A 72,089-nucleotide genomic window follows, 5' to 3' on the forward strand; every position below is an offset into this window, starting at 1 on the left:
GAGGGAGGATCTCTCTCAGCAGGTTTTGTCTGTTCCAAAGGGCATCAACCCCTGCAACCTTGGAGTGTGGCAGCACCCCAGCCTGTGAGGAAGGTGGGGGTGCCTGAGAATCCCTCTGGATGTGGAGAGGCATGTCTGCTCCACACCCACCCAGGGAGCACAACACCAGCTCCCCGAACCTGGGGGACACCATACCAACCCCTACAAGCAGTGGTGTGATTCCCGACCAGCCACTCTATCGCGTTCAATGCCCACTCGAGACACCCAGCCCATCAGAGGTGACACAGGACTCACACCCCCGACTACTGGAGGCCAAATCATCTCTAGCACATTGTGTGTTCACACCCAAGGGGGTCCCTTCCTACACATGCCCTCTGGAGCCCACTGACACAGGTGGTGAGAGGGGGACTGTCACATCACAGAAAGCCACCATACTGCAGGCTCCTACCATGTCCTTGTCATTGATTGAGGTGTCATAGTGCACAGGATGGTTGGCGTGGACCTGCTTCAGTCTCTCAAGCAGGGTCTCTTCCAAGGTCTCTCTATCCTTTGCTTGATGAACTGGAAGGCCATCTTGCTCCTGATGCTGATGAGGACGGGGCTGGGCAGCAAACTGGTGTCCTCCATCTTCTCCATGCACACTACCTGATGCAAAAGACGGCACATGAAGGGGAGGTGCTGGAGAATGGAACTGACTAATTACGCTCTGTACATGTTCCAATATGGAACAATGAATCCCACTGTTATGTATAATTGCAAGGCACTAATAAAAAGATTTGAATCACAGTAAGTACTGCAAAAAAGAAGGAAGGCAGGCCTCCACGAAATGCTCAGAAGTTAATCTAACATGGAATAATGGCAACAAGGACCTGATATAAAGGTTGAAAAGTGTGCAAGGGAGCATCAATAACAATCACCAAAAGGCAGAAGTAACCCAAACTTCCATGCACAGATGAATGGATAAGAGAACTGTGGTTTAGGCTACCATGGAATATTACTCAGACTTCCAAAGGAAGGGAATTCTAACAGATAAAGGTGGATCAACATTAAGGACATTGTGTAGTGGAAGAAAAAGTCACAAAATGACTATGCTGTAGGATTCCACTTACAAATTGGTTACAAGGTAAATTTCATGCTATGCATAATTCCAAAATCAATTTTTAGGTATGTAGGTCATCATGTCAATTTCTTGCTCCACTGATAATAATGCTTGCAAAATGAAGACATCCATTGGAGAAGGAGGGGATAGATCTGGGAAATCATATGAGGAAAAACACTGAGTTTCTAACCAATCAGGCTCAGGACCTATGCTGTGAGAAACGAGACCCCAGAGGTCTTGATGTGTAACAGCTGTGGTACCCCCTCAGCAGAGATGCCTGAGATCCAGGACCACACTGCTTGCATTCAGAAGCAAACTCAGGTTGCCCACAGTCCCGTTTCCAATGAGAGAATCACAGAGTTATAGGAGGGACCTGATCCTAACATAAGGAGGCATTTTTAAATCTTTTACAAGTTCCACGAGAGTATAAATGCCAATTTGCCCCCTATTCTCTAAAGGTGAAGCTTTTTATAGTTTGTCTTTTTTTTGTCTTTTTTTTTTGGCAACAAAAGGGGAGGATCCCTTCCTAAAGAGCTGTAGGAAAAGCTTGAATTGTGAGGCATGTACTTTTGAATGACAGCTTTATCAACAGTGTGGGGCTAGTGTATGTTGTTCTTACCATCCCTTCTAGGCAACCTTTGGTTGCCATAGCAACAAGAGCAAAAAGGAAGGCTGAAGGGGTAATGGCGTAATTCAGCCCACACTTCCCTCCTGGAGCCTGGCCATCAGATGGCCCAAGTTGCTCTGGTTGGGATATAGTTGGAGTGTGTCCCCCGAAAGTTCTTGTGTTGAAAGCTTGATCCCCAATGGGGCAGCATTAAACAGTCGTGGAACCTTAAGAGCTGAGGTCTAGTAGGGGATGGATGTGTCACTGGAAGAAGAGCCCTCAGTAGGGATTATGGGACCTGGTTCGTTCCCACAACAGGGATTGTTACAAAGAATGGTCCCTCCCCATTCTCTGGCTTCCTGTCTTCACACATGATGTTTCCATCTACTCATGCTCCTGCCATGGGGGCACTGTCCACCACAACACCCTCACTGGTGCTCACCCAACACCATGTTCTTGAGCCTCAGGACTGGGAGTTAATTAAGCCTTTTCTTAATTTTTTTGGTTAATAAGTAAACCTGGCATCATGGATTTTGTTGTAGTAACAGAAAATGGGCTCAACCACATGGGTTAAAAGATGAAACGGTGCATCAAAGTGTGCACAGCAAGTCAAGCAGAGGGGAGAGGCAGTGTGTACCTCTCTGAGCGGAAGGACAACATCGTAGCAGTCATCTTCTCTGCTGGCAAAGCAGGTGGAGCTGTCAGAGGAAATCATGCATCCTGTAGTGTGGAACTGACTGAAAGGCGTCCAGAGGAGCAGTCCACCACAGTGTGCAGCTTCTCCTTTCTTGGTAGCCTGAAAAAGATTCAAAACAGCTCCTTCTCTGCTTGGGTTTCAAGGTCCCTGGTGAGAGGTGGGGGAGTTCAAGATACGGAAAGGTCAACAGACACGAGATTGAAAAGAAAACACTTTTGAACTTGCTGGCACAACGTGATAGTTTAGTGACTGAAATAAAAAAAAGTCATGCCCCTCCAGAGCCTGTGAGCCCCACGGTCCATCCATCCATTCAGTTGCCCTTCCAACCAAGTGCAAGGAGCAGAGCCCGCTGTCACCACCAGCAAGAAATTCATAAACTCATGAACTCAAATAAGTATTCCATCCTGGTTTGAATAACTGAGAAGTACTCCAAAAATGGCAGCAAAGGCCATGTGTGGAGAAGTTAGATGATAAGCAGGGTGAGCATCGGTGAGACATGGGGAAGGTGGAGCCCTTGCACGGTGCTTGTGGAAGGCCAACTGACACTCTCACCTTGGCAAAGAGCCAGAAGCCCTCAAACATTGAAAGTGGACCTAGTGTTTACCCAGACATTCCCTCCCAGGTGAATGCAACAAACAGACCTGAGCACTGTTGTCCACTAACTGGCACCAAACACAGCAGCAGATTCATAGTCGAAGGTGGAAACTACCCCATGTCCACCAGTTGATCAATGGACACAGCAAATGTGGCACATGCCCTCAAGCAGGGTAGATAGTACTCAGCCATCAACAGAAAGTGTGCATGGACAGAGCTGGAAACCTCAGGCTGAGTGAAAGAAGCCAGACACAAAGACCACAACGTGCCAGGTTCATTTACATGAAATGTCCGCACAGGAGGCTGACAGACAGAAATAAGGAGTGGCTGCTCATTAATGTGAGGCTTCTTGGGAGGGTAATAAAAGGTTCCGTGGCTGTGGTGATGATTGTGTGGTCCTGTGAATATTGTAAAACCTCAATTACCCATTGAAAGTCTTAACTGTTCAGATGTGAATAAGCGAAAAGGAGCCTGACTTTTCTCCAGAGGAGTACCAGGGAGCCAGGGAAAGGCAAGTGCACTGTGCCAAGTACACACACTGAATCACACATAATTTCCTACGTTCGTATAGGAATATACGCCTGGTGTAGCTCCACATCTTGTACAACCACAAGAAGGGAAGCTGTACTCCATGGATGTAGGACATGTCAAATTACACATGACAGTCAAGTATATCTACAAAGAACAAAGAAAAAGAAGTTCACATAGTGCAAGAATGGAAGGTGATGTCCCAGAAGGGGATCACAAGGTCCCTGAGAGTCAACAATGCCCAACACACTTACATTTAACTCTAAAAATTTTGCTGTCAACATGCTGAGAGTAGAAAGGTGGAAACCAGAGGCCAGAGAGGTTGGCTCAGGAGCTCTGAACCAGTGAGAGAAGGAGCAGGAAGTTCCGGGGTGCTGCTGCAGAGCAAGTGACTACAGGTGCCAATCCCACACGAAATTCTTCAGCCTGCCAAATAAAAGGATTTAGGGACCAGGAAACAAAAACAATGATCAGAGCCCCAAGAGTCTCTTTAGTAAGGAAGAGATACGCGCTGTCCATCTTCCAAAAGAACTATCACACATCAGAGTTGACCCAACACCACATGGAGTTGAATTTGGGAACAAAGAAAAAAGGAAACCTATAAAGAGCATTTTCTTTTTGTGCCTTTTGTGGCAACATGTGAACAGTTAGAACTACATGCACACAGCTGAAAGGGACGGGAAGTCATTCTGAATACATGAAAACCCCAAAAATGCTGCTGTTCAAGGACCACCACTGAGAAAGATGCACCCCCACCAGACAGTGAGAAGAAAGAGCATGTCTTAAGGAGGAAGAGATCTGCTGTTTTCAAGATGAGTTTCCTTGTATTACCACTGAACACTAGACCTCATGGTTTTGAATGAATTCACTACAGGTTGAGTTGGCCTCATTCAAAATGCTTGGGACCAGAAGAGTTTCAATTTTCAGAGTTTTTCAGATTTTACAAGATCTATGTAAACTTTAGCAGTTGAGCATCCCTAATTAAAAAATCTAAATAAAAACTGCTCCAAAATTCGGTTACAAAACAAGAGTTTCAGATGCTGAGGTACTAAACTACCTCATGAGCAAAGGCATTATAGCTATGGTTTACTCATCTCCTTGGATATTTTAAAGAAATGTCAATAAAAAAAAATAAAGGAATGTTAAAACAGATAAACAATTTTGAAGTAAAAGATTAAAGCTGTTTTTAAGATTAAACATAGGAATATATGATTTGGCTATTCCATTTCTGGGTAAAAATACTCGATAGAATCGGAAGCAGGTGTCAGAGAAATTAGTGTGCCCAGTTCACGAAAGCATTGTTCACAATAGCCAGAAGGTGAAAGCAAAATAAGCATGCATGGACAGATGGGTGGATAAACACAGTGGGGTATGTACATACGATGGATTATGATTCAGCCCTGAAAAGAAAGGACATTCTGACACATGCTGTGACAGAGATGAACCTTGAGGACATTATATTAAGCGAAATAAGCCCAAAGCAAAACATTCAGTGTTGTCTACTTACGTGAGGGATCCAGCTGATTCCACAAAGACAGCAGAATGGTGGTTGTGAGGCAAGGTTGAACAGGGTGATAGTGTCTAGTAGGTAGACTTTTAGTTTAATCAAGTCAGAAGAGTTCTGGAATGGGCAGTGAGGATGGTCATGTATCAGTGTGAACATACTTAATGCCACTGAACTGCATGCCTGAAAATGGGGAGGTCTGTGTTACATAAACTTCAAAGTAAAGAAAAAAAAAAAAAACCTGTTTAATGACTAGTAGTATTTGATCAGTCCTGATTCTGTAAGTATGTCAAAAATTGAATCCAGGACAGTACTCTGTGGTCTCTCATAGGATCTTTAATAACGGTTTACCTTGACATCAGATCTGTGGTTAGTTACCCAGTTATGATCTGCAAACCTGAAATCAAATTCCAACTCAAACACCGGGTTTGAACTTCAGATGATAAAGCTGAATTCCTTAGTGACACTGCAAGCAACTAGCCTGACAGTCTCCATGACTGGTGTCACCATGGACAAAATTATACAAAATACTGACTTACTCTATTGATGACAAAGGTATCGAAATCAGTTCAGCTGCCCTGAAAACATTTTTTACCATGTGATTTAAGATGAAAAGATGAAAAGATGAGGACTTGGTGTAGCTTGGTGGTAGAGCCCTGGTCTCGCATGCATAAAGACCTGGGTTCAACCCCAGCACCACCAGAAAACCAAAAAAAGGTTTCTATACAAATACCATGCCATTTTATGACAGAAACTTGAGCATTCATGGGGTTTGCTATGCACACAGGCCCTCGAACCAATGCCCAGGGACACAGCGAATACCTCATAACCAAAAGGTGCTAAGCAAAGCACACAAATAGGTCAAGCAGCTGAGGGACACCATGGGACTGAAGTTCTACCTCTTGGTGATCTGGCTTGGCTCCTGCACATCTGGCTCCAGACCTCATTATCCAGCAGCCTCCACAGCATCACATCTACCAGCTGCTCCATGATCTTCAAGACGGCATCCAGGATCAGAAACATGGAGGAGTCACGCTCCTTATTCTGTGTGGTGATCCGAATGGTGTCGGCCACAAAGACATTGGCTGTCCTTTCCAATTTCTGGATATCAACCCAAGGTATTACAAGTTGAACTGAAAGAGAAAAGATGCAAAATCAGATCCCCCATAAAGTGGGAGCCAAACTTCAAGCATCAGCAAATAACAATCCAACGTTCTATTTGTTTCTTTTAAGCTAAAATGCAAAAGTCTCAAAGCCTGTGCAGGGGAAGAGTACACAACTGCCTGACAGCTGCTGGTGAAACCCAACTCATGGGCCAAGGGTTTTCTTAAAGATTGAAGTGTCATCTCCCAGGTTGCTGGCTACTGCATACTTTCAAGGACCAACATTTTGCAATCCAATAGCATACATCTTCAAGAATATTTCAACACTCATGCAAAAGTTTCTGAATCACACAAAATCTACTTTCAAAAACAGCACTCACACATTAAGGTAGAAGAAAAAGGAGTGTGCAAGAGGGTTATTCATTTCTCGTTCACAGAAGCGGGCTGAGCATCGAGTCTGTGTCACATGACTCTTATTATGCTTTGAAGACACTACAAGCAGATTCTATTAAATGCTAAGTTAATACAGTACAGTCAGGCACAGTGTATGTGCACCTCCGAGCTACCTGCAAGCCTGAGGCAGGTGGGTGTCTTGATCCCAGGGTTTTAGTTCCAGCCTGGGCAACAAAGCAAGACTTTCACTTTAGAAAAAGAAAGCAGGTGCTGGGACATAGCTCAGTAGCAGAGCACTTGCCTAGCATGTGTGAAGCCCTGGGTTTGATTCCCAGCACTGCCCGAAAGACAGCCAGGTGCTGTGGCACCCACCTTTAGTGCCAGTGACCCAGGAGGCTGGAGGATCCCTCCTTGCTAGCGAGGTAACTTAGCTAGTCCTTGTCTCAAAAAGCAAGTTTGGGATGGGGGGCAGGGCTCAACAGTTAAGTGCTCTGGCTTCAATCCTCAGTAATACTGCTACTAATAAAGATAATATAAAATAGTGCAGGTGATACATTTTTAAACAAACATGCTAGTCCCAGATTTTTTTTGGGGGGGTGTACCAGGGATTAAAGTCAGGGGCACTTGGCTACTGAGCCTCATCCCCAGCCTAATTTTCTATTTTATTTAGAGACAGGTCTCACTGAGTTGCTCAGTGCCTCGCCTTTGCTGAGGCTACCTTTCAACTTGCTATCCTTCTGTCTCAGTCTCCTGGGACACTGTAATTACAGGCATGCACCACTATACGCATCTGAGAATTAGTGTGGATACAATGATAGGCAGTAGGCTAATGCAGAAGAAACCCGGAGAAGATAAAATCATATATGTTAGCCGATTCCTCATACAGATAACAAGTAGAAAAACATGATCGAATATTAGCAATAATTAATTTTTTCCAAGTATCATCATCCTAACACAATTAGGTTTAGTGACAATCCTTAGTGTTCCAAATGAAATCATTTCCTTTTCACCTCAGAGAATGAATGTCATATTGTAACATTTCCTTCCACTTATTCAGCCATAGCATTTTCAATGACTTTAGAATTGTAAACAGCCTCATTACTATGTCAGGACTGGGACTACTCTTTACCAGCTATGCCAGCTCTTCTGCCCACACTAGTTTCATCTACACTGCCTACTTGAGTTCATTAAGTGACTGCTCTGTGGAATGCCCTGCACTTAAGCAGCACAAATAGGAAAAACTACACTACAAGCAAATAAGCAACACCAACTTGGCAGAACCCAGCCCAGAAACAGACATGGTGTACATTATAAGGGGACAAGGAAGGCATGGTGGACGTGACCAATCTGAACTGGGTATTGAAGGAGAAACAGGAGTTTCTAAAGAGGCTAAGGAGAGAAGGGAAAGCATTTGAAAAAGCGTTCATTTGGGTAAGCATTTCAGAAAGAAGGATGGCCAAGGTTAGGCTGGGGCTCATTCCAAGCATGGTCAGGAGAGGACTGGGCACACAGGGCAGGATACTGAGGCATCAGAAGGGAGTCTGGTGAGACAGAAAGAGAAAACAGCATGTGCAGGAGGCTGGCCACAGCAGATATTCAGAATGAGGCCTCCCACTGGCTGCACATGGAGAATAAATGAAGAAAACCACACATATGTGTGCATCTCCCATGCCACCCAGCACAGGCTCTTGAAATGGCTTCTGAAAGTGCTTTCAATGGCAATGGCTTTTGAAACCTTGAACACACAACTGACACCTGCTGTGTTGCCTTTTCCTGTGGGAATGCCAGTACTGAGGACAGTGCCCACTGCTGGTGCGATGTCATAAATTATTTCTGGATTTGAAGTGGACCCAGGTAAAGTGTTCTGCATATACAACAGTCATGATGTTCAAGGATGGGTGTTTTCAAAGATGTCCTTCTGCATTAAGAAGCAGAAGTACATGCTACTCCTATAGAAATATTCACCCATCAGATATGATACTGTATCTTCAACATAATCTATGGTAGTAAAAGGTATTGAGTAGCTATTTAAATAAGTTACACAGATATGCTCCTGAAGGTAGCAGAAAAATGAATTGTCTCCAGAAAACAAGCAAAAAAAAAAAAATCAAGCTCCTTTGTTGTAGCATGTATACTTCAACTTAATTATCTGCACAAATCATTTGGAAACTAATCCAGTATCACCTGCTGTCTTCTCAACCACCCACTTAAATCTTTTGCTGTGGGATTTAACCTTTAATGGCTTCTCTAGGGAGCCATGCCAATCAACCCCAGGGCCAACTTTATCTTGAAGGACCAAATATTGCAGATGCTGGCACTGGGCTCACATGACTTCATTGACCAGGAGAAGGGGTAGAAGCAGAGGTGGTTGATGCTGATGTACAGACAGCATTGGCGGGGCACCCAGCCGATGCTGATGTACAGACAGCATTGGCGGGGCACCCAGCCCTTACAGCAGCAGCCAGAGCAGTAGGTGACCACCTTCTCTGCCTCGAGGAGGACGAACCTGGCCTCCAACGTCACCAACACTTCTCAGAACATCCTGGGCTCCCCTTTCTGCTCAGCAAGCCTGCTGCTGCTCTCTTAAACTCTTAAGCAATCAGACCCTGACTCACAAGAGACAGGGCCTTCATCCAGGGAGCTGGGCAAAGGGAAGGAAGACAGCACAAGGCACAGGAAGCAGGAAGGACAGATGCACCCAGGCACTTAAGGAATCGCTGTTGTTTCCACGACAACCACTCCTGTCCACTACCCTGAAACAGCCACAGCCAGAGGGGAGGAAAAAAGGCAGAGATCAATTAACCATCACAAGGTTGCAAAACACAAAGAAAAGTCTCTCAGTCACTTACTGACCATGAAGCTGTGGCTGATTCAGCTGACTTCTAAGGTTTTGAGAATTTTAATTCACAATTATTTCCCAAATCCTCCCTACACTCATGGTACAGTTTGGATCTTCAATGCCTCCCCAAGGTCCATGTGTTAAAGGCCTGATTCCCAGCTAGTGTATTGGGAGGTGATGGAACTGCACAAGGAGGGGTCTGGCGGGAGGTCCTTGGATGACTGGGGGCGTGCCCTTGAAGAGGACAGTGGGACCCCAGCCCCTTCCTCTCTGCTCCCTGCCTCGACATGAGTTGAACACTTTTCTTCTGCCATAAGCCGCTGCCTTGATGTGCTGTCCCATCACAGGCTCACAAGCAAGGGGGCCAATCAGTCACGGACTGGAGCCTCCAGAACTGGGAGCCAAACCAACCTTCCCTAAGTCAGTCAATCAGGTATTTGTGACAGCGATGAAAAGCGAACCAACACAAGAGATACAAAACCCAGTGACTGGCTCTGGTGTGGGAACTCACATCAGCCCCGAAGAACTACGCAACTAGGACCTAAGAGTCTCTTTAAAACATGAAAGAATATCTTCATTAGGTTCAAAAAGGTCAGTATAAAGCCAACTGCAGGATCTGGAGAAGACTAATGACATGCACCACCACTGTCCACTCTGTACTTGTTCAAGGTGGAAGGGAGGACCCTGGCCAAGCTTCTAGAGGGTGGAAGTACTCCTAAATCCCTGGGGAGTGCGGGAAACAGCAGAGGGCACAATCTGACACTGCAACTCTTTTGTCAACCACCACCAAGAAGGGACCTTTGTGATCTGTGGTGGTGACAGAAGAGACTAGAATAAAAGCTGTGGTTCATTTCTCAAGGGTGATAGTCTGTCGTTACCTGTCCTTTTCTTTTTCTTAACATTTTAATTTGTGTTTTATATGACTGTCTTATGAGAGCCTATGTTTCCTAAGATGAGGCTGTTTTCTCAGGGGTGTTACCAAATCCTCACTGTATAAGTCCTTTTAGAAATGAAACCTGGGCACTCACATTAAAATAATCTAATCATACTTACTATAAAATAAACCTCAGTGCTGGTGAAGTGTACTGTTTTCTTCATTATTTATCAGGCTCTAGAGCCGACTGGCATGACGGAGAACAGGATTCAGTGGCACCAAGCAGACATGATGGTGGCCATAGGGCCTCCCAACTGTCATGGCTGCATGTCTGGTCCCAGGAAGAGCTGAAGCAGAGTGATTTTTCAAGTTTTATGGAGCAGCCAAGGGCCCAGGAAAGGTCCAACTCTCACACCCTGTGGATCTGGCCCGAGGAGTGGGGAGAACAAAGGCCACAATGTGCTCTCGCTCCCCAGCACTGCCTCCTCAGTTTTCCTTTCTTCCTTCCTTTCATTTTTAGGGCATACTAGCTTTGAAGTGTCACAGATCAAAACTGTCACCCCCAAACATGCCACTTCAGCATAAGGATAACTGAGCCAGATAACTGAGAAACAAAAAAGACGGGGTACCAGAAAGACTGTCTGCCCTGCCCCATCTGCCTTGAGTTAAGGAGGGACTCTCCATCTGCACAGGTGTTTCCCCCTCTGTCCTGGGAAGACACCTTTGACCTCTTGATCTCAGCAGCATGAGGGGCTCACAGAGCCTCTTGGAGAGAGCCCTACCCTGCCATTAGTTTCCCCCATGTTTACCTTCCCGACCCTGCACCACCCCAGAAGATGGACCCCTTTTCCTGTAACTTCAGTCCTCACTCAACTGGTTGCTTTCCCTTAAGGTACTGTGCAAGGTCGATTCTAACCACCCTACCAGTTACATGGCTGAGTTTCTGCCACTTGTATACACTCTGAGTGCATTCATATCAACTCTTTCTCTCTTGCTCATCTGTTGCATAGCGATGTCATTTCCAGGGCCTCAACTACAGAACCTAGGGAGAGGACACTTTTCCTTCTCCTACAGAAGGGTTTCAGGAAACAGCATAGCAGAAATCAATTTCCTTCCTCCCAAGCAAGGGAAATACCTCAAGAAAAGAACCACTACAGTTCACGTTAGGCCAAGAGAGGCAGGTCAAGTGTTGCTGATGCTCAGTCCCATCTGATACAGGACACCGAGGCACAGTTCATCGGCAAGGATGAGGGGTGTCCCGAGAGCTGTGTGTGTCTTTTACCATAGCCCATGTCAGCTCTGACCCCACAGGTAAGAGTTCATGCCCTGGCTGCCAAGCACTGGATGGTCTCGGTCACCCCTGCTCTTCACTCATCCTGCTCACATCCCCTAGTCCCCAAATGCAAAAGACTGCTTCTCTTGCTTGCTCTAAAATCAAAAATTCACTTTGACACCCCTTACGAAAAGCTGGAAGTCTTCAAGTTTGTTTTCAAAAAAACAAAATCCATGGTCTGGGATATTCACAACAGTTCTATTAGTGCATTCTACTTATACACAGTAGTGGGGTTCACTCTAACATCATCATACAGGCATGGAATAGAATGAGCTCCATTTCCCTCCCCTGGGCTGCCTACTTTAGTGGGCTCTCTACTACGCATTTGGTCTTTAATTAGTGCTTCATAGGTATGCATCAAAGATGGAATTCACTGTCGTATATTCATGTATGTATACAGCACTATTTTGACAATTTCTTTCCACACTGGGGATCCTTTGAATAGAGGAAATGAACTGAGGGTGAGGAAGGAGGAAAAGGAAGCGGGAGGAAAGATGAATGGCTTTGGGGAGGTTTTATCCCAAGGGAAGAAAACTGTACTGCAGGCTTATATGTTCAAGTATGTAAGGAGAGTTCACTGTAGAACAAGGAAACATGTCCCTCCCCAACAGGATCTTAAAGCACCAATCACCATCATGTCCTTGCAAGGACACCAGTTATGTAACAATGTAACTGGCAGCAGGTATCGACAAATACCTCCCAAGATTCCTCTCCTGCCTTCTCACACCTTAACTGGCTGTAACTCCATTTAATTAACATCTGCAGAACAAACATCCACTATTGGGACCAGAGCTCTAGGTCCAATGTGGTGACAAATGTTACAGCTAAAGAGAAAATGAGTCAGGAATAACTAATTTGAGGGAGACAATAATATGTTGCTCTGCAAAAACAGAAATCTTAACATTATGGTATCCCATGAGAAAAAAAAAAGGATGATTATATCTGTAAAAGATAACAGGAATTAGGCCTGAGGATGAAGCACCACCCTCTTTTTTTCCTAAATTTCAGGTGTATCTTTATGTGCTGCAAAGACTGACAGGTGACAAATTGAACTAATTTGCCTTTGCACATTAATTCAAAAAGTGTAATCGGACTGGTGAAGACTGTGGGTACATGGCAGAGTTCAAAATGTCATGAAGAGTCACCCCAGATAGGGAGAAAGGTAGAGATCAAAGGGCCTACCTTCACCTTTCCCTTGACAAAGCTGGCCATGTCGTCTTTATAATCAAACACAGAGTATGGAGGAGATTCTGTCCCAGCCACTTCCAGTGCTGGTTGATTTCCTCTAATGTGGTACCTGGATCAGAATAGAGAGAGAGTGAAAAACAAGAGTCATCGTTTTGCTAACATTAAGTCCCTGTGTTAATGTTCTGCAAACATCCTGTGCCAGGGTTCTCACACCCAAGCCACAGTTTGTCACTGAAAGCTGGCACTCTCCACTGGTGCCACAGTCTCTCCCGCCACTGCACTGGGACTTACAAACTTCAGTCCCATGACCACTTAGGCTAGCTCACCAAGCAGGAAAACCTTGGAACTGTCCTGTGACCACCCTGCACACCTTGATCATGTGCAGAGCACCTACCACACAAGTATTAGAAGCATTTGCAATGGTACAGCTGTTCCAGCATGGAACACAGACCAAGTGGCAGACAATTCTCAAGAGTCTCACTTAGTGTCTCCTGGGAGAAGAGAGGCCCGTGGAGAAGTACCAAAGTCACGTTCAAAGGGGAAGAACCTCCTGGGAAGGTCCTCACAAGGATGTTGTCACTGCAACAGGCACTGGTTGACCGACAAGCAACAGCCAGAAATTTCCCAGGTTTACAAATGGACACTTCATACCATTTACAGCAATATTGAGATTGCTATCAAAAAAACCTGTATTTAATACCTAATCCATTAAGTATCACAGCTTAGCCTAATCTCCTATCAACACATTCAGAGCACACCCATTACCCTGCAGTTGGGCAAAACCATCCAATACAAAGCCTATGTATTATAAAGTGTTGAAGAGCTCACATAATTTATTGCATACTATGCTGAAGTGAAAAGTCCAAGGTTTCTACGGCTATGCTTCCACATGACCGAGAAGTCCAAAAATTGTGAAGTCTGACCACGCAAAGTCAGGGGGCCATTTGGATACATCACTTTCCTTTGCCTTACAAATCTTCAACAGGGGCCTCGGTCACCTTTTTGCATGCTTCCCCACTATCTACCCACCATGCTTTACTGGGCACTGACTACATGCCCAATGCTGTCCTGGGCACAGGAAGGAAAGCAGCCAGAGAGACACTGGAACTTTTACTTCCTTGAGGGAGGCAGGAAAAAAGAAGTGACCTGAGTGCCAGCAGGGAGTCAGCACAACGGATGTCTGAGCTCTAGCCTGAAGGACTGGGCATGTTCCTCTGTCTACAACCCCAAGCCACTCAGTCATTGCTCACAACTTCTCTCTCTGCCTAAAGTGAGGTACCTTTACGAAGCCTGGAGAGACTTTGGTCCATGTGAAATTAAAATAGTAATAACAACTTGTCTCCCTTCCTATCTGTTATCCACAGATCTTTTGCCAAATAACACAGTTAACCCATGAAGTAGTTTAACTCTCTCTTCCACCTAGTTTAAAAGAAAAAAGTGCTCTTAAAGGCCCCCCTCTACTTCCCTGTCCTGTCACACAGGACCCTGGAAAAGACAGGGATCATCCTCACAGGCCGCTCTTCCCATTCCTACTCTTGAGCTGGTTCCACCCAGGGTCGTTCCTACCCTTTTTGTTTGTACTTTATTGGACACTCACATTCCTGGGCAGGGATCCTTTCTCAATGCTCAGCACACAACCAAGTATGAGGGTGAGTCAACGACATGCAAGACGCCCAAGTAATGCCTGCACAAGTACAAATATCTCAGTTAACAGCACAATCCTCACACCAGAACATACCCATGCCTCCCATCCTCACTCCCCACAAGAGAACCCTGAGGGCAGGACAATGGTAGAAAACAAGCCAGGCAAACCTGACCTGTGTCGACCCGAGGAAAACTTCCTCAGCACCCGGCAGCCCAGTGATACAGTCTCTTGGCACAGACGTGCAACCTGGGGTGGAGACTGCCCAAGTCAGACACAGCCCTTGCACTTTGCCCCCGGGTATTACCACACACGCACACAACTGGGAAAACCCTGTTAATCAGACACCAAGACGGTAAAGGAAAGGGCCACTTTATACCCAACAACATGTGAGTGCCCTGAAACACACCCCTCAGAAGCCTGGCTCACTCACGCTCATAGCTCAGTGTGCTTTCAATCACTAAGAAAGAGACAGACATGTGGAGGAGAGCCAGAGCTTCTGAAATCAGGTGAGGCTCCCCAGGCATTACCTGCAAGCACACCAACAAGCAGATGCTCTGCATGCTCAGAACTCAGGATCTGGAACATTCCAATGGGAACAAGACTCACCAGTGGCTATGGCCCAGTGAACATTGCATCCATCCAGGAACTCTCCACATGCTATGGGAGAGTACACCTGTGCACTGGGAACTTGAAGTGGAACTCGAAAGGGAGCGACCTCAGTGTTGGAATCCAGCACTGCCTCCAGAGCACCCACCAGGCCACGTATAAGGCAAAAGAGAAGCAAACACACCTGTGAGCTCAGGGACATGCAAACCAGCAGCCAGTGTGCAGCTGCCACTCCCACATGCAGAAGCAGCATGGTCACTGGTGAGAGCCCAGGCACAACCTCAAAATCCTGCAGAGTCAGAGCTCCAGGGGGCCCAGAGCTCTAGCTTCCTCACACCCATTTCCCCAGCATCTGCTGTTGGAGTTAGACTGCCCGATTGGAACCCCAGCTCTACCACTTTCAAGCTGTGTGTCCTTGGGAAAGTTACCTGATTTCTCTGTGCCCTGGTCTCTTTGGACGATAAAGCAACCACGATATGCCTCCAAGGGTAATTATGGAAATTAAGTCATCATTCAAAGTACCTAGACTATTGCCAGACCCTTCAAGCACCAGGTAAGTGTCGCCCGTTAGGATCCTCATCATATCCACATCTCACATGGAAGAATAATCCCTTTCTACTCCAGAAAGTTACCCTGAGAAATATGACAACACATCCAAGACCCCGCAGGACAGAAGGCACATGTAGCAGGTGAAGGATTGGCATTCTGCTGTGATGAATGGCATCCTGAATCAATGGCAGGTGAACAAACCCAATCCCTCCTCCCTGGAGGAGCTGAAGCCCTACACCTTCCTTTGCCCATGCTCCTTCACTACTAGGCCCTGAGAGGGCCCTGAGTGACCTGAGGAGTTTATTTTGGTTTAAGACCCCAATGTTAAAGGAAGTTGAATCATTAAGGAGTATGTCACCGACCTGCCACCCCATCACCCCAGAGTGTGCAGCATGTTTCACACCAGCAGGGACATGTGCCAACACAACAGAGCACCCCACAATTCAGAAAGTTAACGCTAGGACATTCCTACCCTCTGCTCCTCAGATCCCGCCAGTTTCCAAGTGCCTCACAAACCCATCCTAAGGGGAATAAACATGCTGTGACTCGGAAATGCATGGGCTGTATCCATTTGCTCCTCCCGCCTTGGCAGCAGGGCACTCTGTCACTGGACGGCCCTCATGATCGCAGGCTGACTGGGGCCTGCCACATATCACAGAGGACTAGGGCACATCCCCAGGAAAAGATCCAAATTCAAAACTGTATATATGGGGACTTGGGCTGGGGATCAGTGGCACAGAACCTGTCTGGCATGTGGGAGGCACTGGGTTGCATTCTCAACACCCTATGAAAGGGAACAAATAAAGGTCTATTAACATCCAAAAAAATTATTTTAAAAAAATGCTTGTATGGTTTCTACTGATCACAGGTTGCTTTTGTACCACTGTAGAAACAAAGGCACTAATCCAGCCCACAGGAGTTGAGAACTGCTTGTCTTATGACTCTGCCACATTGGACCTGTTCAGAATCACCCACTGCCTTGAGCCGTCACATCTCCCAACACACCTTTGACTTTCGTGAGCTTGATGGCTTCAAAGATTACTGGCCAGTTCTTCAGTTTTGGCTTGCCTGATGCTGATTGGATTCTCTGGCCAGCCTCACAGAAGGAATGCTATGCATCACATCCTCTCAGGTGGACAGAATTTCAACTTGTTCCACTCCTGGTGATGTTCACTTGGTCTCTTAAGTTAGTGGCTGCTTGGGCTCTGCACCATGAACTTATTCCTTTTTCCCTTGTAACTCACAAGCCTCCTAGAGACAAAAAATGAAGTTATATAAATTTCCCATTCCTCAAACTTTCAATTTATTCACTTTTATCAGTATGGTCTCATCTTTTCTGCTTTTCTTCAAAGATTAAGAATTCATTACTATTATTTACTCGGATGATTTAATTGTCCCAGGTTTGGCAGCTAGGAATCCCTTCAAGCTGGGTTCTGTGTCCTTTGGACATGTACTCATGGTTTTTCATAGTCTCTGCCACAATAAAATATTCCAACATTGTCTCATACTTTCCCTGCACCAGCCCAGAAATGGGACATTTTTCCCAGAAATTCTATTTCTTTTCAAGAGGATTGCTACACAAAAGCCACCTGGCATTCTACTGGCTTGGGAGGCTGAGGCAGGAGGATTGTGAATTCAATGACTGCCTCAGCAACTTAGCAAAACCGTGGCTCAAAATAAAAAAATAAAAAGGGCTGGGGATGTGGATCAGTGGGTATGTGGCCCTAGGTTCCATCCCTGCTATACAATAAAAATAAAAAGCTGGTATCTGGAAGCTCATTGGTAACCAGGTCTGTGTGTTTAGGTAGGACTCAAGTATTTGCACACAGGCATACATATCTCTAATGCAATGTGTGTATTTATACATAATCTACATACAGAGAAACTGAGTTCACACTGATGCCTCCTGTGACCCACTCCCCGTGTTCATTCTTCTTTCCTTGTTCACAGCTCTCTTCTCCAACAGAGGAGCCCAGCCTCCACCACCCTTGATAGACTTACTTGCACATCAACCCTCTCTTGCTCCCAACCTCCACACCCAAGAGATACCCTGCTCACCCTGTGCAACCTCTTCCTTGATGACTGGCACCTACACCACCCTTACCTGCCCTACGGGATGACTTTCCCCAGCAGAAGGAAGGACATGTGTGGTTTTACAGCAATTATTCTTTGGCTAGTCCCCTGACCCTTTAAGGGTTTGTTATTTGGTGTCAGACGATGGAGCAGGGACAGGAAGGCTGTCCTGTCTGCTAGATGGAGCGCTGACACTTAATACAGATCCCACAGGCAGCTTAGCAGAGCTCAGTGGAAGAAAAGAGCAGGCTGGGTTAAGGGCACTTAAGGCTGTGTTTTCAAAAGACCGGTGAAATGCCACATTTGTCTAGCAACTATAAAAAATCCTGGTGGAGACACTGAGGAAGACTAGAAAGGAGCCCATCCCAGGAGGCGCTTCTCAGACGTCTCTGACAGAACCCATGCAGACGGTGTAACATCAGACTGGGGGACTCTAGGTGACATGGAATGAAGAGAACAGGGAGGGTGTGCAGCACCTGGACAGTCACAGAGGGGTGCCGAGTTTTGAGGCAGAGTGGGAATTTCTCTCACATGCTTCTGAAAAGGTCAGGAGGTCTGTATCAACCCGGACCCTTCAACTGGTGGGCAGGGGGGCAGAGCAGCAATCAAAAAGCCACAAGGGGACTTCCAGCTTCAGTTCCAGCATGCAAAGAGCTTGGGAAGCACCCCTCCCATAAATACAAGCAGAGGCCAAGCAGACTGCAAATCACAGGCTTTTCTTGGATTCATCGAAGAACTTAGGTCACAGGTCAAAACATAACCCCCAAAGCTAAAGCGGCACAGGTAATCCGAGGGACACAGCTGGGACCTGATCCCCCAGTGCTGAGGTCATAAACTGCAGGACACTTGAGTCCTGAGTCTCACTGTGCGAGGGCCTGTCTGAAAGAGAATAAGAAAGCCCTGGTGCTGTGATCTTAAGGGACCCCAAGGCAGCACAGGTGTTCTCACCAGAACCCCACCAGTTCCCACTGAAAGACCCCAGGGACATCTGCCCAACTCTCTGGACAAGGGAAGAATAAGGCCATGAGGCATCCTCAGGGCCTCACCCCAGCTGGGGAAAGGCCTTCTCTGGCTCCTGTGTCCCCTCTGGCTTTCCTGTCCCCAAAGGCGTGGGAGGAAGTGGCTAGAAAACTCTTGGGAATGTCACAGGCCAGGGTCGCACGTCCACTGATGACTGAGATTGATTGATGAATCTAGGACCCTCCCCCTTCCCAACAGCAAAAGTTCCAGGATAAATGAGAGCACATGACAGCTCAAAGAGCAGGGAGACTGGGAAGTTCTTAACCCAGGGACAGAGGGGAGACACAACCAGGGACATGGAGGAATGTGAGGCCTCTGGTACCTTCAGCTACAGGAAACTGCAAAGAACCAAGTCCCAGCAGAGTACCAAAACACACACGGAAGATGATTTCCTCATTCGTTAGTATTTATTTATATATATGTATAAATAATAAGTTGTTTATATACCATAATAAGTTTTCTCTCTATATATATATAGAAAAACATGCCAGTAGGCAAGAAAATACACATGATTAAAAGATAGGACTGGGGAGATAGCTCAGTCGGTACAGTGTTTGCCTTATAAGCACAAGGCCGTGGGTTTGATCCCCAGAACCCAAAAAGAAAAAGAAAAGATAAAGCATGCATCAAAATGACACACAGATATGACAGATCTCGGTACTTTGAGAGAACGTTTAAAATAAGTGTGATTTATAGGTGAAGGGCTCTATAGAAAAGGTATAGAGTATGGAAGACTAGGTCATGAAAGCAGACAGATGGAAACTCTAAGAAATGAAAAACAAAATAAATAGAAACAAACAAAAATGAAGACTGCCCTTCATGGCTCATCAGTAGATGGGACAGTCAAGAAAACAATCAGTGAACTTGAAGACAGATCAACAGAAACCCCCAAACCCACTGAAAAGCCAAGAGTGAGACAGAGACATAGGAAGTATACAATATCTGACTGATGGGGATAATTCCCAAAGATAGAAGGGCCCCAAACTGGAAAAACAGAAGAAGAGGAAAGCAATCATGTGAAGCAATAATGACCAAGAATTTTCCAAAATTAATGACACACCCCAGATCACATATCCAAGAAGTACAGAGAACACCACGCAGAAAAGTATAAAAAAAAAGGAAAAATATTTACAAATCTACACTGAGGTATATCATATTCTAATTGCAGAAACAAAAAGAAAATCTTTAAAGAAGAGGGAGTGTGAAGCAGACAGCCTAGGAAGAACACGGTAATTATAGCAGACTACTCCAAACATGTGATCAAGGGAGTTGAAATAAGGTGTTGAAAGAAATGAATCACAAACCAATAAATCTAAATGAAGTGAGGATTTGTTTTGGGGGGGATACTTGGTATTGAATCTAGGGGTGCTCTACCACTGAACCACATCCCCAGTTATTTTATTGTTTGTTTCGAGACAGGGATTCAAAAATTGCTGAGGCTGACCTCAAAGATGTAATCTTCCTGCCTCCTTCTAACAAATTGGTAGGATTACCAGCAAGGACCACCATGCCAGGCTGTGTCCAGTGAAATTATCCTTCAAAATTGAAAATGAAAGACTTTCTTGAAAAAGAAAGGAAGTCCATTTCCAGCAGACCTAACCATCACATTCATCAGAGAGAAAGAAAACACATAGGTCAGTAGTTCTAAGCTATGTAAAGAGAAGAAGTGTGTCTCAGGAAATGAATGAGGGTAGATTCAAAGTTCTTATTTTTCCTATCCCTAAGCAATTGAAAAGAAATGTTTGAATGGTTAACAAAAAGTTTATTGAGTGATTGATTACACTATGTAAATAAGTGAAATGGATGACAATATCAGAAAAGATGAGACAGGATCTGGGAATACTATATCTGCATCTAGGCCAAACATGGTGGTGCACACCTACAATCCCAGTGGCTCAGGAGGCTGAGGCAGGAGGATCACAAGTTTAAGGCCAGCCTCAGCAACTCTGAGACCTTGTCTCAAAATAGAGCTACAAATGGACTTGGGATATGACACAGTGCTTAAGCGTCCCTGGGTTCAATCCCAAATACACGAAAAAAAAAATCTACATTTCATGTGAAACAGCATAATATTTGAAGGTAGACACAGACTAATCTGGAAATTATGTTTCAAACCAGAAATATATACTACAAATTCTTTTCAACCTATTGTTGGCAAGCTAACAGATAAATGGCATCACCAAGCATTCAACTGCTAAAGAAGTCAGGAAAGGAGGTTCAAAAGAAAAAGAAGAGAACAAGGAATAGAAAACAGTTACCAACCTGGTAGAGATTCATCTGACAATGCCAACAATCACTTTACATGTGAATGGCCTAAATACACCAACCAAAAACACCCAGGGATTTTCAGAATGGATTGAAGAAAAAAAAAAAGAAGGAAGAAAAGAAAACCAAGCCCACAAGAAACCCATGTCACAGTCACACAAAGGAAAAGGAAAGGGGTGGGGCTAGGGATGTAGCTCAGTGGCAGAGTGCTTGCTTGTATGTCCAACTCCCTGACTTCAATTGTTCACACCACAAGAAATTCCACCAGCAAACAGGATCCACCAACATATAAAAGAAATTATACCTCATGACCAAGTGGGACTTGCTCCAAGTATGCAACAATGGTCCAGCATTCGAAAATTCATCAATATAGAAGTAGGGGGAAGAATCACAAACTTATTCCAATTGATACAAAAGCATTTGACAAAAATGGAACACCCACCCATTCATGATTAAAAGAAAAAAAACATAGCAAATGAGGAATTAAGAACTTGTCTAACTTGATAATATCATTTACCTTCTCGCCCCCAAACCCTACAATTAACATCACACTTACAGAGAAACTCAACACTTTCCTGATAACCAGGAACAAGGTAAAGACAACTTCTCCTATCAGTCCTTTTCAACATCGCACTGAAAGATCCAGCTAATATGCTAAGACAAAAAGAGGAAACAGAAGGTATACAGAGAGAGAAGAGAAATAAAACTCTGTTCAAAGATAACATGCTTTTCTTTAAAAAATAAAGGAAAGAATCAAGGAAAACTTAAGGAACTAAGAAGCACAGCAGAGCTGCAGGGAAGAAGAGTAACACGACAACTGCTTTCCAACACTCCAGCAAAGGCCGGCTGTAACTTGGGCGGGGTGTGGGGGACTCGGAGTAGACACCATTGACAAGCCAGAGAAATGCAGAAGAAAGGAAACAAACCCAAGGCAAGGCCATCCTGACCCCGTGTCTCCCAAGAAATCCCCACCTGAGACTCACCCTGGGCTGGGAGCTGCAAGTCGTCCACCCTGCCCCCCCAAGCCCCTTACCGCTGAGGCCGCTGCGCCCCTCGCCTTACCCGCCACGCTGCTCTAGGATGAAGGAGCCGTTGCTCCTCTTGGTCACCCAGAGTTTCAGGGCGCCCTTCAGCAGCACCTCGTCGGGCTTCTTTCCCTTTCTTCTGGTGCCCCTCTTCACGTAGCCCGGGCCAGGGCCGCACGTGGCCCAGCTCGCTTTGGAGGAGGCTGCGCGGCAGCGGCTGCAAGGGAAACGCAGGCCCGCGGGTGCCCAGCGCTCGCACTTCCGCAAGCGCAGCAAGAGGAGCGCTCCCGGCGAACCCAGCGCAGCCACGCACCGGCCCCGCCCCGCGCACCCCGCGCAGCCCGCCCAGCCGTCCAGGCAGCGTCCGCGGCACCCCCTAGCCCCTCTCAGCCCAGCAGGCTGCAGAGGCGCCTCCCGGGTTTCTGGGTTCCAACCCCCGGCTGGGAGCGACTGGCGCAGGGGTCAGTGAGATCCCAGGCCCGATCCACCCCCGCCACCCCCTTACCGCTGAGGTGACCAATCCCCTCTCTGTGCCGGCGGCGCTGCTGTGGCATCTAGTAGCCGCTGCTCCTCTGGGCCACCCAGAGCTTCAGGGTTCTTCACCAGCACCTCCTTGGGCTTGAGCCACATCCCGGATGATCCGGCTACACTGTGGGGAGCCGCTTCACATTGCCTGGCCACCAGCAGCACCGGACCCAGTTCGCTCTGCAGTAGGCAGCAGCAGCGGTAGCGCGGGTATGGCACGTTCGCAGGTGCCCATCGTTGGCAGTTCCAGGAGCCGCAGGCCCACCCCGCCCCCGTCCCGCCCAGCCTCGCGGCGGCCCCGCCCCAGGTCGCCCCCACCCCGCCGACTCCCGCTGCGCCTTGGTGGGGCGGGTTTCTGCATCCCAGAGGCCCGACTCAAGGTTCCCAAGTGGAGGAAGGAGGTCTGATCCCGTTGACAGGTCCCCTCCTTCCGTCCCGCACAGATAGCGGGGAGCGCCTGGGCAGTGGCCTGGCTCCAACCCCTGGTGGCAGCTCCTGGGAAAGAGCTCAGGGTGGCGGGAGCCGCCCCACACGCCTCATTCCAAGAGTTGGAGGAAGGACCTGGGGAAGAGATGTCTTGCTCTCCAACTGCGGGTTGACCAGACCAGAGCCCTTTATCTCCGGAAGTACAGAAGGCACTAATGCAAACCAGTAAAGCAAGTGTGTTTGGGTTTTAAAGAACATTTTGGAGATCTCCCAAAAATAGCATGAAAAATAAAACAGTTATGTTCGGACTTGTTAGCACACTTTCTTAAAGATTTATTTTAATTCACACATACTTTTCCATATTTATGGGGCACTGACATCCTTGTCTTGTTCAAATTTTTAGAGGGATGCTTCAAATTTTCTCCATTTAGAATTATGTTGAGAATATCATGCTAAGTGAAATAATCCAAACCCCAAAACCCAAAGGCTGAAAGTTTTCTCTGATATGTGGAAAGTAATTAATTCACAGTAATAGTGGGGATAGGGAAGAATAGAGTTAATTTATATTAGGTAGAGGGAAGTGAAGGGAAGAGAAGGGGGATGGGTGCAGAAATGATAGTAGAGTGAAAGAGACATTATTACCTCATGTACATGTATGACTGTATGACCAATGTGAACCTGCAATATGTGTAACCAGAAAAATGAGAGATTGCACTCTGTTTATGTATGATCTATCAAAACATATATATATGCATTCTACTGTCATGTACAACTAATTAGAGCAAATAATGTTAAAAAATTAAATAGAAATATGTTGGCCTTGGGTTTAGCATATATGGCTTTTATGATTTTGAGGTATGTTCTTGGTATCTAGTTTTTCTAGTGTTTTGAACATGAAGAGGTACTGTATTTTGTCAAATGCTTTTTCTGCTTCTATTCAGATAATCATATGATACTTGCTTTCAAGTCTACTGATATGATGAATTACATTTATTCATTTCCATATCTTGAACTATCCCTGCACCCCTGGGATGAACCCCACTTGATCTTGGTGCATAATCTTTTTAATATGTTTTTGTATGGGAGTTGCCAGAATTTTATTGAGAATTTTTGCATCTATGGTCATCAGGGATATTGGTCTAAAGTTTTCTTTCCTTGATGTGTCTTTGTTTGGTTTTGGTATCAGGGTGATATTAGTCTCATAGTATGAGTTTGGAAGGGTTCCCTCCTTTTCTATTTCATGGAATAATTTGAGGAGTATTGGTGATAATTCTTCTTTGAAGGTCCTGTTGAACTTCGCTGAGAATTCATCTAGTCCTGGGCTTTTCTTAATTAGTAAATTTTAATAGCATTTTCTATTTCATTACTTGAAATTGTTCTATTTAAATTGTGTATGACCTCCTCGTTTAGTTTAGGTAGAACATATGTCTCTAGAAATTTGTCAATGTCTTCAAAATTTTCTATTTTATTAGAGTACAAATTTTCATAATATTTTCTAATTATCTTCTGCATTTTATTTATGTCCACTGTGATACTTCCTTTCTTAAATCAATTATTTTAGTAATTTGGGTTTTCTTTCTTCTTCTATTTTTTAATGTGGCAGTGTCAGCAGTAGCAGCAGCAGTGTAGGTGGCAACCACGCATCCAAGGCAGCATGGAGAGCAGTAGACCTCCAGACGATGGTGTCTGAGACAAGAGCAGCAGCAGCACCTGGAGAAAAGGCCTCCGAGCACCTGCGGCAGTGGTGTCAGTGGCAGCTGTGTCCCAAGAGAAAACCTCTGGCTGATGGTAGTGGTGCACATGGGAGAGGCAACAGTGGAAAAGACCTCCCAGCATCCATGGCAGCATGAGCAGCAGTGGCACCCAGAGACTACACTTCTGGGCATCTGCAGCAGTGGCCTCCTCAGAAATGTTTTGAGTACCCAGTCTACCTCATGTTCTGCAATTATCTAGTCTGCACTTACATGTTAAAAGGAGGAACATGGGGTTTTTCTTAGCTTCTGTTCTTTCAGTAAACACATTGATCAAAGAAATAAGGAGGTCTCCCTTCTACTAGCTTGATACTCTGCATGCAGGAATCAGAAAGACTGTCACTGATTGGAAGGTCTTGCTGCTTGGTGTCTTGTTTTTGCAATATTTTTGGAAAAGTGTTGACTCTGGAGTGCCCTTCCTGACAATGTGGCCCTCAAGACTATCCACATCATCTTGGTTTAGTCACATAAACATAGCCCAGTCAAACCAGATGGATGGTGCTCTGTGGTAGAAAGAGGCCAGGCCCTGGAATCTGGGAGATGGGATGAATCCCATGCCTTCCAGACACTTGCAAAGGAAAAGCTAGCCTCCTCCTCACATGTAGAAGTGGGTAATGGCAGGATTAATGAACAGCATGGGCCTTGGAATCTGGCAAACACTTCTGGACTTCATGGACAATGTCCTTTTCCAGTTCTGTGAATATGTGTGCAGATCTAATGAGAATTCAATGCACATACACACATATATACAGATATATCCAATGAAGAAAGTCATCCCAGCTACCCAGACTTGACCACCAAATGATAGCCTGTGATAAAGTCCAATGAAGGGGTAGACTATGTAAACAAAAGTTGTCACTTTGCAGTTGCTAAAAGTACTTAATGGAAGTTTCTCCTATACCAATATTTAGCAGCAAATATGTGCTTTTCTTGGTGAAAATACCAAAGTCTAGATGATAGGATGGCCAATTAGTCTTCTTTATTTTCTTTTAATTCTGTGGTAAATGTATTAAACTCATTTAGAAGGTGAGCAAGTGAGAATGTGGACACCCCTTCTCCCCACAAAGAGAGCACTACTATCACTGTGTGAGCACACAGCCTGCCTGAGATGTGCAGGTGTACGTGTGTGTGCACAGGCAACAGGACATCAGAACACCTTCCAAATGGAGGTATGTATCATCATGGTAACTATTAATACCAAGGGCCAGGTGACCTGCCTCACTTTCCTATGTACAGGTGTCCAGGAAATGACTGTGTGCTGTCCCGGGGATGCTGGTTCCCCACCCAGTCCAGGATCAGAGAGGAGGGAGAGAGGAGACTGATAATCTTTATGTGGAGAGTCACCACTGTACAGGGCCACCCCACTTCCGCTTCTTTGGGAGATGAAGGAGGGGCCCCACCTCCCACTCCATGCTGGCAGGGAGGTGTTTTCATGGGGTATCATTCAGAAAGTTTGGAGTGCACCCTGGAGTCAGGAGAGGGCCTTAAAGGACTGAACCTGACCCTGCAATTAGCCTCACTGGCCACCCTGTGCCTGCTGTACCACGATGCCAAGTTGCAGAGGGACTGGTCTCTGCTGGCAGAGTTTCTTGGTGTCAGGAATGCAACAGTTTCTCCTGTGGGCCAAATGTGGCCCATCTCAGGTTCTAACACTGCCTTCTGCAGAGGCCAGGGGAACTGAACCAGATGCCAAGGGCTCAGAGCAAAGTACATCTCCCAGTAGGGCCACAAATTCAAGCCTCCATTTTAACCATCTGCTAGACCCAGCGTCCCCAAAGCCAGCTACCTAACCATGACTCAGTACTGTTTCCTTACCTCTCTCCATCCAACCCTGGGGGCAGCTGTGAGTGAGTGGGGGCAGGGCAGCAGTGAGTGAGTTGGGGGGAGGCCCACCCTACCCTCTGCAGTCTTCCAACTCAAGCAAATCAGGTGGGCAGGTTGCCTGCTACGCTGACAGTAATGGGAAAGACCCAGCACTGAACACATTCACCTTGATGGAAAGAGGAATTTAAGGAGTCTCATAATTTCTTTGATCAACAAAAAGATCTTGGGCTTGGGTTTTTCTTCTGCTCCAGGAAGTCATATTGCTCTCAGGCGTGGAGGGCGAAAGGAGGGTGCCTCGGCCTCTTCCTGGTGTCAGACTTTTGCTCAATTGAAGAGTGAACCACCTGCTGGTTCTCCCTCCTCAGGATGAAAACCTTCACCCCAGTCACCAACCTGAGCCATTGGATGCCCCTGTGGGAAAATTCTTCTGAGTGAGCTCCTGGTCTCTGAGCAGCAGTGGTGAGGTATGCAACCCACTTAGCCAAGAATGGAGTTCAGCATCCTCCTGGACCTCTGAGTGGCCTGCAGAGTGCTGGATGACACAAGAGAGCCTACCACACCAAGTCTTCAGCAGCTTCCAGCTCTAGTGGGAGCCAAATGTAGAAAGTGGCCATAAGCCAGGAACTGCTAAGTGTCCTACGCAGAGGGGCCATGTAGCAAGGACAGTGTCACATGGTTAAGGAGGCCCTTCCTGTCTTCTCAGAGAGAGTGACACTTGAGAGGAGTCAAGGAATGACTAAGGATTGGGGTGGGTGAGGGTGACAGAGGAAGAGATCAAGGAGGAGGAAACAGTAAAAGAGAAACAGAGGTGACCTTAAGGTAAAACCAGACATTGTCAGATCAATCTGAAAGTCAGCACCCCAGCTGGTCCTCAACTGCAAGAGTCCCCAGGGACCATCCACACCCAGTGCAGCAGCATGGTATCCACACCATGGTCATCTTTTAGATCGTACTTGTGCCACTATGTAAGAGTAGCTGGCTCTGTCCAAACCAGTGACCCTCCTCTCCACAGAAACACGTGTGCCCATGCTTTTTTCCAGATGGAGCCCCCACTCCATCAGACCTAGCCCATCATGTGGAACCCTGACTGGACACGTGGGACTGATGCCTCCCTCTAAGGCCAGACTTCTTTTCTAGAGAAGGCCTAAATGCCTCTGTCCATCATGAGCTTTCTCTTTTCTGTAAACCTCCCATGCTGGTAGGTGAGCAACCTAAGTTTGGAGCCCTGAGGACCATGCAGCCTGCTCATCTTTGCCCCTGGATGGATGGTCAGGTGTGGAGTCAGGGTCCATCTCTGGCCCTCACAAAGCCTAGCGTGGGGTCCAGTCTGTGGCAGAGCCCAGCACAGGTGGTGTGGGGCATGAAGACCCTGGAGGGCCTCCTTGACCTCAATGCCAATGCCTCAGAGATTCTCCACAGCACAAACACCCATGCTAACCTATATCACCTACCAGAACAGTCCAGCAGATCTCTGGAAAACCAGAATGCATCCTTTAAGCAAGCAGTGAACACTCTTCCTGTGAGATGCCCAGAGAGAGGGTGGATTTTTACACAAAGGCTTAATTTTGGGGGGGACAGATTTGCTTGGGGTCAGGTTTCTGGAGCATTAGAGGACACTGTACCCTTGGAGTCTGGTCCCAAACCCACGGCACATGGTTTTTCTTTCCCCAACTTGGCTGGGGACTATATGCAGGCTCCTGATGGCCTCACTTCACTTCACCATGGGGCATGTGTGTAAGGAAATCAATAAACATTCATTACACCAATAGGCTTAAAGACAAGAATCATATGATCATCTCAATAGATGCAGAGAAAGCACTTGAAAAAATACAACACCTCTTGATGCTCAAAACACTAGAAAAAACTAGGGATAGTACAAACATACCTCAACATTGTAAAAGCTATCTTTTAGCCCAATGTCAACATCATTCTAAATGCAGAAAAACTGAAAGCATTTGCTCTAAAAACTGGAACAAGACAGGGATGCCTGTTTCTCTACTTGTAGTCAACATCATTCTTGAAACTCTCCTCAGAGCAATGAGATGAAAGAAATTAAAGGGATACAAGAAGGAAAAGAAAAGCTCATACATCACTATTTGCTGTTAACATGATTCTATATTTAGAAGATCCAAAGAGAAAAATCCCACCAGAAAAGATCTAGAATTTACAAATGAATTTAGCAAAGGAGCAGGATATAAAATCAATAACCATAAATCAAATGCATTTCTATATAAAGGGATAAATCCATTGAAAGAGAAATTAGGAGAACTACCCCATTCACAATAGCCTCAAAAAATACTTGGGAACCAATCTAACAAAAGAGGTGAAAGTTTTCTACAATGAAAACTACAGAACACTAAAGAAAGAAAGAAAGTCTTAGAAGATGGAAGGATCACCCATGATCTTGGATAGGCAGAATTAATATTGTCAAAAGGGCTATACAACTAAAAGTGTTGTACATATTCAATGCAGTTTCTAGTAAATTCCCAATGATATTCTTCACAGAAATAGAAAGAGCAATCATGAAATTTATTTGTAAAAATAAGAGACACAGAATAACCAAAACAATCCTTAGCAAGAAGGATGCAGTGGAAGGCATCACAATACCAGATGTTAAAATATATTATAGAGCAATAGTAACAACAACATGGTATTGGCACCAAAATAGACATGTACACCAATGGTACAAAATTGAAGACACAGAGACAAACCCACATAAATATGGTTATCTTGTATTAGACAAAGGTACCAAAAATATACATTAGAGAAAAGATAACCTATTCGACAAATGGTGCTGGGAAAACTGAAAACACATATGCAGGAAAATGAAATTAAACACCTATCTCTCACCCTGCACAAGAGTCAACTCAAAGTGGATCAAAGACTTAGGCACTAGAACAGAGACCCTGCACCTAATAGAAGAAAAAATTTACATTGACAGGAATTTACATTGATAGGCCCAAATCTTCATCATGTTGTCTTAGGACCTGACTTCCTTAACAAAACTCCTGAAGTGAAAGAAGTAAAATTAAGAGTCAACAAATGTGATAGATTCAAACTTAAAGACTTCTCAGCAAAGGAAAAATCAGTAATGTTAAGAGAGAGTCTACAGAATTGGAGAAAATCTTTACCCCACACATACCTCAGAAGCAGCACTAATCTCCAGGATATATAAAGAAGACAAAAATCTTTTTTTTTATTATTGTATACAAATGGGATACATGTTGTTTCTCTATTTGTACATGGAGTCAAGGCATACCATTTGTGTAATCATAAATTTACATAGGGCAATGATGTTTGATTCATTATTTTTCCCTTCCCCCCACCCCTCCCACCCCTCTTTTACCTCTATACAGTCCTTAAAGAAGACAAAAATCTTAACAACAAAAAACCAAATAACCCAACCAAGAAATGGGCTAAGAAACTGAAGAGACACTTTACAGAAGAAGAAGTACAATCAATCCACATGTATATGAAAAAGTGTTCGACACCTCTAGCACTTCTAGAGAAGTGCAAATCAAAACTATTTAAGATTTCATCTCACTCTAGTCTGAATGACAATTATTAAGAATATAAGGAATAATTGGTGAGAATGTGGGGGGAAAGGTACACTCATACAATGCTGGTGGGACTGCAGATTGGTGCAACTGTTATGGAAAGTACTATGGAGATTCCTCAGAAAACTTGGAATGAAACCTCCATTTGAGCCACCTATCCCACTCCTCTCTTTATACCCAAAGGACTTAAAATTAGTATACTACAGTGATGCTGCCAAATCCATGTTTATAGCATCTCAATTCACAATAACTAAATTATGGGCAACCAACCTAGATGCCGTTCAACACATAAATGGATAAAGAAAATGTGGTACATATACACAGTGGAATATTACTCAGCCATAAAGAAGAATGAAATTATGGCATTTGAAGGTAAATGGATGGAACTAGAGAATATCATGCTAAGCAAAGTAAGCCAATCACTAAAAAACAAAGGCTTAATGTTTATAATAAGTGGATGCTGATTTATAGTCTGGCACTATGGGATGGTGGATAAAACAAAGACAACAATGTACTCATTGTGGAGAACACTGAGAAACAGGTACTGAATATTCATTCATTCATTCCTCAAATATTTGCTGAGTTCCTTCAAAGTGGGGTCAAAGTCATAACCTGACACCATCTCTACCTTTCTGCAGCAGGTACAGAATGTATAGAAAAGTGTTTAATTTATGGGTATTGATTATATATCCTGATACTTTGCTGAATTCACTTATTAGTTCTAGAAGATTTGGGGTGGAATTTTTTAGATCTTCCAAATATAGAATCATATCATTGGCAAATAGTGATAGTTTGATACTGTTTCCTTCTGGAATATTTTTAGTTTTCTCAAATGTCAGCTATGGACTATTATGAGTTAATTTTCATGGGAGGTTCATTTTGTGCCTACATGCATTTCACTCTATAGAGTTTGCAAACACTTGTTACACCCTCTCCTTTTTGAAAAGTATCAAGGATAATTGGTTTCATTTGAACTTGAATGCTACTTGTGTAGCAGTCCCTCACTACAAAATTGTGTACTTAGCAAAGATAAAATAGTATGGTTACAACTGTGGGCGAGGATATTATAGCAAGATTATTTTCCTCCTCTCTCTCTATTGGCAAGCAAAAAATTTATATGACAAGTCTTTAAAATATTTACATCCCCAGTGTGATGCTATTGATGGCTCCTGCTGCTATCCTAAGATCCATGTGGTTCTGCCATCTACAGGAGCTTCTGCCCCTCTGCTGAAGAGACTATTTATGCAGTTGAATCTGACTCCACACTTCATAACGTACTTCACAAAAGAAATGAAGTTGCACTGGTACCACAAGTGAATATGTGGGCAGCACCTGTGGCCCAGGCACATGGCTAGAATAGGACTTGGTGGCTAGTGCCGCAGCATTGCTTGGGTCCTCACTTCAGTTCTGAGCCATCTTGACAGTCTTGAACTGGGGCTGGGGCAGAGCTGTCAGTAGGGAGAGCTTGCAAGGGGTGAAGGAAAAATGCCTGCAGGTGACAGAGTGTCCTTATGTCCAGGGCTACTCCTAGTGTGCCTCACCTGGCAGCAAGCAGGCAGACAAGACAGAGCACCACCTTGAATTCATGCAAGTCCCCAGCATGTTTCATTAGAAACACAAGGGCCCAAACATGCCCAATAACGGAAATGGTGCAGGAAGCAGTCAATCAAGCCACATAAGAAGCGTGGTCTCTCCCCCTACTCTGGGTGTGTCCTGTCACTGATGAAAGAACTACATGGATCTGTCCCTCAGACAAACACAGGTTTCCTTGTCCCCCAGGTTTTGGCCCTTCAGATCTGAGCTGCAGGCTTACACCTGAGATCAGTCAAGTGGTACCTAAATCCCATATATTGTGTGTCAGGAACACCATCCCCCAAACACACAGCTGCAGATATGAGGACCTGAGGAGGGACAGTCAGGCCATGTCAGAGGTTCCATTGAAAACCACAGGTGTAGGCTTCAGGTAAGAGCCATTCTGCTTCCTAAGGGGACTCTGTAAAGAGAGACTCCAGTCAGGTAGGAGTGAAACAAACCACCCATCCAAACAGATGGGATAGGGAGATAAGAAGAATTCATAACAAAGAAATAAATAAGGCCTGGGTTTTGTGTGTGTGTGTCTCAATTAACATTGCCCATTTAATGTAGTGTTTCTGTAACAGGCAATTTAGCTTTCCTGAGAGACATGCAGGATTAAAGCCATGGCTGATGGGAGCAGCATTTACTAAATTTGCCCCCTTGGAAGGATCTAGACAGCCTCAGTGTTCAGCCACCTACCTGTCTCAGAGCTTGGCTGGTGACTGTGCACAGGTGACTGTGGCCATCAGCACACAATCCACAAAAACAAAAAAGTTGCTGGTAAATGGATGAAGTAGGAGAATATTATGTTAAGAGAAATAAACCAAACCCTAAACACCAAAGGCCAAATGTTTTCTCTGACATGGGTATGCTAATTCAAAATAAGGTGTGGGGCACTAGGGAGGAGTAGAGTTACTTTATGTGAGGTAGGAGGGAGTGAAGAAAGGGGAAGGGGTATGGGGGAAGGAATATTAGAGTGAAACAGACATTATTACCTCATGAATATGTATGACTGTATGACTGATGTGATCCTACAATATATACAATCAGAAAAATAAGAAATTACACTTCATTTCTGTAGCTTCTATCAACATGTATGAACACATACTATTGACATGTAAAATGAATTAGAACAAATAAAAAATAAAAATAAAATAAAATAAAACAGGTTTACTATTTGGCCCTTTATGGAAAACACTGACTGAACCCTGTTACTCCTGTCTCTGAGAGCAATTGCACAGAGGATGACCACCACCTTTTCTTTGCTTAAGTAAATTCTACAAGGTAGCTAAATAATGATTATGGCTAAATATAGTCATTACGGACAAGCATATCTCTGCTGAAAGCAGGAGTCTGGGAGCCCCCTTGGGAGGACAGAGCCACACTGCCCAGCTGTGGGCCCTGCAATTCTTCCTCCCAGCTGTTCTTTGGAAATGCTTCCTTTGAGTGGCACATGCAACAAGAATGCCTTCTTTGGGGGCACCTCTGCAAAGGTGTGCTTCAAGGCATCTTGCCCCACTCTTACCGGGTTGGATAGCTCCTCCAAGAAATTTGTCCTATTTGGAACTTTGGAATGTGACCTCATTTGGAAATAGGGTCATTGGTCATTGTAGAAGTAGGTGGTTAAGATGAGGTCACGCTGCACGAAGGTGGCTCCTTGGTCCAGCATGCCTGTCATGCTTACAGGGAGAGGAGAGAACAGAAGACACAGTCATGGGAGGAAGATGATGTGAACAAAGATGCATGGGAAGAAATCTATGTGGCAATCAAGGAAGAGATAAGGGTGGCCGGTCTACAAACCCAGGACTGCCAAGGATGTCCACAACAGAGGCTGAGAGGGGCAGCCTCACTGGACTCACTGGAGACAGCACAGCCCTGCTGGTATCTTATTTCAGTCTTCTGTCCTTCAGAGCCATGACAGAATTGATCCTTGCTGCTTTGTGATACCTTGTTTTCTTAAGGGGTTCCCAGGAAACTAATAAAAACAAAACAAGCAGCATGCCTCTCCAATGGGCTTGAGCCCCAGCATTAATTATCTGTTGGTACTTTAAAAAATAACCTCAAGTTTAGCAGCTTAAAACAATACAAAAGTTTTACCTGTTAAAAGTTCAACATGGGACTGGGGATATATCTCAGTTGATAGAGTGCTTGCCTTGCATGTATAAGGCCCTGAGTTCAATACCCAGCACCAAAAAAAAGTTCAACATGGATCTTGTCAGGCTGATCACAGGCATCTACAGGACTGGCCTCCTTCCTGGAGGATCCAGGGGAGAACTAGCTACTTGACTTTTCCAGGCTCCAGAAACCCCCACATATTGTCCTTTGTCATCACGCTCCATCTGCAAGGCAGTAATTGGGGGCTCCATCTTTTTGGCTCTGCCTCCTCCCCGAACTTCTGTAGACACAGCTCCTCTGTCCATAGTGGGACAGTCCTCCAATCCTGAAGACTTGCCTGAGGTCACTGCTCACCTGGTTAATCCAGGACCATCTCCCCATCCTGGACTCCTTTACCACATCTGCCAACACTCTCCTGCCAGATAAGGTAGCACATTCTCTTTCCAGAGACTGGGACAAGGACATCTTGGGAGGCTATAAATCTGCCTACTGCAACCCCAGCACAGCATTTCCCATTCTGCTTGCTGTCTGACTCCCCCAGGCACTTTGGAACCTGTCCTACCCAAAGAGAGCATGAAGAGTGTGCCCTAACCAATAAAGACCATCTGACAGTGTGGGAAGGTTGAAGACAGGGTCGGAGCTATCTTTTCCCTCTGCTCTGGAGGCTTCCTGCTTCTTATACAAACCTGCCTCAGTTTCTCCTGAATGGCAACTACTCATTTTGGGGAGAAACGTTGGTTTTCTTCAACCTAAAACATACATATGACCACCATAGGGGGCTTCTTTAAAAGACACCAGTGTCCTCCTCTCCAGGTTCTTGGCATATCTGCCTCCTGCAGTCCAGCACCAAGGATGGGGTTCCATCATCTGGTTCCAGCATCTCTCTGAGCTGATTGAACATGACTATATCTGACACTGTGTTCAGTACTCAGGAAACAGATGGTAGACAAGATGACCTCTTTCTCTTGGAATACTGTTTTTTGAATTATGTGGCAAAATTTCCCACTGTCCTCTTGGACCCAAGGGAAGCATTGTACTGAAAATCACCTCTTCGATTTTGCAGATGGAAAGACAAAGGTTCAGAGAGGAAGAAAGAGCTTGTTCAAAGTCACATTGTGAAATCATTGCAGATCCTGAAGAAGGACCAGTGGTCTTGTTTTCTAGCTCAAGACTCTTCATACCACGCTACTTCTTAGAGTTTGTTCACCTAGCATTTGCTAAGCTCACACTGGGTGCCATGTAGTTTTATGATGTCCAAAACTCAAAGATGTCACTCAAGAAGTTGACAAGCTGGGGGTGATGGAATCTTAGACCATTAATTGGGAAATACTGATGACAGAGTGAAGACTTGGGAGTGAAACTGAGTTCAGTTCAAGATCTGATATCCTGCCTGCTCATCATGTTGCCTAGGGAAGTCATTTAGTATTTCTGAGCCTCAGTGTCCTGCTCTTTAAAATTGGAATAGGGCCAGGCATGGTGGTAAATGTCTGTAATCCAAGTGACTTGGGAGGCTGAGGCAGGAGGATTGAGAGTTCAAAGCCAGCCTCAGCAACTTTGTAAGGCACTTAGCAACTCAGCGCTAGGGATGTGGCTCAGTGGTTAAGTACCCTTGGATTCAGTTCCCAGTACCAAAAAAAAGGGGGGAATTGGGACAATAACTAATAATGTCTCTATGTGTTTGCAGGAGAAGCATTTCTATATGGAAAGTACTTTGTAAGGTGCCTGGAACAGAATAGGAAACACCAACTTGTTGTCATGAATAGCAACCACTGTTGGAAATGCCACAGGTGTTTGTCTGTGTGGTGATCTGGAAACACATGGGAAGGAGCAGCTAGTTCTATTCTCAGGAGGAGACAGGCAAAAGGGACTTCTCCTTTGGTTGGATTTTTCTGTCTGGGCTTTCTGATGGCCAAGTCTCTATAAATACTCATTCTCTATGAATGACTGCAAGAGCAACTGTGCAAGACAGAGCCTCAAACAGATGTGTGGGAAGAACAGGATCCTCTTGCAGCTGTCCAATGAGACACTGAGTTCACACTCTCCAACTACAAGGGTGACCCAAATGACTACAAGGGGATGACTGAAGACTCAGGAAATCTCACTATGCCTCAGGAATCATCAGAGACCAAATGGATGGGGCCACCCAGGGTTATACACATTTTTATGTTGGAATGCTTTGGAAATTGGCAATGGTGTAGACTTCCTTCCCTCTTGATGCTCATGGCACCTGGTCTTGGGAAACAAGTATTTCCCAAAGACTGATTTGTGGGACACCAGACCCGTGGCACACTCTGGAACTTTGGGCAAAGCATTCACATGTTCCAAGTGTATATGAGCCAGTAGCTCCACGAGGACAGAATTCCATTCATGTTCTTTATTCTGTGAAAATTTCCTTTAATCCCTAGATTGCAAGGCCCTTGAGGCCAGGAACTGTTCCATGCTTATTCTCCTCTGTACCCTAGGAATTAGCATGATTTTTGAGATGCATGGTTTTATATACATTTTATTTAAAAAATTAAATGTATCTTTAATTGGCTTCATTGATGCTCCTTTTACATTCATGGCATATTTACTAGTATTTCATGAATGTGAAGAGAACCTCCAGAATGGTAGAAATTCTTTTCCCTTCTTCCAACAGAGGATTAATACCTAAGAATATGTAAAGAGTTCAAAAACCCTAATACCTTAAGCTCAAGTAACCCAATTAAGAAATGGGCAAGTAACTAAAGAGAAACTTCTCAAAAGAAGAAATATAAATGGTCAACAAATATATTAAAAAAATGTTCAACATCATGAGTAATTAGGGATATACCAATCAAAACTACACTCAAATTTTATCTCACACCAGCTAAAATGGCAGTAATCAGGAATACAAATAATAAATGCTGGGGAGGATGTGGATAAGGAACACTTTTACATTGTTGGTTGGGTTATACAGTCTTATTACCACTATGGAAATCAGCATGGAGTTTTCTCAAAAGACTAGGCATGGAACCACCATAGGATCTAGCTATATGGCTCCTGGGTATTTATCCTAAAGTATTAAAGTGAGCATACTCCATTGATACCCACATACTCATGTTTATAGCTGTACAATTTACAACAGCCAAACTATGGAAACCAGCCTAGGTGTCCATCAACAGATGAATGGATAAAGAAAACATGGTACATATACACAATAGCATTTTATTCAGTCATAAAGAAAAATGAAATTATGGCATTTGCAGGAAAATGGATAAAACTAGAGATCATTATGTTAAGTAAAATAAGTCAAAATTAGATGGTCAAGGGTCATGTTTTCTCTCATATGTGGAAGCTGGAGAGGAAAAAGGAAAAGAAACTTGGGTGGGGGATTTCATGAAAACCAAAGGGAGAGGGAAAAAAAACAATCAGTAGAGGAAAAGGACCAAGTGGGGAGTTGGAGTGTGATAATGGCCAAATTATATTATTAAGTTGTGTGCACATATGAACACAGAGCAACAAATCCCATCATTAGGTACAACTATAATGCACAAAAATATGCAAAAAAAAGTTTACTCCAAACCCAAATATCAAAATTTATTCCAGGTATTCTACAAATATGCCAGCATAAAGGGGCAGCATAAAGGTGGACTGATGGGTTGGTCTATGGACCCTGCAGCCTTAGGTCAACTACCAGCACCCACATCTTCATGTTAATAACTTTATATATTAGGCTTTCTTTGAACAAAGGATTGTGTGTTTGTAACACATTTGAAATACACTGTCCTAGAAGGATATACATGGTGGAGTGTTGATAAAATTGCAGGGAACAATTAAAGATGAGTTTGAAAGATTTAGCTAGAGGAGAATGTCACTCTACAACTCATTTGATGATGAATGTATTCATGCATCTATATTTTCAACTGCTTTTATATATCAGGCGCCATCGTAGATCTTGAAAAAACATGGAGATATGAAACTTAAGGGCTCTGACTCCAAGGAGCTCAGTCTAGTTGGAGAAAAGGGTCCTGTTGATGCATAAGTAAACCATCAGAGAACCAACATGGTTTCATGTGGAGACATGTACTGTGGACAAGACACATCAGGAAAATGGAAGCACAGGTGAGGCAGGGCTGATAGAGGATGGTAGCTACTAGAAGTCATTTGAGTTGAGCTCTAAGAGAAACCCAAGGATCATTGGGGAGAACATTCTGATAAAGGGATGACAAGTGTAAGAACACATTAAGGCAGGATTAAGAGGTATGCTGGAAGAACACAAGGCAAAGCAGTGTAGCTGAGAGGAAATGAAATGAAATTGAATGGGGTAAGCCCAGAACTTCATTCAGCTTACCTTTTCTTATTGTTGCCATGCACTGAATCTGTGAAAGATCAGGCACCATGGATATTTTGAAGGTAAAAATTAATACATTAATTAACTGCATGCCTTTCTTCCTGTCCACCATACTCTTTGCTGTCACTTTTCATGCAGACTTTATAAATTAAAGGAAATGTTTTAAGTGTTGCATGTTATTTGTATTGTCTCAATTTCCATTACTATAATGAATTAACTGTGACTGAGTTCTTTATAAAGAAAAGGGATTTATGATACTCAAAATTTTCAAGGCAGTGAAGCCAGAATTAAAAACAGGCAGTTCAGATAGATGACCAAATTGCATGGAGAAAATGGAGGCTGATTTGTGTCCGGGAAGTTGGAGACTGCCCTTGTGAAATTGGAATGTTCATGTCTACAGATCACTTTGATTACCAAGATTACCTGCCTATACTACCTTCCCTGGAAGGTTGTTAATGAAGCAACCCCTAAACAGACAGGAAGCTGCTAATTAATGCCCCCTGGGCTGTTGCTCCCTTCCTGCCCAGCACTCCCCCTTGGCCCTTCCAACGCACCTGCTCCTCACCTTCTGGTCACACCAGCATCTCCCAGTCACATACGCAGGATTGGGGGAAAGAACAAGGTAAGGGAGAAGAATGCAGGAGAACAAATGAAACTTTAGATGTATAAAAGGAATGAAACTTCTTCACCCCATGGATTCTGCCTTTGGACCCCGTTCTTCCTCCTGGGAGAAGTCTGTTTTACTATTCTATAAATAAAGCTTCTTACTTTCTACTCTGCACTTGCCTTGGTGCTTCTTAGGTGTTATACTTCAACATTTAAGGAAGCAGAACTCGTCAAGGTAACTGGTGGTATCAGCAGGAGGTCCAAACAGCATGGTGCCAGCTCTAATGAGGCCCCCTCAACTGTGTCACATCATGGAACATGGCACCATGGCAGGAGCACGTGTGAGAAGGACACATGGAGGGACAGGAAGCCAGAGCAAGATGGGGACTCCATGACAACCCCTCATGCCCTCAGTGACCTAAAACATTGCTAGTAGGCCCCACCTCTTAAAGGTCCCAACTACCTCTTAATATACTCAAACTAATGGAACATTGTTTAGCCATAAAGAAGAATAAAATTATGGCAATTGCAGGTAAATGGAGTTGGAGAATACCATGCTAAGTGAAAAAAGCCAATCCCAAAAAATCAAAGGCCAAATAATTTGTCTGATAAGTGAATGATGATACATAAGAGGGTAAGGGGCTATGGGAAGAATGGAGGAAGGATGGATTATGTAGAGAGTATGAGGGGTGGGGAGGGTGTGGGTGAATGGAAAGATAATAGAAAGAGGTAAACATCATTACCCTATGTACATTTATGATTATGCAAATTGTATTACTCTGTGTACAACCAGAGAAACAATAGCATCCCCCATTTGTGTACAATGAATCAAAATTTTAAAAAAAGAGAGAAGCAACTTTCTTTGAAAACTACTTAGAGGATACCATTTGATTATTTAAAATATATCTTAACTCCTGTTTTTGAGGAAAACTAAAAGCATTCACTTTTGAAAGTTATTCCTGTAATCTGAATCCACCATCACATTTCTCTGGATTATATTAAAAATTAATTCTGTTGAACTTTCTCCCTGAATATCTCTGCAAAAATGTGGTTGGTTTTCTAAATGCCCTTAATGTACTTGAATTAACAATTTAAATCTCTATTTCATATTAGATAATATGAGTACCCATACTGAAATGGATACTCAAGAAATATGCAGGTTATTGACTATATTTCAAAAGAAAAATTTAACACAGAGCCATAATTTTTAATCTCTTTGTGAACACTAACTTAATTCATCTCCTAAATAACATATTGAAAAAGAGACTTGTGTTAAATATCTATTTTTGCCCAATTGCATTGATTTCACAAAAATGAAAATATCACATTTAATTATTCTTGGTTGTATGCAGGACTAGGTTTAACAATAAAATAAAAGAAATGCTATTGCACCTGTAAAAAAAAAATATTGTCAAACTAAGGATGAAGTCTCCAACATGTGAAATTTTGGAAGACACGCTTAAACCATAACCAAATCATCATCTTGTTATTTTGACAAGTATGGCCATACCCATGGGTCAGTGGAAGAGATGATTTGGTATGAACTATGCCCCTCCAATCTAGGACTCACAAGAGAAATAAATGCCTGGAAATGCAGGGGAATTGCCACCTTCTCTCTTCAAGGATGGTGGCCTGAGGAGTCGGAGGCAGTGACTTGATCAACATTGCACAGCGAACTTGGTGAATACCAGAGGGAAGCTCACCTCCTTGCACTGCAGTTGAGCTCGTGGCTGGAAGAATTGACTGATTCATTTATCTCATTTATCTCTTATTCATTTACTTTGACATGCTCACACTTGAAGGTTCCCAGGTTCAATATGCTCAGTGCACCAACTACGGGATTTTAAGTGAAATCCTGACATTTAGCTGTAGGGCTAACCAAGGAGACTCCAATTTAACAATTAGAAGCAGAGATGAAGATAAAATGCTTCCTAGAATCTGGAATCTGCGATTTGCATACACAGTCATTTGAAAAGGCAGCACCAGGTGAGGATAGAAAGAGAAGTTTTACATCTTGCACCAGGAATGTGGAACTAATTGAGAACCATTTGAAAGCTGTGGGGGGTGGTTAGGAAGTGGAATTCCCTCTTATACAGTATGCGAGAGTTATTAAGAGCACATATGAGATTCCCTTTTTACTTCAGGTACATGATTAGATTATATAGGTTAGTTGGAAAGAATTAGAGACTGAGAGCCAGCTGAGATGTAAGATGAGCAGAGGTGGGGTGTGGCTACAGTGTCATTGTGGGGAGCTCAGTTTTCCTGAAGGAAGTTGAGGTGGGGTCCTTCCTGTGTCACAAGATTGGGAGAAGTAGCATGTGGAGTTAGAGTCAGTTCAAGGTTCATCTCCAAAAAGGTACCCCAGGTTTGGGCTTTATGGGGAAGGGCTGGTTTGAGAACTACATGAGCAAAGCTTGGGACCAAGCCCAGCAAGCTGGGTGGGGTCCACCAATATCTGGAGACCAGAAAGATAAAGACTTTGGACTTGACTTTTCTTGTTTAAAGACATATGAGAGACCACAGGCCCTTCTCAACACACTCAGTGATGTCCAAAGTGAGAACATTATTTTTTTTGAAAGAAGTCCAGGAGGCAAGGAGGCAGGTAGTCAGGGACAAACAGCTCTGTCTTAGGAGAGACCCAAGTGCAACAAGTCAGGGGTGGTTGCATCTTTCCTGGAAGTGGATTGGGGCAGTGAAACTGGTCTGCCCAACCCTTCCTGGGTTATATTTCTCTATAATGGAGGCAGAGCTCTAGCATTAGAAAATTTAGGATATCTAGTTTTGCTTAGAACTCTGTGACCTGGAGAATCCTAGTTAATCTCTGTGAATCTCAGTTTCACTGATTATATAATTGGAACTAAAATTGCTTCTTATATTGACACTGTAATGTGGCAAAGGATATGGCAAGTGGGCACTAATTGACAGCCATCATATCAATAATCACATAGTACCAATAATTATTTTAATGAAAAAGCTGTGAACAGATGGAATGGGGCTGGTGGGGGCACTGGATATGACACCTCTGGGTCAAGGAGTGGGGCCTTATTATCTGTTCTTTTTGCCTTTAATTCACTGTAAGGCAGCTACAAAATCCTTGCAAAGCTCCACTGGGTTGGCAGGATAGTTTTGTAACTTAAAAGAGGTTGTTTTCATTGTGACCTGCCTGGGGTGATTGAGATTTTGGAGACACCAGTCTGGCTCAATGGAAATCAGACCAGAGTTTAAAAATTTCCCCTCAGGTACACTAAAATATACTTAAAGTTTTACTTCCCAAAAGTTACAACTTATCTAAGGGGAAATAGTGAATACATACATCTATTATTAGGGCATAAAATACACTTCTTTTCTCAGGCTTAAACAAAATAGACATTTATTTAGTTACAATGAGACCACACTGGCAGAGGTCTCAGAGAAAATGCCATGTGACAATACAGGCAGAAGCAGGAGTGACAGGGCTATAAGCCATGTGAGGTTCAATGGACAACTCCAGAAGGTGGGAGGAAGGCCTGGAACAGACTGCCCTGAGGCTTTCACAGGGAGTGTGGCTCTCCTGGCACTTTTGTATGGACTTCCAGCCTCCAGGGAAGTGAGACCAACTATCTCTGTTGTCTTAAACCACCCAGTTTGTACCTCTGCCATGGTCATTAAGGGAATTGGTAGACTACCTCAGAGAAGGGAAGGGGAAAAAAACAAAGTATAAAACACATGAAATCACAAAATTACAAAATACTAGAAGGGCCTTCAACATTCCTTCTGGCCACATGTTTTTCTGCGTTGGGGTCTACACCAATCTAACCCCTGAAAGTCAGCCTCTCAAATGTATATTCCTTATATTCACCAAGAAAGTCTAGGAAATGCTCCATCACATCATCTTAGAAAATGAAAAGTGACTTCAGACATTAAAGGAACTGAAAAGACCCACAACCAGTAAACCTCTTTTCCTGGAACAAGGAAGAATATTCCAAAGATCTTTGAAGATGGCATACTTTGGCACCATATGTCTGTATCTACTTATGAAACTGGATATTACCTTGGGACATCAAATCTTCTCATTTTATAGATAGAGAACCATAAAACTAAAGAAGCAATGAAACTAGTTCAAAGTCACACAGTGTCATATTCCAAGTTATCATCTATGCCCATTGTGGGTAAGGAGACACAGTTGCTATTTGGTTGGTAGTGTTCCCTCTGTCCCCTATGGGCAGTGTTTTGCAATAAACTCTCTTGCCTGGCTCCTCTATGTACACAGAAGTAGCTTATAACCCACAGGGGTGCAGGAGTCAGGTAACTCAGTTCCGAGGTGGCAGGGTACCCATAACAGCCAAACAATTTTGGGGAATGTGTACCCTTCCAGTCTCAGACAGAAGCAATCATCATAGGAATTCTCCAGTGCCCCTTCCTCATGGTGACCATAGGTCCATTCTCATTTCTGTGGCCAGGCCCCTCACACCTGCCCTGTCCCCATGCTCAGAGTTGTGTCCGCCTCTCCTCCCTTCCCTTCCCTTCCCAACTCCCCCTGACTCTGCACACCTTCCAGAAGAATAGCCTCACCTAAGACATGGAGAGTACAGAAGCCAGAAACAGCATAACTATCCATCAACAGAACAAGTGTGTGTATCTTATGAGACCCTCATTAACAGAATTTAATGCAGCAACAGTGAGCAAACAGGCTACATACAACCAGATTATGATTCACAAAATAATAAGTGGAAAGAATGTAATGTGCTGCATGTTCCCATCCTTAAGACCTTCAAAACCAGGAGAGACAAAACTACTCTTTGGGGTGTGAGGACATCGAAATGACAAAAGCCAAGGCAAAGAGCCACCTTAGAGGTGGAGCAAGAAGGTCAAGGAGAATATGTATTTGATTCCATGGTGCTGGGATTGCTGCAGGTCCTGATTGAGGAAGTGGGTGTCAGTCTCTTTCATGTTACAATTGATCAACCTCCATAGATATACTTCAGGTACTTTCCCTATGTATTTTATTTCACAAAGTTCACAGAAAAATAAACCTACCCCACCCTCAGGCCTGCCTTGGTCTTCTCAGGGCATGGCTTCCTGGTTTGGTCAAACCTGCCTGGGGTGGTGTTAGCTGTCCAAGTATGTTTCTTTTGGAAGGGATTGGCTCTGATGAAGCAAGCACCCCAGCATCCATGGCTAATGGAATATCTGGAGTGGTATCTTTAGTATCATTCATGTATGTGGTCATCTGCTTACTTACAGTTGGGAAGAACCTTTGACTAGGTATGAGGATATTAGTCATATAACATCGGGAACTCCATCTCCATGTCAGGCACCTCATTAGGCATACAAGGCCAGAATACTGCTGGTGAGGATGGGTGTGAGAAGACAGATTCATGTGATGAATGTTGCAGAACAGTTTAAAGGCTTGTGGGAGGTAGCACTGAGCAAGGCAGAAAGGGATTCCTAAAGAATTTATGCTTATATAAAATCAATAAGCATGATTCATCACATCAATAGATTTAAAGACAAGAATCATATGATCAGTTCAATAGATGCAGAAAAAGCATTTGACAAAATACAGCGCCCCTTCATGCTCAAAACACAAGAAGAACTAGGAATAATAAGATCATATCTCAACATTATAAAAGCTATATAATCTAAATCCAATGTCAACATAATTCCAACTGGAGAGAAGTTGAAAGCATTCCCTCTCAGAACTGGAACAAGACAAGGATGCCCTCTTTCAACATTTTTATTCAACATCATCCTTGAAACTGTAGCCAGAGCAATTCAACAGAAGAAAGAAATTAAAGGGACACAAATAGGAACAGAAAAACTCAAACTATCACTATTTTGCTGATGGCATGATTCTATATTTAGAAGACCCCCAAATTTCCACTAGAAAACTTCCAGAACTAATCAATGAATTCAGCAAAGAAACAGGATACAAAATTAACACCGATAAATAAAATGCATTTCTTTTTTTTTGTACTTCATTCATTCAATCATTTTTAGCAGATGTTTTCAAACAATAAGTATTGCTCAATACTTATTCAACAACTTTTTTTATTGTAAACAAATGGGATACATGTTGTTTCTCTGTTTGTACATGGAATAAAATGCATTTCTATACATCAGTGATGGATCTGCTGGACGATAAATTGGGAAAACTACTCCAAACACAATAGACTCAAAAAAATATAAAATATTTTGGAATCAATTGACTAAGAGAGGTGAAAGATCTCTAAAATGAAAACTACAGAAACTACAGAACACTAAAGAGAAATAGAAGAAGACATTAGAAGATGGAAAATCTCCTATGCTCTTGGATAGGCAGAATTAAAATTGTCTTATTGGCCATACTAACTAAAAGCATTATACAAATTTAATGCAATCCCTATTAAAATCCCAATGACATTCTTCATAGAACTAGAAAAAGCAATCATGAAATTCATTTGTAAAAATATGAGACTGAGAATAGTCAAATCAATCCTTAGCAAAAAAAGTGAAGCAGGATGTATCACAATACCAGACCTTAAACTATATTATAGAGTCATAGTAACAAAAATGCTATGGTATTGGCACCAAGACATATAGACCAATGGCACAGAATAGAAGACACAGACACAAACCCACATAAAACAGTTACTTCATACTACACAAAGGTGCCCAAAACCATACTTTGGAGAAAAGATAGGCTCTTCAACAAATGGTACTGGGAAAACTGGAAATCCGTATGTAGCAAAATGAAATTAAATCCCTATCTCTCACCCTGCACAAAACTCAACTCAAAATGGATCAAAGACTAAGACACTAGGACAGAAACCCTGTACCTAATAGAAGAAAAATGGACCCTGACATCTTCTCCATCTTGGCTTAAGGACTGACTTCCTCAACAAGACTCCTAATGAACAAGAAATAAAATCAAGAATCAATTAATGGAATGGATTCAAACTAAAAAGCTGCTTCACAGCAAAGGCAAAATCAATAATGTGAAGAGAATGCCTACAGAATAGGAGAAAAATTTACCACCTGCACCTTAGATGGAGCATTAATCTCCAGGATATACAATGAACACAAAAAATAAAATACTACTACTACTACTACTACTACTAATAATAATAATAATAATAATATACCAGTCAATAAATGGATGAAGAAACTGAACAGACTTCAAAGAAGAAATGCAATCAATCAACAAATATATTTTAAAAATGTTCAACATCTCTAACAATTAGAGAAATGCAAATCAAAACTACTTTAAGATTGCATGTCACTTCTGTCAGAATGGCAATTATCAATAATAGAAGTAACAATAAATGTTGATGAGGATGTGGGGAAAATGGTACACTCATACACTGCTGGTGGGAATGAAAATTGTTGCAACCATTTTGGAAAGCAGTATGGAGATTCCTCAGAAAACTAGGAATGGAAAAACCATTTGACCCAGCTATCCCACTCGTTGGTTGATACCCAAAGGACTTCAAATCAACATACTTCAATGATACAACCACATCAAGGTTTACAGCAGCTCAATTCACAATAGCTAAACTATGGAACATTCAACCGAGGTGCCCTTCAATAGATGAAAGATTAAAGAAAATGTGGTTTATATACACAATGGAATAATACTCAGCCTCAAAGAAGAATGAAATTATGGCATTTGCTGGTAAATGGATGGAGTTGGAGCTAAGCTAACCATCATGCTTAACAAAATAAGGCAATCCTAAAGAAGCAAAAGCAAAATGTTTTCTGATAGTGGATGCTAATTCACCATTAATGGGAGGGGTCTAGGGAAGAATAGAGGTACTTTGGATGAGACAGAAGGGAGTGAAGGGAGGGGAGGGGGCATAGAGGTAGGAAGGATAAGAGAATGAATTGGACATTTTTATACTATGTGCATATATGTTTACATGACCAGTGTAACTCTTCATTTTGTACAAACATAAGAATGAGAATTTAGACTCCATTTATGTAAGATGTGTCAAAGTGCATCCTACTGTCATGTATGACTAATTAGAACAAAATTTAAAAGTACATTGGAGATAAACTGGTGGTAGCACTGACACTGAGTCACTGCAAAGTAGAGGGTGACACAAACAGAAGGACAAAGAAACACATTATAGTAATTTGGCACAGGAAATATCTGAAGAACAGAAAAGCAGTATGATCTTATGATTTATAGTATGCACAGTTTTATGGTGTTCAAAAAAATCCTCCAGGTTTCCCTACTTGTGAGAAAATGGATGAGGCAAAGAGAAACCTTGAGGATGTCGTACTGGACTGGCCATTTCCTACCATGAGGTCTAGGATACATCTGGCAGTATGTGATTGAAGCAGGAGCACAGTTTCTATCCAGGAAGATAAATGAAGAGATATTAAGTGTGTATATCTAAATCATTTTCATGATGAGTATGGTAGCTGAAGAAAGATGGAAAACTCAACTAGTGGTTATGATTACATTCAGGTGCTAAACAATTAAAGGCCATATACATGGATGATGGAGTATGTTAGAATATGTAGCCTGCACCTATGGCATTTGGTTACTTTTCCCTGGAAGTGAAATTCCTGGGAGGCTCCAGAGTTCCAGATGGCCAGAAAAGTGTGGCCTTTGCCTGGCTCTAGGAAAGTACTGATCTAATATCTCTCTGGAGAAGATACCACCCAACAAAATTCCAACATTCTGATCAGATCCAAACCATGGCCATTGAAACTTTCCATTTAGAACTCTACATCTGCCCTGTCTGGGAGTGCTTCAAACTAGTCTGTCCAGGAAAAATAAATTCAATGAAGGACATTTCTCATACCATCTACCTCAAACTGGTGAACAGGGAAGTTGAGAGTTATTGCAACCAGCTTTGTTTCCAGGCCACTGCAATTAGTATTTTGGTAAGAAACACAGAAAAAAGAAAGGTTTAACAACTCCTAGTCCTTACTCTGCAGCCCAAGAAGAAACAGAAAGGGAGGTAGTCAGACATGAACAGCAAATATTCATCCTTGTCCTGTTTCACTCAACTTAGTGGTTAAAATTCTTTGAGTTTTCATTACAGATTTTATTTGTGATCTGGTAGAATTTTGTGATTGGTTCATATATATACATATGCAAACATTTGTTTACTTTTTATTTTTCATCATTTTATTATTTTTTACTATTTTGCAATTTTTTAGGGACTAGTGAGAAGTGTTGTTTTATTTTTCATTTTCTTCTTTTGTTACTCTACTCTGTTTTTCTCTAATGACCTAATCCTCTTCTATGTATGTTTACTTATAATACATATGTAAGTGTACGTATAACATATTGTTTCTTTTAATATTTTCCTTCTTTTTTATGGCCTTCACTGGCTGTCTCTCTTCTACTTTCTCTCATTACATTTTGGATATTATAAACATCGCTTTACCCTCCTACATCATTTTCTTTTCTCTTAACACACTCTGTTTTTACAGTCTTTTAGAACTATTTTGATTATGTAATTTCTGTGCCCAACATTCATCTGCAGGTGCTGATAATGTGGTATTTTTGTATATTCTAGATCCAGTTCATGACTTTTTATTTGTTTTGCTGTTGTAAATTTCAAACGTCACCATTCCTGTTTTTGTGATTATTAATGTTAAAGATGTCATAGCAGGCACCTGGTGTTTACTTAAATTTTGCATATCGTTTATTGCTGTTGTTTGTTTTTCTTTTTCCTGTGAGGTGCTGAGAATTCAATGTGACAGTACAGTTTCATGGGGTAGAGTCAATCCTGCCCTCATCAAGAGACAGCAGACCTTCTTGTTCCATACACAATCTAATCTTGCTCAAATTTCACCAAATATTAACACAAAGGATGGGGAAGACAAAAATACCAAACTAACAACCAGACCCCAAGTACAAATGTCTCTAGGGCTTATGCCCCACTAACAAACATCCAGTCCTGCAGCAAAAACAGAGAGAAATAACACAGAGACTCCAGGCACCACACCTATGGTGGGCCTCAATAAAGACTGTCCCCATACACCTTTAGAACATACAGAGTTGTCAAGTCTATAAGAGCACTGACAGAGTATTAACTGCATATACCCTGCTGCATGCAAGACAACTGCCTGATCTATGAGAAGGACCCCGCTCTCCAAAGAGCTACACAAAATGTTGGCTCCTCAAGTTCTGACACAATACATGCTATATCACAATTCACTAATCATCACTAATGAACTAGCAGGGAAAATACATACAACAGTTGAAAACATATACAGCAATTCAAAATGTGATATTCCAAAATACTTCACCAAGAAAAGGTTGTGCTTAAAATGGCCCTCACATAAAAGTGGAAGAGAAAGACATCCTAACAGATGCACAAATTCCAACACAGGAATATAAGAAATATGAAAAATAAGTTATTATGATGCATCTTAAAGTTCAAAATTCACCAGAAAATAAGTACAGAAATATTGAGGTATATGAAATACCAGATAAATAATTCAAAAAGAATAATTATTTAAGAGTTCAATGAATTCCAAGAGAACACAGAAAAATAACTGAATGAATCAAGGAAGTCACTACAGGATATGAGAAATTCAATAGAGATACTGGAAAAGAACCAAACAGAAATTGTAGAAAGACACAAAAAATCAAATAAAAATTAAAATATCCCCTTTGTGTCTGGAGCCCACCATAATTTGAATCCATCCTGAACTTCCTGTGCTATATTAGAAGCCCCTGTTTCTGTGCTACACACGTGGTGAAAAAACATAGGGAGAACACTAAGCATCCCGAAAGCCAGGAAATGGGCTCTATCAACACGGAAGAGAAGCAGTTGTGGCCACAAGCTAAGGAAAACCAGAAGTCATAAGATTTGAGAAAATGCCAAGGCTAATTCTCTCCTAGATCCTTTAGAAGAAAAATTGACATTCAGGGATGTGGCCATTGATTTCTCTGAAGAAGAATGGAAATGTCTGGATCCTGCTCAGCACATTTTATACAGAAATGTGATGTTAAAGATCAATAGAAACCTGGTCTTTTTCATTTATATCTTCTCACCAAATCTAAGAATTTTTAGCAGAGTAGGGAATTAAATATTTATTCCAAAACCTGATTAAGGGAAACTATGGAAACTATGATATTGAAAATTTACCTTTAAATAAGGAATGAAAAACTATAGAAGAGATCGAAGGTCAGAAAATTTGTTTTAATAAAAAGAATAAATGCATGATGATTATTTATAATGAAAATCACACTGTCTTGAGGTTATGTTATTGTACAACATATCACAAGACTGCTCAATTTTTGCCAGTCCATTTTGAGGACTTATGTGTGCATTTAAATGTATTTCTACAGCATTGTTGGAATTATAGCCATAAAATTGGAAAATTTGCTCTGGAGACTATTCTATGCTTTGGTTAGTAAATGGAATATTTTAAAATGTAGCATTAAGTTAAACATCTGCTCAAACATTTCTGTAGACAAAAGACTAAAAAGTAAAGGACATTTTTGACTCTGATCAATCTGATTATTACTTTTCAAAAAGGCTAAAATGAATAGTTTCTACTTGTGACAAAGCATATAATTTCAATGAATGTGGGAAGATTTGCATTTACCTACTATTACTTAAACGAAGTTCAGATATTTCTAGTTGGAGAGACCTATATATTTATGATAAATCTTTCAAGAGCTCTACCCTAAGTGATTACCAGGATATTTATTTTGGTATAAAACAATATGAATACTATAAAACTCATAAAATATTAATCCTTTTTTAAATCCTAGAGAACATCAGTGTGATCATTTAAAAATAAAAAATTACAGAGATAATAGAAGTGAGAAAGTGTTGGATCAATGCTAAAAATTCATCTAGCCAAGCATTCATATTCAAGAAAATAACTATAAATGTAAAAAATGTGAAAGAGCTCTAAATAAAATGGCAAGCATTACTGAACACCAGAAAATTTGTACTGGAGGAAAGCCCTGAAAATTTAAAGAATATATCAAAACATTTATATATTCCTCCATTCTTTATCATAGCGGTGATAAACCCCTTGTATGTCAAAAATGTGGCAAAGATTTTAATCCAACTTTCACCCTTAGTAAGCATCGTAAGACTCACTATGAAGAGAGACCAAACAAATAGAAGATATGTGTCCAAGTCTTCAACCCTTAGTAAAGAGTAGATTATTCATACTGAAGAAAAACCCTGAAAATATAATGAATGTGGCAAAGTGTTTAAAGAAAACTCAAACCTTATTGTTCACCAGAGAATTAAAACTAGAGAGAAGTCATACAAATGTAAAGAACGTGGCAAAACTTTTACTGAAATTTCAAACCTTATTGATCACTAGAGGCTTCATATTGGAGAAAAGCCTTGCAAATGTAAAGAATGTGGCAAAGCTTTTGCTTTTAGGTGAAATCTTATTGTTCACCAGAAAATCCATACTGGAGAGGAGCCATACAAATGTAAAGAATGTGGCAAAGCTTTTAATAACATGTCATCACTTATTCAACACCAGATACTTCATACTGGAGAAAAGCACCACACATGTGAAGAATGTGTCAAATTTTTATTGGAAGATCACACCTTACACAACACCAGAGAATTCATACTGGAGAGAAGCCATACAAATATAAAGAATGTGGCAATATTTTTAATCAATGCTCAAACCTTATTATTCACCAGGGAATCCATACTGGAGAGAAGTTATACAAGTTTAAAGCATGTAGCAAAGTTTTTAATAACATGTTGTCACTTACTTTACACCAGATACTTCATTCTGGAGAGAAGCCCCACACATGTGAAGAATGTGGCAAAACTTTTATTCAAAGATCACACCTTACACAACACCAGACAATTCATGCTAGAGAGAAGCCATAAAAATATAAAGTGTCTGGAAAAACTTTTAATAACACATTTTCTGTTACTCAACACTAGGTCCTGGAAGAGAAGAGTCACACATGTGAAAAATGTGACAAAGAATTTATTTGAAGGTCACACCTTTCAGAACACCAGAGAACTCATACTGAAGGGAAGACATTCAAATGCAAAAAATGTGGAAAAGTTTTAATTCAAAGATCATACCTTACACAACACCAGAAAATTCATACTGGAGAGAAGTTGTACAAATATAAAGAATGTGGGAAAACTTTTACTCAAATTTCAAATCTTACTGATTACCAAAGAATCCATACTGGAGAGAAGCCCTACAAATTTTAAGGACGTGGGAATGTTTTTATTGAAAGGCCAAACTTTACTCAACACCAGAGAATTCATATTTGAGAGAATCCTGACAAGTATGTAAAAAGCATTTACTATGAGATCACACCTTATTGATCACCAGAGAATTCATACTGCAAGCAAGGCCTACAATTTAAAAAAAATAAATGTGGCAAAGATTTTAATCAAAGTTGTACATTTTCAAAGTACTGAAGTTATTATAATAGATTAAAACATACAAATATAGAGAATGTGCAAAGCTTTTAATGCAAGTTCACACCTTACAAATCGCCACAGATTTAGCATTCAAGAGAAGCCCTGTACATGCCAAGAATATGTCAAAGTTTTATTCAAATAAAAAATATCATACTTTAAAAACCTAATGCGCATAATACTTGTAGAAAACCTTCTAACATACATGTCTTACATATCAGCAATATATTTATTATTAAGAAAAATGCTGACATGTGAGGTTGCCAAACTCATTATGCTCCATATATTTCTGAGACTCAGGGCAAACTCATAGCTGTAAGAGTAAAGATCAAAAGCAAGTGACATATATCCAATATACAATGGCACAATCAGAAATACTTCTGATTTCTTAGTACAAACTAAAAATCCAAGAGGACTTGGAATGATGTGTTCTAAGCTCTGAAAGAAAATATCTACCTTCCAAGATTAGATTATCCAGCAAACCTAACCTTAATAATCAAAAGGGACATAGAAATCTTCCAATGGAAGTAGAAACTAAAATAATATATGATTACAAAGCGGGCATTGCAGAAAAAACTTAAATAATAAAAGCAGAAAGAATTGAAACCAAAGTCCAGAGCTCACAAATGGATGAATCTCACTTGAGTTAGCTCAGGAAATAACACGGTCAAACTAAACATTACAAGTTAATCAAATAAACCAGATTACATTTTTATATTGCGTGTATGTATGAGTATATAACAAAAATGTCATTATGTACAACTATAAAAAAACAGTAAAAAGTGTAGAAAGAGAAAAAGAAGTAGTTGAAAGGCAGGAATCAATAAACAACTTTGTGGAATAACAATGTAAATGATATCAACTTTCCAATTAAATCATACAGACTGACAGAATGAATTAAAGTGCGACACCCAATTATATGTTGTGTATGAGAAACTCATTTTACAGGCAAAGACAGCCACAGGCTGAAAGTGAAAGGGAAAAATTGAAAATGATATTCCTTGAAAACAGAGCTCCTAAATGAGCAGGAAAAACTATGCCCAAATCTAACAAACCAGATTTTCAGCCAAAATTAATCAGAAAAAACAAAAAAGGTAACTTCATAATGGGAAAGGGAAAAATCCAACAAGAAGATAGAATGATAAAAAATATTTATGCTCTAAACTTTCATGTGCACCTAAGTACATAAAAAACACTACTCAATGACTCATAGATACCAACAAATAATACTGTGATTTCAACACTTCTCTTCCACCCATAGCTAACAGCAATACAGACCCTTCAGACCTAAAAAAAATGTTATAAATCAAATGAGCCTAACAGATATCTATAGAATATGTCCGCTAAAAATAGGCAAATCCACTTTCTTCCCAGCTTCTCATGAAATTGTCTCCAAAAGAGACCATATTTCAGACCCCAATGCAAGTAATAGCAAATGCAAAAAATAAAAAATAAAAATTAATTCCACGCATCTCGTATCACAATAAAAACAAAATTAGAAATTAATACCAAAAATAACGGAAACTATATAAAACCGGGAGATTGAACAATACAATTTTGAACAGTGAAGGGGTTCTAAAAGAAATCATGAGAGAAACAAAAATAATTTAGAATAAAAAAAGAATTGTGATGCAACACATCAGAAGCTCTGGAACACTATGAAGGCAGTTCTAAGAGGAAAGTTTATCTCTGAGTGCTTACATTAAAAATTCAGTCCAGGCTCAGTGGTTCCCACCTGTAATCCCAGCAGCTCAGTATGCTGAGCAAGAGGATACAAATAAAATATCTTTAACAGTTCAGACCATTGCATTTAGTGACCCAGACACAATACAACAGAGGAAATGCTAGATAAAGAAGTCAGAAAATTGATGACTAAAATGGTCAATGATCTAAAGGAAGATTTAAGAAACAAACTAAGAGAGAAAACATGGGAAATGTGAAAATATTTGAATAAAGAGACAAATTAGACAAAGGGGAAATATAAAGAAAAGGGGATAAGAATAGGAAAAAGAATAGAATAAATCTAACATAATTTTCCCATGTACACTATGAAAATACCTAAGTGAACCCCACCATTGTACCCATAAACAAGAATGGGGTCCTAATTAGAATAAGATACATCCTATGTTTGTATAGTTTTATCAGAATGCAATTCTAATATCATGTATAACTGAGGAGAACCAATAAAATTTTAAAAAGATAATAAAGACAGAATTTTCTTTAAAAAACAATCAGAATGTAAGGCATAATAAATCAAATAATTCATCTGACAGTGTCACCAAGAGATTAGATTACACAGAAAACTGAATTTCAGGCCTCAAAGACAAGATACATATGAACTGGAATCCTCAGTAAACAGCAACGAAAAATAAGATATAAATGACCCTAATCAGAAAACACAAGAATTCTTGAACAAAAGTAAGAGACCAAACTTAAGAGTCACTGGGCTTAAAGAAGACATGGAGATACAGATTAATGGCATGAAGAACCTTTTCAGTGAAACAGCAGAAAAATTTTCAAACCTTATGAATGAGATGGACATTAATATTCAGAAGACATATAGAACTCCAATAGACAAGATGACAAAAGAACTCTCCAAGACACACCATCATCAAAATGGCCAACTTAGGAATAAGAATAGAATATTAAAGACTGCAAGAGAAAAAAAATTAGATCACATTTAGAGGCAAACCAATAAGGCTCATGTTGTACTTTTTTACCTCAGACTCTAAAAGCCAGGGCTTAGAATGAGACAATCCAAGCTCTGAAGGAAGAAATTACCAGTCAAGATTTCTATATCCAGAAAGGCTATCATTCAGATTCAAAGTAAAAATTAAAACTGTCAAAGATAGATTAAAAAAATCATATCCATTATAATGGCACTACAGCAGTATGCACAGAGAAGACCTAAAAAATAGAGCCCTAGAGCCCTCAAATAGATGAAGCTCACAAGAAATGCATGTAGGAAATGAAAATTAAGACTGAGTTAAACACATAAAACAAACCAAAATGACAGAAAACATTAAACTTCTCTCTGTAATAACTCTGAATATAATGGTTCTCAACTCTCCAATTAAAAGAATTAGATTGGCAGAATAAATTCAAAACCAAGATTGAACAATTGGCTGTCTACGAGAAACTCATCTAATAGAAAAAGACATCTACTGGAAGTAAAAGGATAGAAAAAGATACTTCATGCAAAAAACAAGTGGGGGAAAGTTATTATCATGTCTAAAAAAGCAGATTTTCAAGCCAAATTAGTGAGAGGAGACAAGAATGTCACTACATACTGATAAAGGGAACAATCCAAGAGGAAGTTATAACAATAGTAAATATTGGTGCCAAAATGTCATTGCAACAATTACATGAAACAAATACTTCTTAATATTCAGTCTCAAATAGACCCCAATTCAACAATACTCAATAATTTCAATATAACCCTGTCACCAACAGAGAAGCCATCTGTATGCAAAATCAATAGAGATACTTTAAGTTGAGTGTCCCTGAGTTCAATCACCTGTACCCAAAAAGAATTCCCACTATCAATACAATCAAATCCAGATTATGTTCCCATTGCAAAATATACTCTACAACAATTGTCTTTATGTACTAACCATATACCATGAGATAAAATAAGGGCAATATTGTATTATCTATTTCATTCTTTACCATTTCATCAGCACCACTATCAAATTCTAGGACAGTTGTATCACTCCTAAAAGAAACTCCAGGCCATTTAGTCATCACACTGTCATCTACTCTCATCCCCCAGAAACAACTATTCTACCTTTCATCTCTGTGGATTTGTCTATTTTCAACAGTTCTTAAAAATTAAATCACATAGCATGTGTCTTCGTGTCACAGTATGTAAACAAAATAGGGGCTCAATAAATATTTGCTGAACCAAAGGAAAAGCACTAAAAAAGAAAGAACTCATGGTCTAGGAAAAGTTCACAAAATTTTAGAGATTGGAAGAACTTTAAATATCATCTATTGCAAATATCTAATTTTCCTCACATCTAGGTGAGCAAATCTAGATCCATGAAAATCCTTGGCAGTGAGACTTAAAAGTACAAAAAGTCTGATTCAAAATGTAGGAACTTTACAAGACTGACTCCCCAAAATAAAAGTTCCCTTTTCCTTTCACTTCACCTAATAGGATGCAGTGACCAGCACCTCCCTAGGTGTTGGGCTTCCTTACTTGCTTGTGTCTAAGTGTGGTTGGGTCTTTTTCTGCTGTTTTAGAATGAGCTTGCTTCAAGAAAAAGACACAAATCATTTCTCAAAATAACCGGCCCCTTTCAATCTCTAATATTCTGTTGCTACTGTGCTTGTCCCATTGAGTAGGTGTTTTGTAGAAATCAAAAGCACAGTAAGGAAAGGGATTGATTACTATATGTTTTCTTGACTTACATCTAAACTTACCTCTGCAATTACATAGGGGAAGATGGTCTTTTTAAAAATGGTGGAAATGAGACATACATGGAAAATAATAAACCTTTTTCTCAAGCTATACACAGAAATTTACTTTTTAGGTTTTTTCTACACCTATCTTCAAAAGCTAAAGCAATCCAACTTCTAAATGAAAACATAGAATATTTTCCTGACATTGGGTTGGGATAGATAAAGATGTCTTATTTCACACAATGCTTTAAACCAAAACAGAAAATTGATAAATCAGAGCTAACTAAAATCTTGAACATCTATCTCATTATCAAAAGTTATCTTTAAGACTAAATACATCAGCTATCAACTAATACAGAATCTGTATAGAGAATATACAAAGAAACCTTACAAATCAATAAATGAAAGACATTTCAATGTTAAAATGAGCAAAAGACTTGAACAAGCATTTCACAAAAGACATTCTAATGAGCAATATACATTCGAAGTGGTGTACAGAACACTACCAAAAATGCATTTTAAAACCACAGACGGATGTTCAGCAAAATGGTTAATAAATTCAAATGGTCATTATCAACTGTTTCTGAAGATACAGAGAAAATGAAACTCTCATGCATATTATTTTTTAGTTCCTTATAAAACCATAACATACACTGACCCAGGATTACAGCCACATGATCAAGAAAAATTAGTTCACTGCCCATGAGTGACAAGAATATTCCTGGCAGCATTATTCCTGATAGCTAAAAATTGGACAAAACACAAATATACATCAACAGAAAAACAAAACATTTTATGATATAATCATACAATGGATAATTATCAGCAATAAAAAATGAACTAGTGCACAGAACAACACAGATAAGCCTCATAAACATGCTGAGAGAAAAAAGCTAGACATAGGGCTGGGTGCGACTCACGGTTACAGCACATGCTTAGCATGCACCAGGCCCTGTCTTCAAGCCCCACAAAACACACACAGGCAGAGCACACAGAAGGACCTGTGCTCCGTGCTTCAGGATCTCGCTGCCCAGCCAGACGGGGCTCCCATGGAGGGAATCGCGCCAGGGGAGAGGAAGCGAGGAGCCCGCACACCTTGAGGCCTGGAAGCGGCACAACACCAACCTGGCCTTTGAGGAGCTGCCTGAGGACGGCACATGTGAGAAGTGAGAACCCTCTGAGGCTCCAGCCAAGGAAGGGTGCAGAGAATGTGGCTTCTGCTCCTGGCGCTGCCACACGGAGGTGCATGAGTAGAAGTTCCTCCTAACTGCATGGCCAGGCACATCCATGGTGCCGAGGTTTAGCCCTCGAGAGCCAGAAGGAGGGGCCGGGAAGGGAGAGGTCGGCCAAGGTGGAGCAGGAGGGGGAGGTAGAAAGTCAGGCGGGCAGAGAGAGCAAGTCGGAGGAAGACAGTGAAGAGGATAGTGAGAAGGAAGTGGAGGAGGAGCAAGAAAACCAGGCAGAGGAAGACAACTAGGAGAGCTGAGGCTGCAGGAGAAACCGAGGCAGAAAGCAAATCTGACCCAGAAATAGAAGTGGAAGCAGAGAGAATGACCAAGAGAAAGTGTCCAGACAATGGGTTTGATTTGAACACCTATTGCCAGTAAGACAGGCAACTCATCTGTGTCCAGTTATCAGTATTCACCAGGACCACCAGCTCTCCACTCTAGAGAAGCCTTCGAGGAACTAAGAGTAAATATTGGGCATTGAGTGCTCAGGCCTAGGGGTCAGGACAGCTGAGTTTCAATTGAGATGACCTAGCAGTAACTACATGGATTTGTCCTTCAAAAGCTAGACTCTTCAACTTGTTGGAAGCTCATTTTATTCATCAAATTTGGTTGAACAACTTTGAGAATCATATGAAGATATGAACTTTAATCTGAGAAAAAAATGCAGTACATACAAAATCTAGTGTATAATTTCTGAAAAATCACAAGCCTCTGGTCTCTGGATCCCAGGCAAAGCATCCCCTGAAAGTTTATGACCCCACTTTGGCCACTCTCCAAAGCATCGCCATTGTTAAAACTAGTACCTTGACTGAGAGTTCTTGGTAAGGGGATCTCTGCCTACTTAGAAACAGGAAACCATGATTTTGTCAAATGAATCCAAGTGGTGATTCCTCTGCAAGGAAGACTCCCTAGGGTAGTGATTTTCATAATGACTCTGTGCTTTGGATTGCTGCTTTCTGGTTCATCATGTGTGAAACTTGGTAGGAGAGTAGAGGGCAAAGGCCAAATGGGGGTAGAAATGAAGGTTCTCAGGTTCTCTGTCTGGGCTTTTTCTTATCTTGGACCTTGCTGGTATCCGGAGAACAGTATTTGGCAAGTAATAGAGTTGAGTAAATGTTTGTTGAAGGAATGAATTTGCAGATGTATTTGTATTGTGAATGCTTACAACAAGCAAGAAAAACTTTTGTTGTTAATCAAGTTGAGAAGTTTGTGTGATCAGCATTTAGTGATCAGAACATTAGTACATGTTGTCATAGTATGATGACTTTTGCTCCCTAAGCCTTACAGTTGCTGGCATTGGGGTAACAAAAATTGTTTTAGTACTGGGAATTGCACCCAGGGGAGCTTTACCACTGAGCCACACCCACAATTTTTTTTTAGTTTTTGAGAAAGAGCCTCGCCACGTTGCTGAGAGTCTTGCTAAGTTGCTGAGGCAGGCCTCTAAATTGTGATCCTCCTTCTTTTGCCTCCCAAGTCTCTAGGTACCATTGCACCTAGTTGGATAACATATTTTGATAATGAAGATCCCTTGTATTAAGATTTTTCCTTTCTTATTCCTCTTATTATTGTAATGCACACATTCAAAAAGAGTGTAAAAACATGCACAGTAACAATTATAGAGCAAATAGTTATATTATCTCCACCCAGGTAAGAAGTAGAATATTACTAGCAATATTGGCACCACTCATGTCCTTTTGCAGTTACAACCATTTCTGTCCCCCATAGGTACACATTATCCTGACTTTGGGGTAATTTCCTTGCTTACCTTTATACTTTCACCAGGTATGTATGCATTCCTAAATTTACTTGAACTTCATGCTATTGGTATTGTTTTTTATTATGCATTCTTTTGAGTTTTGCTTCTTTTTAAAATGTTTGTGATATTCATCCATTGAGTGTGTTTCATTTTCATTATTGTATTGAAATCCATTTGATGAATATGCCACAAGTTACTTATTGACTTATTGTCATAACTGAACATTTTTGGAGCTTTGGAATATTACAGTGTAGCTATAAAATTCTCATTTATGTGTCCTGGGATATGGTTACTTGTGTTTTTCTAATGGACTATTAATCTAGGAGTGAAATTGCTGGATCAGAGACTATGCCTCTTTTCAGTAGTGCTGGATGTTCCCAACTTTTCCAAAGTGGTTTTACCAATTTACACCATCACGAAAAGTATGAATTTCCAGTGCTTTATATCTTCACCACCACTTGTTGTTATAGAGTTTTTAATTTTTGTCAATCTCATGGGTGTTTAATGAATGGCATCTTATTGTGGTTTTCATTTGCATTTCTCTGGTTACTTATGACTTTGAGTATCTTTTGTATTTCCTATTTTTGTGAATTACCCAGTCAGGTCTTTTGCACATTTTCTATTAGATTGTGTATCTTTATTTTCTCATTAATTTACAGGAGTTTTCCACATATTTGTTTTTGATTTCTTTGTTGTTTTATATGGGTTTTCAATATCTTCTAATTGGTGTTTTTCTTTTTATAAAAAAATTGTTCCTTGGATGATGATTTTAACATGCTAAGATTTATCAATTCTTTTTGTTTATGGTTTGATCTTTTTTGATCTTATTCCACTTAGTGTTGATTTTTGTTAAGTGGAAGTAGGGATTGATTTCATTTTTTCCCCATACAGATAAGCAGTTGCTGTAGCAGCATTTATTGAAAAGAACACCTTTAGCCAGGGATGATGGTGCATACCTGTAATCCCAGTGATTTCCAAGACTGAGTCAGGAGATTTGTAAGTTCAATGCCAGGAAGGGCAATTTAGCTGGACCTCATCTGAAAAAAAAAAGCCCTCTATGTACTGATCTGCTGTGCCATCTGTTATCTATCAAGTGTTCTGAGCATGTTTCTTGACTCTTCTCTATATTTTGTAGTATATTCCTTTGTGAACAAGATGTTTTCTCAGTTAACCACACTTTTTAATGTCTGGTAGAATAGGTCCTTAATATTTTGTTCTTCTACCAGAGTGTCTCAGCCAGCCTTATTCTTTACAGTTTGTAAATAGTAGTATAAAAACTTTTTTCAGGATTTTGGGGGTATATTTTGAATATTGTATTGAGTTTATAAACCAATACAGGGAGAATTAATACCATTACAATAAGGAGTATTCTGATCCATTTCTTTAGGTTTTATTAACTCAAAATAATATTTTATAATCTTTTTCCTGAAAGATTTTTTACATTATGAAGTTTATTTTTAGATATTTCATAATTTTATGGTATTGCAAAATGTTTTTAATTTTTGTTTTCTAATTATGTGTAGAAATTTGATTAACTTTTTCATAGTGCTTTTTATGTTAAACTATCTGCTAAATTCTCTTACATATTCTAATGATTTATTTGTAGAATTATTCTACACATGTGATCATATTATCTTGGAAGATGGGCAATTTTTGTTTCTTTCCAATCATAATACCTGCTATTTGATTTTTTTTGCCTCACTGTTCTGGATAGGATCTTCAGTACAATGATGAATAGGGGTAATATTAGATATTACGGCCTTATTCCTTATCTAGGGATAATTTAAATTTCACAAATAAGTGTGCTTTATTTTACAGTTTTTAATAAACATGTTTCATCAGATCAACAAGGTTCTCTTTTAGTCCTAGTTTGATAAGTTTTTCTTAGATATTGATTATCAAATGAGTTTTCTGCATTTGTTGGGATGATCACTCGAATATATACTTTCACTATGTTAATGTGATGAATTATATTAATTGAGTTAAGTTTGTGGTTCACTTAAAATCAGTAATATGCTCACATATCTCTGAAGCCTCTGTCCCTTTGCTTTTTCCACCTGCTATTGGTAACCACTTTTATTAATTCTGCTTATTCAAGTGTTTATTTTTGCAAATAGAGGTGTGTACATATGTATATGGCCTTAGTTCCATCTCTTCATATTAATATGACTTATAATTAAATCAACCTTGCATTTCTGAGATAAGAAAAATTGAGGTATGTCTTAAAAGTATGTATTTTACTACATATAAATTATATGTAAATTATATATATATACATATATATAAATTGTTTCAACCTCCCACAGAGCCTTTGTATTATATCTATCAATTTTACCACTTCAGAAGTCAAAATGGAGAAATTTTAAAGTTTTTTAACTCATTAAATATAGCAATAGCAAATGTATTATATGTTAACATCTTTATGAAAAATAACTATTTTCTAAAACAAAAAATAGTGAAGAGTTGCCTACTGATATTCTCTTTAGTGAGCAGAGTGACATTACATTTTTGCAAGTTTCTTTAATGTCTGCCTTAAAAAAAAAAGACAGCTGGATTCTCAAACCTACTTTTGCATCTAATTTGTTAAAACTCACATGTCATGCAACCTTTGAAACCTCTAGTTTACAATTGTACAAGAAAGCAAGTGGAAAGATGATAGCTTAGAATTATTAAGAAAATAGATTATACCTCAAAACCCTCTTAGATAATAGAAAAGGGGGATTAACATTTGTTGAGCACTTTCTACACAAAACTCCATGCTAGGTGCTTTCCATATACTTCTTTGCTTCTTTCAAGAGATGTTATTGGTTTCTCTCTATCATAATTGACTGAAGGAATTTAGAGAATCACACAGCTATTACGTGGCCAAGCTAAGATCCAGGTCTCTCTTATATATTTCTGTTGACCTTGAACAAATTACTTAATTTTTTTTTATTTGTAAAGTGGGAGTAATTGCTTTCCATTGTCTCTAGGATGATGAAATAATGGATATTAAAGCTTCTGAATAACTCAAAGTCTCTATCAACCTTAACATTTGGCATCCTTTCATAATCATTCCCATGGGTGGTATATGCCTAGAGGCAGTATGGCAGAATGTTTAAGATCACAGATCTAGAACTCAGTTGTTTGAATGCAGTTCTGGGCCTTGTCATTTATCAGCTGGTGAGTTTGTGTAAATTTCTTAATCTCTTTGTACTCAGCTGTAAAATGTGAATGTTGCTGTACATACCTCCTAGATTATACCTGTAACATTCTTAGAACAATGATAGGCATTTGTAAGCTCAATGTGTTGACTTCTAATGTTTTTATGTTTATTTCACTCAATTAAGTGAAGAATTTGAAAGCTGGAAATATAGTTTATAGCTTAACAATTGAAACCAGAGTTTCTCAGAATAGGAGTAGTTCAGTGGAAATATGATTTGGTTTCTGTTAGGGCTAAAAAATTTACACAGATCCATGATGGAATAAGATGACACTAATTAGCATTATTTTAGCAGTCATTCACTGAGCAGTTCCTGTGCATTCAGTCTTAAGTACTTCCAACACACCCTTGGTAATGGATGCACAACAATGTGATTGTGCTTAATGCTACAGAACTGTTACTTTAAAATAGTGTAAAGTAAATTTATTTTATGTGTCATTTAATCTATTCTAACTCATCCTCTCAAAATGCCTATGAAGTCTTATTTGTATTTTATAAGTGAGGAGACAGAGGAATTTAATAACTTGCCAAAAGTCCCAAAGTTAGCTTTCTGCAGTGATCTGAACAGTTGTGCAGCTGTGCTCCTAAGAGGAGACCCTGTGGTACCCTGACTCCTCTAAGGTGCAATTAGGATGGATAAGGTGTGTAAGATTCAAGGACTTGTCATAGATGTAATGAACTGAAAATGTGGGTTTGTTACAAGCTGTGTAACAACCATTTGTTTGGATGTAAAACTTCATTCCTTGATTTATGAATATGACTGTATTAGTAAGAATAAATTTTACATGCCCTAGACATATACACCAATCACCGATTTATCTTACTTTGTCATTTGTTTTTATTTTTAGAGGTCATTTATGAGTTTTTCAAATTTGGTAATGAAATATATTTTGATACTTCCTACTACCACTAAAGTTAATATTCCAGATGTTACATTTTACCTCTGAATTTTAGTTCTTCTGATTGCAGATGACAAGTGCTATACATATTTGTTCTTCAATAGACTTTTTAATTAGTACATCTTTGATTTTCCTTATTAATAAAAGAAGAAGGGTCTAAAAAGCTTTTTTTCCCATTGTACTTTGGTTATTTTTCTTTGGGGGGGGTGTTACTAGGAATCGAACTCAGGGGCACTCAACCACTGAGCCACATCCCCAAACCTATTTTATATTTTAGTTAGAAATAGTGTCTCACTGAGTAGCTTAGTGTCTCAATTTTGCTGAGTCTGGCTGTGAACTCCCAATCCTCCTGCCTCAGCCTCTGGATCCACTGGGATTTCAGGCCCATACCACTGCACCTGGCTGATTATCATTTTAACATTTTATTATGTCATTTTGCTATTTTTGAGGCAATACTCAGGAATAGCAGGGTGATGTGTTTATCTCCTATTCTGCCAGCATTCTGATAAAGGAATTTCTTGAACAGTCAAAATTGTCTTCTGTGATAGAGATACTTCTTTTTGTTTTCTTTTGGTAGTGGTGATTGAACTCAGGAGCACTTGACCACTGAACCACATGCACAGTCTTATTTTGTATTTTATTTACAGAAGAGTCAAACTGAGTTGCTTAGCATGTTCATTTTGCTGAGGCTGGCTTGGAACTCCTGATCATCCTGCCTCAGCCTCCCAAGCCACTGAGATTACAGACATGGGTCACTGTGCCCAGCTGAGAAGCATGTTTCAAACTAGTGTAGTCTATCTTGATTTTTCTTCACACCAGTATTTGAGAAATGATAAATGGTTAAGTTTAGAGATTATAATTTCTTAACATAAGTAAAAACTGCTAATTATGAATATTTAACTTATCATCTTGAAGGTTTTTATAATGCATTTAAAATATAAACTGACTAAAGATCTGATTAAGTTGATAGTCTCAAAATATTTGACCTATGTTGTCTCTGAGAGAAGTACACTAGCACTTTGCCCTTGATCCTAACATTATTATCAATAGTTTATATTATTAATAATAATAAAGTTTATTATATAATTACAGTGTGCCACATACCATACAAGACTTCTCATGTTTTATATAATTTGTTTTATTGTATAATGCTGAAATAGATACAAACACTATTCCAAAATTTTACAGATAAAGGAATAGAGGCACACAGAATTTAAGCTAATTTGCTCATGATGTCATTGCTATTATATAGTACCAACATTTGAATTGGCTCTGGATCCCTCACTAATCTTCACAAGATACAAAATTAAAAAGAATAGTCAACTTGAGCCACATGCAATTACAATTCAAAACATCTTGGTAGGTAGGAGCACTATACTTCTGCAAATGAAAGATTATTAATAGAATTATTAATACAATGTGATAGTATTGAAATTTTGTCTGTGGTTCAACACAAAACCCATTAGGAATGCAGCTTTAAAAAGCAAATTAAATAGCCAGTTGCAGTGGTGCACTCCTGTAATCCCAGCCCTGAGTCAGAATCCAGGACACTAAGTCTCAAATGATCTTTGCTGGTCAACAACATCTCACATATGTTGCTATAATTCATTGCTGGAGGAATGAAGCATTCCTGTATGATTCTGCTGGGAGAAGACTCTGGAAGCCAGCAGCTGGTTTCCTCTGAGTTTTACCTCCTATGACTTTTTTCTTTGCTGATTTTGGATTGTGTTTTCCAGTGTAATAAATCTTAGGAAAGAGGATGACTATATTTTGAGTCCTCTGTGTTCTAACAAATCTTTGAACCTGGAAGTGGTCTTGGGACCTCTGACACAGAGATTAGTGATATTCTTGTTTGTGAGAAGGCAGAATTAGGAGCAGTGGATGGGGATTATAAGAAATAGTTGATTGACTGTCAGGATAATTTTTTGCCACTTAAACTTTCTTCAGTAGTGAATCAGGCTGCTTTGGGTTAGCATATTGCTCCACTGCTTAAAATATCCTAACAAACTGGGCAAGGAATACACCAGAAGAAATGTGCACATTGAGTACAAGAAGAGTGGATCAATGTTTTGGATGTTTTACTTAAAAATCTGATTTCGCAAACAATATCTAAACAGGTTCTCATGATATGAAAATCAAATAGCATACAGTTTTTATAAGCTCCCCCTGATTGTTTGATTCCTTGAGCCTATCAGTCCTCTTTCTGGACATAGGAATATCTTGTATAGAATTCAGTGTGAGAAGAGACAGAAAAACAGTGTTTTAGCATACCATGTAGTTAATAGACATGATCATGGCTTGGGTTATCGCGTTCCCTCTGGCCGCAGAGAGAGACACGACAAACATCTGAAGCTTTGGAAGTTTATTATGCACAGTCCCTCTCCTACACTTCTCTTACTCCCAGCTTCCGCACACTCCCAGCTTCTCTTCTCTCAGCTTCTTCTCTCAGCTTCTTCTCTCAGCTTCTTCTCTCAGCTTCTGCGCACTCCCAGCTTCTTCCGCCCTCAGCTTCTTCCGCCCTCAGCTTCTTCCGCAGCCTGCTTCTTCCGCAGCCTGCTTCTTCCGCAGCCTCCCCTTCTTCCGCAGCCGCCGCCTCTCTCCCACCCACCAGGCTTATATACACTTTAACCAATCAGGGGGGGGGCACTCGAGGTAAACCGCGGACAGCTGCAGGCATAGAATAGGTACACGAGGGGGGCATGCTCTAATCACATCGTTAACTAGCCAATCATTGGAATTCGCTGGTTGTTTACTGTATAGCTGGCCGCTTTTGGCTCAGCGTCAGGCGCCATCTTGACCGTGCCCAAGGCTGGGGGTCCTGGAAACCCCGACAGATCCCCCTTCTTTATTATTAAACTAAGGCTCGGGACCGTGTCTGTCTTAGGTTGAGTGGTCAGCATATGTCCTTACCCGTCATCAGAGCCTGCAGAGCATGCTGCAGCTCCTGTCTTAGGTTGGTACACAGCCACCTCCTTCATTACCCGTCTTTGACTACCGGTCCAGCATCAAGAGCCATACTAATGGGGGGCTGTCGGCCTTTAGGGCGGTCATGGCCTGATGAAAGATAATTTGATCTCTCTATTGGCTAGCTCGTAGATGCATGCCAAAACGAATGAAGAGAAGGAGGCCAAGGCAGAGGAGTACCACCATAGCTCCTAAGCCTGCCTGCTGTTTGACAAATCTATAAATAGAAGAAAAACCATATAGCCATATTAAATACAGAAACAATATACATCCCAGTAGTGTTACAATACGGGCAACACAAAACAGCTCTCAGGGAATAAACGCATCCCAATCCCAAAAGTTCTTGCAAGGTATCCACTTGTTCTTATAATGAGTCCACTCTCTGATAGAGTCTCTATGGTCTGCAAGGCTGCAGCTGCATTCTCGGCCAAATGATCGTTGTTATGATTGTGTCAATGCTGCTACTGCAAGGACTGTGATGACAATGATCACGGCTGTTGCAATGTCAAAGCCTCTTCTGTTTCTTGATAATAGCACTGGCAATTCTATATCTGCAACAGAAACTAGGACTGGTAGGAAGATAGAAATGTGCATCAAATTGCACGGGTGGCAAAAGAACCATTCCAGCATTGTGAGAGATAGCACACGGTTAGTGAACAGTTAAGAGGTGTTATTAGAAATGTTAGTTGGTAGAAACATAAAAGGGAGGAAATACACAAGCTGACGTGGGAGGAAAAGCAATATCACAGCTAGGGTCAGCAGAACGAGTTGCTCTACTCTGGGTCTGATTTGTAGTATGATTCCAATGGCAAAGTGCAAAAATTCCTCCTGTTAAAGCAAAGAAAGGCTAAAGATATCCTTGTCACCAAAAACAGCACGACCTGAAGAATCATCAGTAGAATTGACAGGCTTGTAGAGGAATTGGTGAAAAACAAGAAAAGAAAGGATAAAAAATGTGTTAGTTAGAAATGAAAAATATGGCCAGGCTAACAATGGCCCATAGGTTCCGGGTTTGCCTTTCCGTCTGAGTTTTTGTTATTGGAGGAAGGCTCAGGCTCGCCATTGCGAGGAGGAGCAGCATCACTTGCATGCTGCTTTCCTTCAACAGTAACCAATTTGCACTCATTAGCCCAACGTGTTTCCCTTCTGCGCCTTGGGCAAAGTCCTGGGGCATAAGGTGTAACAGATTTTACTATAGTTATCTCTTATCTTTTGTTAGGGCATTATCTCCTTGCTGCTGATTTTGTGCATCTATTGAAGCGTATTGGCCTTCTCCTATTAACATTTCTATCGGGAAACCTTGCCACTATGTTTCTGCAAGCAGTTTCAACAGCTATTTCTTGCCACTGAGCTCTCCAATTAGACATTGTTCTCCAGATAACACTGTTCTGCATAGCTGTCTCCAGTAGTCTTAACTGCCTCTTTAAAGTTTTTCTAATGGTTGATGGTATCTCCATTTGCTCCTCAAATACGGGCAGGTTCTACAGATTTTGAAGCTCTTTTTATTAGGCTTAGGTTTCTCCTACCTTTTTCCCCTTGTTCTTAAGTTTTCACTACCACTTGGTTATTCCTTTTGGGGGTTCTTTATGTTAGACTTAGTTCCCCTTTTTCCCTTGTTCTTAGATTTTTTGAGCAATTATTTTCTAGGTCACCACCACTCAATTTTTCCTCACTTTATTCTCTTTAAGAGTTCTTTTCTGTTACTATTAGATCCTGTTCATGAAGATCCCCCTTGTGGCATACTGAGCAGCTTTTCTTCTATAAACCCTGGGCTTATTCTACTAGGGTTTGAACATATGATCATACAGTGGTTTCCTTATTTTCTAGTCCTTCCTCAGTGTTTCTACTGTAGGGTATTCAAAAAGCCGTCATCCAAAAACCAAGGAGAAACCTTTCCATAGTATTGAGAAATGCTTTAGCTGTTTTTTCCTTTAATGGCGTCTCATGGTTTTTCAATAGCTCCCCGAGGGGTTGCTGCATTCTGAATTTAGACGTTTCAGACCCCATTGTTACTAATTTGAATAGCTTTAGTTATGGCAGTTACAATAACAAACAGTGGCCTAGCTGCCAGGAGCAATGAGATTACTGAAAGGAAAACTATCAAGTGTGCATTAGAATTTTTATAGCGGCTTTTCACGTACTACCTACACCCTAATTGGACCGCTTCAAACGTGTTTCTACTTTCACTTTAATTGGACCGCATTCCACGCGTAAGGACCGCTGATGGCGTATCCCGATACCCTTTAACCCGCGTTCCACGCGTCAGGACTGCTGATGGCGTATCCCGATACCTTTTAACCCGCGTTCCACGCGTGAGGACCGCTGATGGCGTATCCCGATACCTTTTAACTTTTTTATAACCGGTTTAACTTGTATAAAAAAATTTTTTTAGATATCTTACCTTGTTTTCTTTATAAGGTTTTCATCTTCCCGGGTTTCGGCACCAGTTATCGCATTCCCTCTGGCCGCAGAGAGAGACACGACAAACATCTGAAGCTTTGGAAGTTTATTATGCACAGTCCCTCTCCTACACTTCTCTTACTCCCAGCTTCCGCACACTCCCAGCTTCTCTTCTCTCAGCTTCTTCTCTCAGCTTCTTCTCTCAGCTTCTTCTCTCAGCTTCTTCTCTCAGTTTCTGCGCACTCCCAGCTTCTTCCGCCCTCAGCTTCTTCCGCCCTCAGCTTCTTCCGCAGCCTGCTTCTTCCGCAGCCTCCCCTTCTTCCGCAGCCGCCACCTCTCTCCCACCCATCAGGCTTATATACACTTTAACCATCGGGGGGGGGCACTCGAGGTAAACCACGGACAGCTGCAGGCATAGAATAGGTACACGAGGGGGGCATGCTCTAATCACATCGTTAACTAGCCAATCATTGGAATTCACTGGTTGTTTACTGTATAGCTGGCCGCTTTTGGCTCAGCGTCAGGCGCCATCTTGACCGTGCCCAAGACTGGGGGCCCTGGAAACCCCAACATTGGGTCATCAGTAAAGATTGATGCCATCAGTATGCTTTTTAAAGACAACAGAAAGATCATAGCTTAAGTAGCATCTCTTCTAGGAAGCACACCATGAGGGTTTTCCCAGTCCATACCTGTCACCCTGGTCCTCCTGGAAAGTATTCACATAGCCTGTTCTCTTGCATGCTCTAATACTCAGCACTGTAAAGGTCATTTGTTCAGTTTCTGCCTCCTCTATGAAACCTGTTAACTTCCACAATGGCAGGGATATATTTTGTTTACTGCTGTTTACTTAGAAATTGGCTACATTGAATGAAAGTATGTAAACTAACCCAGAGGTATAAGTTTTCATCAGAAAAAGTGATAATTAAATGTCTTATGGTTTTTCAGATAGACAAGATATCTGGCTCTTTCCTAAGCCTTGAGCAGTCACCCCTATATTCTCACCTCCAGGCATAGTGGGTTGGCTTCTGCTGACTGCCAACAGCAGAGGCCCAGGCTGAACTGAAGCTCCAGTCCCCTGACCAAGGGGCCTTCCAAGTGACCTTCCTCTCTCCACACACCTACCACCTCCCCTCTTTCTCTCTGTTACAAACCCTGTTCCCCAGTCATGCTGTAGTTTCTGCCAATGGCCATGAATGCCCAACCCTTCCAGAGACATCTCCAGTTGCCTATTCCTCAAAGGAGCCCTGGATTAGACTGGGGATGACAGCCACTTCCAGGCAACAGTTCAGGAAAAGTGTGTCTCCCCCATACCGCAGCCACACTAGCCCTACCTATAGTTGTTTTTTGATGGATTTTTTATGGCAAAAATAAAGGGGTTCAACAACTTAACAAAAAGGAATTGAAGCCATTAGGGAGGAACATTGTTTTTGTTTTTGGAGAGAGGCACCCAGACCTTCCACATGAGTCTCTTCCTGATCCTTTTGACTTCTCTCCTCTCACAAGAATGTTCTTTGTTTTGCCTAAAATGTGCAGCTCTGTACTGCATCTCTATCCTTCAGGAGGTGCTTGTTCCCCACCTTTTCTGGTGAGCAGCCTGCTATTTCTATCCCCTGGGCATTGTGTAAGCCCCAGCTGTGTCACAGCATGGTTCTTCCTCCATCATGCTCCAGAGTTTCCCAGAGGACACCACGATGCCTCACCTGCTCCTGCACACCTGAGAACACTCAGCACAGGCTGGCTTGCAACCAGCAGCTGGTAAATTTGTTTAAGCTTCCAAATTCTTGCTTTCCACATAATTTAGATTAAGATTTAAAATATAAGAGAAGTCTCTTACTTTGAGATTGCCTCTGAAAGAGTGGATCTAGAGTCATACTTCATTTCAGGAGCTGTGAAGCTATTGCTTCTTGCTATATCACCTTTATCCAAGTCAATTCCTCTCCAGCCATCAGATGTTTGGGAGCAGTCACTCCATCTATTCTGACATTTGGCCTCTTCTCTGGGAAAACAAGCAGATATGGGTGAATGAGAAGAGGAGAAAGGACAGTGAGAAGGGCTTAGCTTGGGCACTCTTTAGTGAATTTGGCCACACCTTGGCATGGGCTTACTAAAATGCCTCTAAATACCTGCTGTGCTGGTCCTTATCTGTCCAGTAATTTCCCATGGAACCTCAGCTGTTGTAAGGGGGTTTTTAGACTTCCTCCATGAATGTGTAGGGATTGTTTACTCTGTCCCAGGACAGATCCTCCCATGTTGGTTCCACAGGCATCCAGAACCCAATCATACAAGTTTGCATGTCATGTATAATCAGGTGCTGATGTTGTCTGACAGAGCTAACTCCTGGAAGAGGGCAGGAGGAGGTGGGATGGGGCCAGTGTGCTCCTGCAGCTGAGGGCACCAGCAGGCTCTCCTCCCTGTCCCCACCTACCAGGTGCCCGAGCCCCAGTGCTACATGCCTCCCATGTCCATGGGTGGGAGATGGATTCACAGCCACACCACAGGAGGGACCCCATTCTCCTCACCTGGGCCCACTCCACCTGTAACTGCTGCCTCTGCACCTGCCTGGAGTCACTGCCACTCAGTCCATCCCTGTGAGAAAGCGAACCGTCTCCTCAGTAGTAACACTGTCCCACGTTCCCCAGACCAGGAGGTCTTGAGTGACAGAGAGTTCTGGACCACACACAAGTGGGGACAGGTTCTCCCCCATGCATTCACTCCTCATTGTCAGAACAAACTGCTTTAATTTCTCCAGAGACTCACAGACCTCACATGGAGAAGTCTCATGCTATATGGAATCTCCCACGGTTTCATGGGTAGAAGACAAGCTGCCAAGCCAGGTTCCAGGCTGGTGTCATCTGTGCCAACCCCTGCATGGCCCAGATTCCCCACACTATCTGCATTCATCTTGAAAATCATAAAAAGTGAACATGAAAATAGGTATAAATGAAGTTTGTGTACCTAAAGGCCACTGAACTTGATTCCCATCATTGTTTCCAAAAAAGAAAACAGAAAGAAGAAAGAAAAAAAAAATGAAGAGCTGCCAGACCTTGATGACTCCTGTGTCTCTGATCATCTCAAGTGTGAGAGACCAAGTGAGTGACCTTACTGAGCACTGCATGTCCATGCTCTCCATGATTCACCAGTGAAGTGAAGCACCCAACACTTCCTTGAGGGCTCCCTGCTGATGAGGATGACACTGTCCCAGTTGTGAGGAAAGTCTTCCTTCCTAAGAGCTGTTCTCTCACAT

General features: G+C 41.5%; 2 pseudogenes; one reads left to right on the plus strand and one right to left on the minus strand.

The window, feature by feature from the left end:
- Positions 1-448: 448 nt before the first annotated feature.
- LOC124974331 (TBC1 domain family member 8-like) lies at positions 449-22,572 on the minus strand (annotated as a pseudogene).
- Positions 22,573-22,679: 107 nt separating this feature from the next.
- LOC124974315 (tripartite motif-containing protein 44-like) lies at positions 22,680-58,105 on the plus strand (annotated as a pseudogene).
- The last annotated feature ends 13,984 nt before the right edge of the window (positions 58,106-72,089 follow it).

This window comes from Sciurus carolinensis, unplaced genomic scaffold, assembly GCF_902686445.1.
Source record: "Sciurus carolinensis unplaced genomic scaffold, mSciCar1.2, whole genome shotgun sequence".
Classification (NCBI taxonomy): Eukaryota; Metazoa; Chordata; class Mammalia; order Rodentia; family Sciuridae; genus Sciurus; species Sciurus carolinensis.